This window comes from Micromys minutus (assembly GCF_963924665.1).
Source record: "Micromys minutus genome assembly, chromosome: 27".
In the NCBI taxonomy this organism is placed as follows: domain Eukaryota; kingdom Metazoa; phylum Chordata; class Mammalia; order Rodentia; family Muridae; genus Micromys; species Micromys minutus.
In genome coordinates this window covers 39622637-39693910 of record NC_137962.1, presented here as the reverse complement: position 1 = coordinate 39693910, position 71274 = coordinate 39622637, and the positions used below count along the sequence as shown (strand labels likewise).

The 71274-nt window shown below is 53.6% G+C and overlaps 1 protein-coding gene across 1 annotated transcript; it reads right to left on the bottom strand.

Moving 5' to 3' along the window:
* Nucleotides 1-47273: 47273 nt before the first annotated feature.
* Nucleotides 47274-49736, bottom strand: ELFN2 (extracellular leucine rich repeat and fibronectin type III domain containing 2; the record flags this gene model as incomplete). Its single annotated transcript, XM_080939844.1, has 1 exon — nt 47274-49736. One exon carries the CDS (start codon nt 49734-49736, stop codon nt 47274-47276), a length of 2463 nt encoding a protein of 820 aa, XP_080795970.1.
* Between the last annotated feature and the right edge of the window lie 21538 nt (nt 49737-71274).

The window sequence follows — 71274 nt, the reverse complement described above, 5'->3', positions numbered from 1 at the left end:
TAAATAGTAATCATTTTCAAAAACAGCATGCAGACATACACCTTTAATCCCAGCACTTGGGAGGCAGAGGCAGCTGGATCTCTGTGAGTTCAAGGATAGCCTGGTCTACAGAGTGAGACTGAACCAAACACAAATCCTCAGCCCAGACCCAGCGTGGACTGGTATGCACAGGGGACAGTGAAGGACTGAGCTGGGCAGATGAATCCAGGAGAAAGGTGACTAGGTTAGGCAGCCAGGCCTATCTTACAGAGTCACCTCACCCCGCCAGACTGTGAGGTCTGCACAGGTTGGACTGTGCAATTGCTGAGTGCCTGAAACACAAGGGGTTCAAAATAATTGTTATTTTGGCTGAAATTGCTTGATCTTAAAAAAACAAAGAAAAACAAAAACAATAAAACCCTTGAGGCCTCAGCATCAATGGGTTTCAGGGTCTGGGGCCTCCGAGACTGTGAGACCAAAAAGACAGATATTTCTAGGGACAGGGCCGAGGACCGCATCACATCTGAACACTGGGAGGTCCCTCTGACTCTGTTCCCCCACCACCACCACCCCCCCCCCACCAATTTCTGTTAATGTGCAGTGCTACATCTGGCCAGCAGGGGGCACTCACCACACACAGAAAAGCTTTCTCCTGAAACCAGAAGGAACCTGGACCCCTGACCAGCTCAGAACCTGAAGAAATCAGAGGATGCGGGGTGACAGGTACTGGGCAGTTGATCAACTAGGGCCTGTGGCCTTGAGAGGCCTTTTAGGGGCCTCTTCCTCCCTCACAGAGACTGCACACATCTGCCTCTCCCACCTTCTTTCTGGTTGTGCACCTCAGAACAAGCTGCTCCCTGTTTGGATTGGATTTTCCTCCCTGAGAACTCTTTTAATGGCACTACCCTTTAGTGGAGATGTCTACCAACAACGAGGTCTTAGGAATGGGCTCAGCACAGACCCTTCTCTAGGCTGGAACAGTGGAAGGGGGTTGATAAGCAGGGTCTCTGATTGCGACTTCAATGAGGGGCAGCAATGACAGCCTCCCAGAAGGCCTGGGTTCAAGGGCTCTCTCTCTCTCTCTCTCTCTCTCTCTCTCTCTCTCTCTCTCTCCCCATATCTTAAGTAATTTTATCATCATTTAGTGCCTCAGACTGCCCACCTGTAAAACAGGAATAACTAAGTATATATAAAATGCTTAGGCCAACAGGGCCAGCAAAAATGCTTAATGGTTAAAGGCACCTGCCACCAAACCTAAGGATCCATGTTAGATCCCGAGGACCCAGAAGGTATGACATAAGCAACTCATAAAAGCTGTCCTCCTACCTCTGTATATGCTGGGACACTTATACATGCACACATGCGTGCACACACATATACTCACATGCACAAGCATGACTCATAAGAGACAGGATGAGATAGGGCGTTCGGGGGAAATTCCCTGGGCCCCAACACAAGCCCCACTGGGCGCTGTGGTGTTAGCCAGGGTCAGGGCTGAGCTATGGTGGACATTGCTCATCTGTTCCCTGTATCCAAGCCTGCCAGCTCCTAGCTGCAGGGAGCTCCGAACGGCTCCAGGATCGCAGCTGTTGAATAGAGGCCAGCCCAGCACGAGGAGGCCTGGTCTGGCCCAGAATGCCTGGGGAGAAAGAGGAAACAGCAAGGGGACCGCTGCCAGGAACCTGGGGGCTGGAAGTCTCTGTAGTGCCCAGATGTCAGGCGACAGGACATGGGAGCAGGCAGCCCGGAGTGGGAGGCTGGTATGAGAGACCCGGAGAAGTTGATTTATTAGGGACGATGAAAGGAGCTAAATATGTTTGCCTCTCAGCAATGACTCAGGCATTCCCCAGGGGGGTTCGAGAGAATGAGCATCAAAGAAGCAAAGGCAAGCCTCCTCCTATCCAGGCACTGCCAAGCCCTTCCTCCCCTGCCATAGGAAACAGCCACTCTGGCCTGCAAGGCCCAGGCACTAGCTGACCTCACCCAGAATGGCGTAAGAAAAACCCCTCAGAGAGAGAGAGACAGTTGGGTCTGATCCTGGATCTTCTCCAAATTGCTGTGTGACCTGAGTCCAGTGGCTGGCCCTCTCTGTACCCGCACTCTCTACAGCAAAGAACCAAGCCCTGCCTCCTTCTCTTACCCCATTGGTTTCTCTCACAAGTTGAGTGATGTTTTCTTTACCAGAAAAGCTCCCAACTGCTCTCTAGGAGAGAAGCCAGATTCCACAGAACCCAGGAAAAGGAAAGGTAGCAGCTTTCCAGTGCCATGTCGCGGGCCTGGCGCTGGGACCCAGGATGAACTGTGTGCAAGCTAGAGGTCACAATGACAGAGGAGCAAGGAGGGCAGGGAGGAGATGGGGCGCATTATAGCCTGAAGGTCTGCTCTAGGAAGTGTGGGGATCCCCTAAACAGCATGTGAGAACTGGGGAGCAGTTTGGTGGACTGGGAGGGTGGTGCAGTTGGAGAACTTCTCTGTTTGATGGCTACCTTAGAACAACAGGACAGGAAAAGCAGCAGAAAGGCCTGCCTAGCCAGGCATACAGGCTTAGACTGTGGGCGCTGTCCAGAGCCATTAGGATGGATTAAGGAAGACACAGGGGACTGGCAAGTATGCGGGGGTTGGCGGTAGGAAGCAGCAACCTGGGTGTCAGGGGACCTCTGGTCAGGGTCAGTGGAGGGAGTTACAAGGTGCAAGATCCCCTATATTGGAATGGTCAGCTGGGTCAGATGAGAAGCCCTCCCCTTCCCCCTTGGCCCTCCCCTCCTGTTCCTGTCCTGTCTCCCTTTCTTGGTCACCCTGCCCTGGCCCAATGGCATATTGTAAGTAATTGCAGACCTGAGTTCAGATCCTAGCTTTCCCCAAGGCCAGCTGTGTGGCTTTGGCCCAGATGCCCTGCTCTCTCTGGACCTTGTCAGCTCACTTCCTGCCACAGGAAGCTGGGGGTTCTTCGGCCTCTGAAATTCTAGGATTCACAGTGTCTACCTCCTCTCTCAGCCTCCCCTTGATTTCTTGAAATCTTGGTGTTCCTCATTAGGCACAGACAGCACAGCCCACTTGGGTCAGCCCTGATGCCACAGCCTAAAATGCCAAACCTATAACAGCCATTCCAGCTGCCAGAATACCCCGTTCCTCCTCCTGCATTCTCCAGTGCAGGGGCAGTTTCCTATGCCAGAGGGGGCCAGCCAGCTTCTCCCAAAAGCTCTAGCCTTTCTCTTGTCCCAATTCTGTGGTTACAACTCAGCTCCTGGAGCGAAAGCGCGGCAGTCTGGGCTGCCCTAGAGGAGGCTGTAAGTGTCGTGCAGCTGGTTCTGAGACACTTCATCTCATGTTTTGTTTAACCACAGCCCTATCCAGGGACCTCTTAACCAGTAACAACAGCCTGATGACTTCCTTCCTTCCTTTCTCCCTCCCTCCCTCTCTCCCTTCCTTCCTTCCTTCCTTCCTTCCTTCCTTCCTGCCAGAGAAAACAAATGTTCATTCTTGTTAAGGTACCAGTATAGAGACACACTCTGCCCCTCAAGGCCAGAAGTTTCATTCATCTTCTGGACATTCATCATTATTTCCTGCCAGCAGCCCACAGATAGACAGGACCACTCCCATCCAGTAGATGAAGGGTAGGAGCAGATTGCTTATTACAGTGGGGTCAGATCCTTCCACTGAGGGTGAGATCCACGGCCTTCTCAGCTTGTTCATCCTCTAAAGGCTACAATTTATTTCTTTCCATCTTCCTTGAGGATTTTCCCTGAATAAATAAAGACCAGAGAGGACCCATCTCTACTGCAAAGGAATTATTTAATAAAACATCTACCGTCAAAAAATAATACAATAATCTCTACAGAAAATTGGACAGTGTAACAGAGAAGAAAATAAAAGTCACAAAACTTTCTTTAGTATACCTGATATTGCCAGAATTTCCAAACCTGTCTAGCATGCACGCATGTGTAATGAGTTAGATATTCAAAGTGGTACTGCCGATATAGTTTAGTGGTCTGCATCCACCTTACTATTATGGAATTCCCATGTCCTATAGGACCAGTCAGAGCACCCTGCAGTAACAGGCCTCAATCCCTTGCTGTTGTGTAGCAATTCCCTAAGAGAGAAAACATTCCATACTGGAGGGAAGCACCTTTAGAGGCAGAGTGTTCTAAAGGGAAGTGAAAGGTTCCATGCGGAAGTAAACAACTCAAAAGCTTCAGGAAGTCCCTGAAACTGACCAGATTTTCTCTAGGGCTCTCCTTTAGCATGTATCAGCAGTAAAGATTGCCATCTAAACTGCCTACAAGAGTCAGAGACCAGATGAGTGGCCTGGAAGAGGTTTAGACCAGTGGTTCTCAACCTTCCTAATGCTGCGACCATTTAATACAGTTCCTCCTGTTGTGATGATTCCCAACCACGAATTATTTCCATTGCTATTTCATAACTGTAATTTTACTACTGTTATGAATTGTAAATACCTGATATTCAGGGTATCTGTGAAAGGGTCGTTGCACCCCTACAAAGGGTCATGACCCACAAGATGAGAAGCACTTGTTTAGACAAACAGTGCTTCCTGAGGACACTCTTGAGCCCATCTAACCACCTGCTGGGTGTGCCTTGTGCTCCTGGCTCCCAGCTTTGTGCTGGGTTGGGCTTTGGAGATGCAGCTGTCTTTGATTCATTTATTTCCCTGCAAGTAACTCTTTACCCACACTCCTGTAAGTAACCACACAGACCCCAAAAAAATCATAGACTAGATTTTGGTGGTACCTATGCTTTGGTCTCTCAATGGCTCCCTATCTGGTCTGTGTCTTCCTAGAGATAATGTATATATGTATATATATATGTATATATATATATATATATATATATATATATATATATATATATATATTATATATATATATATATACCACTTGCAATGAAGGACGTGTCTTATGTTACCCTGAGTTGAACAAGGGTCTCTGTCACAAGCACTTGGGGGACACAGCCTGACTAGGTGCCATCTTGGCACAGACTGGCAGGGGTGCTGTTTGGGCAGGGCAGTCATCTCCTCTCATGTTTCACTGGCAAATATAAGTCATATGATCACCTAGCTACAAGAGAGTGAAGGACCATGTTACCCCTGCCCAGCAAGAGGGCAGATCAGAACAAATCTTCCTGCCTGCAGTATTAACAGCACTTACCCTTCGGGAGGCTATGCATTACCATTTGCTCAGAGCTAAGGTGGTTCTGGAATCAGGATGCCTGGTGCTAAGTCTGGGGGAAAGCCCCGAGCAGATCTGAAACTTGAGTCATACTGTACATCCCTTACAAGCTCCTTTCTTACTGCACAGTAGCCAAACTGCACAACTCCAGTTTTCCTGCCTGGAGACTTAGGTTGCTTCCAGTTTGACATGTTTCTAAGCCCAGTGCCAGGCTGCGGAGGTGGTTCAGCAGGTCGGGATGCCCAAAGGAGAAATTGAAGTTAGAACTATCGGATGGGCATTGCCTGTGCCCTGTCACACACTCTCCCAGAAGCCAGTGGGAGACACCTCACCCCATACTGTCCCAAAGAGAGCTTGGACAAACAGATGTATGATCATCAGGATTTCTACTCAGCAGGTCTTGAGTGGACCCTACCACCATGGTTTCCAGCATGTTCCTAGGCTGTATTGATGGCTCTGGGTCTAAGATCAAAGATCACACATTTGAGTCCTACCCAGTTAGCAATTCTGTGCCACCTGCCTGTCACCTGGCAGCTGCCGGTGAGGTGACTCATCCCTACTCGGTTTCCTCACCTGTGAGTTGAGGCCCGTTTGAGAAGGACCCACACGCAGGCTTTGAGGGGACGCCCAGGCTTGTGATGAGCTGTTGAAGACAGTGAGTGTTCTTCAGTGCTAGATTAAATAACTTCGTGTTTTAAAATATTTGTTCATTTGAATGGAATTGCATTTATTAAAATTTCCATGGCTTTCAGAGCTGAGTGGGAATGAATTATCTCTGTGCCTGGCTAAGCACATGTGTTTCCTCTCCTGCGTGAATCACCGGCTCCTGCCTGCCGTTGCCCGTTATCTGCAGAGCCCCTGCCCTTCCCCACCTGCTCCATCCTTAGCAGACAGCCTACCCCCACAGCTCCCCTGCTTTCGGAGAAGATGTGCACAAAAGCTGCTCACTCCATTTCCGTGGTTATTCCCTTGGCCAAGGTCAAGTTTAGATGATAACAAACAGAAGGAACTGGGTTTAAAGGGAGGGACTTCCTTCCTTTCGGTGACTGCAAGGAGAAGGGAGTGTCCTCCTGGATCGCTCCAAACACTCTGGTCCTGATAGAACATGTGTCTCTCTGTCTTCTTCCCGTCCCCACCATAGGCTCTGCCATACACTGCTGTGTTCTTTCCCCTCCGACAGGTCCCCTCCAAAAAGGCTCGTAAGGAGTTCTGTCACCCACTACCAACTGGAAACAGAGGCATGGGCTTTAAGAACTGTTCCCAAATCCCAGCGCTTGGAAAACAGAGACAGGAGGATCTATGGGAGTTCTGGTCTGCATAGTGAGTTCCAAGCTAGCCAGAGCTGTGGTGAGACCCTGTCTCATAAAACAAACAAGCAAACAAACAATACGAATCCATAATCTAGCATGGTGCCTGTCTTAGTCAGGATTTCTACTCCTGCACAAAACACCATGACCAAGAAGCAAGTTGGGGAGCAAAGGGTTTATTCGGCTTACACTTCCACATTGCTGTTCATCACCAAAGGAAGCCAGGACTGGAACTCACACAGAGCAGGAACTTGGAGGCAGGAGCTGATGCAGGGGCCATGGAGGGATATTACTCACTGGCTTGCTTCCCCTGGCTTGATCTGCTTGCTTTCTTATAGAACCCAGGACCACCAGCCTAGGGATGGCACCACCCACAACTGGTCACTAATTGAGAAAAAATACCTTACAGCTGGATCTCATGGAGGCATTTCCTCAACTGAGGCTCCTTTCTCTGTGACGACTCCAGCTTGTGTCAAGTTGACGCATAAGCAGCCAGTACAGTGCCACATGCCTGTGACCCCAGGATTGAACTTAACTATACATCAAGTTTTGGGTCACCATGGGCTAGAATAAACCCTCTCTCAGGACAAACAAAAATGGCCTCAGCTTCAGAGATGCCACTTGTGTTAGCTGAGTCCCACGAGCCTGGCTGGAGAGACGGCTTAGTGGTTAAGGTCGCTGGATGATGCTCTTCCAGAGGAAGCAGGTTCATTTCCCAGTAATTCCAGTTTCAAGGAATGGAATCCAATACCCTCTCTGGTTTCTGCAGGCTCCAGGCCAAACACACACACACACACACACACACACACACACGCACACACACACATGCACACACACACACACATGCACACACGCACGCACACACACACTGCAGACAAAGTACCCATACACATAAAATAAAATAAATTAGTCAGGTGTCCAAGTCAGCAGCAGGAGTTAAACAGATCCACAGCTACCACAGTGCCCAAGTGGAGTTTCCTGTTCTGTCCAGTTCCGTTCCCAGGGCGACAGCCTTTTTCTCTATTTGAACTGATAATGGCCAGACCTTTGGTCAAGCTCCCACAGGGGCCCCCCACTAGGCTGGCCCTGAGGGAGCCTTGTGTTTAAAAGCATTTGAAACACCACCCAGAGGCCACAGAGAGGGTAGGATGCTGTTCTATCACTAAAGAAGAAAAATGAAGGGACAGGGGACTGTGGCACTCGGGAACTGGCAGCTCTCCGGGGACACCTTCAGATAGACCCCATGATGACTTTGCATGTGGGTTCTCTGCTACAGCTCACAAACGGGGTACTAACTACAGTAAGGATGGAGAAATGGAGGCTCCTGGAGATCTCAGATTCTCCACTGGGGAGTAGCTGGAAGAAGATCCTCTTCTGGGTGACCGGCTTGCATTGACTCCTAATAGCTGGCTGTCCTGGGAGTGGGCTCGGCTTTCATGTGCACCCCAAGGTAAGAGAGGGAGGCTGTCAGGTCAGACAAGGCCTCGGGCTGCGCTTGGAACAAGTCTACCCTGGACGCTAGAGATGCTCCCAGAGCATCCCCAAGGAGCTTCAGTCTTGCTAACATTGCTTTGGGATAACTGTCAACTAATCATCCTTTTAAAAAAATAATATTGAGGATTTTTTCCTTAGAAAAGGATGTGTGTATGTATGTATGTATGTATGAATGAATGAATGAATGTATGTATGAATGAATGTATGTATGTATGAATGTATGTATGTATGAATGTATATATGTGTGTATGTATGAATGTATGTATGTATGTATGTATGTACGTGTATGTATGCATATATTTAGAGACAAGGTACCACACCATAGCTCAACCTGGCCCTGAACTCACTACATAGCCCAACCTGGCCTCTAACTCAAAACCATCCCCTATTGCATCAGCCTCCCAAGTTCTTTCTTTCATTTTTATTACTTTTATTGGGGGCGGGCATGACCAGTGTTTGACCCAATCAGGGAGAAGCTTTACCCACTGAGTCATCTCTGCAGCTTTGCTTTGTTCTTTTCTTCTTCCTTTTCGGGCCAGATCCCACCATGTAGCCCAGGCTGGCCTTCTTCCTTTTCGGGCCAGTTCCCACCACGTAGCCCAGGTTGGCCTCTGTTCCTCGGTAATCCCCCTACCCTGACCTCTGAGTGTTGACGTTGTGGGCACGCAATATTGAAAATATATTTTTAAAGAGAAAGAAAACAAACATTTCCTGTGAAGTTTGTACGAAGTTGGGCTTTTTGAGTTCGTGTTTGTGCCCAGAGTAATGGTTTGGCAGTGCGAGAGGGTGGAGCCAAAACTGTCCGGTCCTTTCAGGAATCTGGCTGCCAGCCCATCGTAATGGGACAAGTGGTTCATTTCCAGGCTGAGATTTGCACCAGAACAAGTGGGAAAGCTAGTCAAAGAGGGTTACCTGTGGAGGCTGGGAGGGTGCCAAGAGTGAGCCCCACGGCCTTCCTTGGAAACACCTGTGATCTGTTACGGGTACCCAGGGCTGGCTCCTGGGTGGCCATCCCTCCTGACCTCTGCACCAGGATGGACCTGATCCCTGCTCCCTCGCTTTACCTCCTGGCATCAGCCTGTGCCCAAGCCTAGCTAGCTTTATCTCCAACCCAAGACCACGCATTTCCTGGCTGACTATGCTTTTGGTGATGCTGGTGGTTGTTTGAGGTTTGGGGTTTTTGTTGCTTTGTTTTGGTTTTTGATTTGCTCTAATTGTTTTGGTGGGACAGGGTTCCATGTAGCCCAGGCTGACCTCAGACTCACTCTGTAGCCAAGGATGACCTTGAACTTCTCAGTCTCCTGCCTCCACCTGCCTAGAGTTAGAATTCTAGGCGTTTGCCAGCATTTATGGGGTGCTGAGAGTTGAACCCACAGCTCCGTGCGTGCAAGACAAGCACTTCACGTGGAGCCATAGCTCCAGCCTCTTTCCTTTTCATCCCATACTCTCAAGATGGGTGGCCTGCATCCCTCTGATTCCTCACTGCCCTACCCCTGGAGGCTACAGTCCTCACTCAGCATCGAAATGTGGAAACGCTGTCCCTTTCTCCAGCCTGTCCACTGTAGTCAGCTCTTATGCCCGGTCCAGGGTGGCTCCACATTCTCTGCTTGGCCCCTCAAGTCATAATCATAGAAAGCCCCAAGTCTAGGACACCTCTGTAGATCTGCCCCCCCCCACCTCTGGCTGCCCCTGATGAGATCTTGCTGCCCTTATAAATATGCATGAGTGTCTCCTGTTGGCCTTATGAATATTCATGAGCACCTCCTGGTGCTCCCGTTAGCCCAGGGAGCACAGGACTTGGATTGGTATTTCTGAACCTTCAGTCCCAGCAGAAGTGTAGACAAGACGTAACTAAATATGTAATAAATGAAAGCCAGATGGGGTGGTGAAAACCTGAAATGCATCATAGACAGCTGAGGTGGAAAGATTGTTGAGACTCGGAAGCCAGCCTGGGCTACATAGTGAAAGCCTGCCTCAAAAAAAAGGAGGAGGGAGGAAGGAAGAGGGGGAGGAGAAGGAAGAGTAATGAAATAGGTAATTAATACAGTTGGGCCCCACTTCACTTTTTGTCCACTGATCTCTGAAGCTCCTGTTATGAAGGCTATGAGCTCTCTGTGAAATGCTCCAGGACCCCTTCCTGCTTCCTTGTGAAACCCCGTTTATATTCGTAGAGGCTCCCCAGCACCTCAGGAACCCAGGAGCTTTGGAAGCTTTCAAACCAACTGCTCAGCTGTTCCAAGGCCCTCAGCAGAGTATGGGGATCTGGAACCAGGATGTCCCAGATGTCACACAGGGTGGATCCTGCCAGCTGTCCCACTGGGGATGAGCCTCGCCTCCCAAAAGAAGATCAAAAGGCCTCCCTGGCTGTTGGGTGTGGCCCGTTGAGGTTTGAGGCTCTGGGTCTGCAGTGCTCAGTGGCAAACAAGATTTGCAGTCTGTCCAGATCTGTCCTGACCCGTCCTGCTTAGGCCCCAGACTGAAGCTTAGACAGACACCCCCAGAACACCCCCTCTGCCCCCTCCCAGCCCTCAGCCCAACCTCTCTGTGTTGCTCCTTCACCGGAACAGCTCCTGCAGCAGGCGTGCGACTAAGACTGTCATGGGTAGAATGTCAATGAGGCCAGGCCTAAAGAACCCATCTGGGGACCGGGGACGAGGCAGAGGCTGGAAACGAAGAGGGTGAGGAGGCAGGTCAGAGAGCAAGGTTGGGAGGAGAGCCACACTGAGTGGAACAGTTTGGGATTAGGGCCAGGCTCACTGTAAAACTGCCTCCAAGGACAAGAAAGGAACGCGGGGAGGGGGAGCAGGGGGGGCAGAACAGAGGGAGTTCTAGGGGTTGGGGAGACAGAATAAATGCAAGAGTATAAAAAGGAGAGGAGAGAAGCCACCATCGCCATCGGTGCCTGGGAACCTCTCTAGAGGTTAGACATTCAGCAGGCCTAGGCAGAGGAAATCTCTGGAAGCCTGCGTCTAGACCTGAACAGGAAGCAGGGCTGTGGACAGGGGTTGTTCAGAAAGCAGGTGTGGCCAGAGGACTAGTTGCTGACAAAGCAGACACTAGCCTGGTCACTTCAGTATAGTTGGAGGGCAGACCTCTGCCCAGACTCCTGCTGGTCACCCTCCCTGCCTTTGGCCACCCCTGCACCACCCCGATCCTCTTCATTCCCACCCAACCACATTCTCAGCCAAGCCACAGCCTGACTCATCCGTCACTCTAGGCTGGCCTCCCTCACAGTCCCATGCACTGCCCTTCTGTCCTAGTGTGCCAGGAGAACCGGTTGCTTCCACCAACTGTGCTCGTCCCCAGAGCACCATCAGGCGCCAGCCTCTGGGCCTAGTGGCTAAGCTTCCAGGCTTGGGATGTTGCCGTGCCAGGGTCAGTTCAAGGCTCTAGGATTCCAGTCACACATAGTAGGTGCTTCACACACACTAGGGCCCTCCTCGTGGTACGTCATCACATGTGCACGTCCCAGGTGTCAGCTATGGCTCTTGAGCTGAGCTAAGGTGACCCCATCGAGGAGGCATAGGTACCTCTGCCGTGATGGCCTCCCAGCCAGCCCAGCTTGGGAGAAGGCTTAGTCTCCTTGAGTCTGCAGCTGGGGCAATCAATCGGTTGCCGTGGAAACCAGGCACGAATCAGAGACGGGCATTTCTTGGCTAAGCCAGCGCCACCTACCCACCTACTCAGGCCTGGCTGTGAATTCCCTCACTTAGAACTGTTGGGTACCGCACATGAAGGGAAGAAGGGGGCTCTTGATAGGGCTCGAATCAACATCCCGCACCCCCTAGTCTCTTGAGACCTCCCCAAAGACTAGGTGTTATCTTGGGGGAACTGACCTGTACCCCCCAAGTAGTCCCCTCTCTTCAGATTTTACCCGGCTCATGCCTTACATTCTAGCAGTGATTCAAAGCCAGCCGGAAGCAAGCCCTTTAGGGGTTGAACGGTCCATTCACAGGGTTGCCTAAGATTATTTACATTGTAATTCAAAACAGCAGCAAAATTGCAGTTATGAAGTAGCAACAAAAATGATTTTATGGTTGGAGGTCACCACAACATGAGAATCTGTCCTAAGGAATATATCAGTAGGAAGGTTGAGAACCACTGCATTATAGCCTTATGCTTTTGGTCTTAGAGCATGAGCCGAGGGGAGGGGTCATGAGCCCATTGGACAGAAGAGAAAACCGAGGCACGGCCTTAGAGTCTCCAGCAATGTAGGTCTACACCATCTTTCTGAGCCTCGTCTCTGAGTCTCCTCCATGGCATGGAGGATGGAGGCAGAGAAAGAAACTCTGCCTTCTCACCACATCAGAACTTGAACCTAACACTTCCTGTTCTCATTCATGACAGGCTTCCCGAGGGCCTTTAGCCAAGCCTGTGGGCCTGCTCCCGCCTGCCCACCCACACAGCTGCAGCTTCTGGCTGCTGCAATACGACCAGATCCGGACAGAGCCCTGGCCCCGCCTCAGCCCAGCGAAGCCCCATCACTTGGCTTCTCACTGGGAGGAGTCTGTCTGCCTCACAGATGAGTAATAAGAAACCAACACAAGGGCCAGGAAAACTTAACAGGATACCTGGTATGTTACACTCTGTAGATGTGAGGCCCTGACTCCCCAGCTTGGAACCCAAAACTGTTCCTGGGAGCTGACCCACCCGGAGACACCCACCCTGCTGGAGAGACAAGATGGTGAATGCTACCGGCGTTTGCAACCAGACCGGAGCATAGAGAACTGTAGGTCTCATCTAGAGATTCCCCAGCAGGGCTCCGGACACAGCTAGCTGGGGGGTCCGATGCCACCCCAAGTCTTCTGCCTAGAAGCCATGCTCCCAGACTCCAGCTCTTTCTCCTGGCATCCAGAATGTGTGACCAGAGAACCATCTGGCTCAGCAGCCCAAACCCGCTCAGCAGCTGACCCCACCTTCTTCTCCCTCAGCGTGGACCTACTATGATCCAGGGGTGCATTTGCAGAGCACAGCACAGCCTCCCACTGGGTTGTCCTCTTCTTAGATGCAAGACTGGCACAGAGACTTGTGGGTTTCCCAGGGCCGCACAACCCATAAATAAGGGGCAGGAACAGGGTTTGGGCCAGATGGGAGAGGCTTCGACGCTAATCCCTAAGGAAGATGGTGCCGCCTTCCTTCTGGGGTTCCATTCTCCCTACTCCTCCTCGTGGCCCCCACAGAACAAGATGGAGCAACAGGACCCTGGCATCAGCTTTCTACAAGCTGCTCCTCTTCTTCAGAAAAGAAGTGGATGCAGCAATTATATTTTAGTCTTTGTAGGGGTGGGGGGGGCTGGTGCACCAACAGGAAGCAGGTCTGTAATCAGCCCTGAGGCCAGGTGCCCTCCCCAGATAGGGCACTTTTCTACATTCTAGAACCGCCCTGATTAAACACTAATTGTCGCCACGCTCTCAAACTGAAGACTTTAATTCCCCCCCCAACCCCCACCCCTACCCCCACCCCCGAGACGGAAAGTACATTTCAATCAGTTCGTCTCCCAAACCCTTTCCTCCTCAGGAGCCAGGGTGGAACACAAGCCCCTGGAGACTAAGGAGGAGGCAGCTCCCCCACCCACCACCACCACGGCCTGCCATTCCCTTCCCCCCAAACCTCCACTACTCCCCTGCCTACAGCAGGGTCCCCTGGCACTTGGGAGTGTGGGAGAAACATGAGAGGCCAAGGAAACTGAGGTCACCACAGCATTCAGGAGGAGGAGAATGCAGGAGGATGGCCGTGAGTTCCAGACCAGCTGAGGCTGCATAGCCAGGATCATTTCAGCCTCCAGGAGTAAAGCTGGGAGAGGGACCCAGCAGAATGAAGGCCTGGTCCCAGGGTCCTAACTTGCCAGAGGCCACCATCAGACCATGAGGCAGTAGCCAGTTGTCCTTGGGCCCATGCCTTTCCGGTACAGGTTTCTGGGCTCATAGAATCCCTGGGTGGGAGTGGGAGTGCAGACTCACACCGTGTGTGAGGAGGGGTCAGGAATGGACAGGTCAATGATATGTAGCTAGGGTTTGGAAGCTGCTAGGTCGGTGTTGGGTACCGACCCAGAGAGGGTGACCATACATCCCAAGGTCACACAGCAAATTGGAAGGGTCAGGCCAGATGGCAGCTAACAATCGCTTCCATTTCTGGACATTTTCAGTGAAGCTGAAGAGCAGAGAAAATGAGCAGGCGCAACGGCTTGCGCGCTCATCCCAGCTACTCCAGAGGATCCCTGGGGCCAGGAGTTCAGAAATCCATCCGATTTGATATGATATGGACATCAGGAAATGGAGAGGGAGCTGGGAATTCCTAGTGGTCTCTCCAAGGGCCCACAGGGACTCCAGAGTCTCCAGCCAGGCTGGCTGAGCTGACGTGTCACCAGCATCAACCACAGCAGCGACTGGCTGGCCCCTGCTAAGGCCAGGACTCTGGCTAGGTCACCATTGCCATGTAGAGATCAGCCCCTCCCATGCACTTGGCCTCCAAGCTAAGCCGACTGGCCTGCTCCTGCCCAGCAGCACACAGTGGGGACAGGGGGTCAGGATAGCCCTGCAGGGACCCAAATCCTCTGGACCATGCTCTAGGATTCAGTGTGGTGTGCCCAGAGCCCAGTACTTAAAGCTACAGCCTTGAGTTGCAGTGAAGCTGGGTAAGGAGTCACCTCCCAGAACCCAGGAGGACACAGGAAAGAACAGAATATTGTGCGTGCGTGCGTGCGTGCGTGCGTGCCTCTATGACTCTGTGCCTCCGTGCTACACCACCTCTTCAGTTCCATATCCTGACACTGCCTGCCCCACTGTGCACTTATTTTCCAGATGGCATGTTCCAGTTCCAGTGGCCCGCAGGAGAACTTGAACAGGGACAGGGCAGGACAGGGGTGTTCTCAGCCTGGCGTCCCACTCCCAAGCAGAGAGTAGAGGAGAGCCCTCCCTACTCTGCTACCTTCCCACCCTCCTTCCCTCACCTCTCACCCCCACCACACCCCCCACCTCCCCACCCCCAGCCATCCCTCTTTTTTTGCCTCTTTCTGCTAGCCCACACCACAGGTGTTCTGCAATAGCTAGACATCCTGCTACCAAGCTGTGTGACTCCAGACCAAGTCCTAACCTCTCTGGTCTTTAGGAGTGTTCTTAGATATTAACTAGATCCTGGTAGGAAACTGCATGGAGATCCCAGTGATGGAAGGCTGGCGCTCTGAGTTAAAGGGGAGAGCATAAGGTTCTGCTTGTTTTCCCAGGCCTGTGTTTGTTCTTCTAAGCAGACGCCTTGGAGGGGAAGTCATTGGCAAAGCAGCCTGCCTCCAGGGAGGGAGTCTGGTCCCTGGGGAAGGGGAGGGGAGCCTCCGTATGGCACACGCTTACCTTTTAAATATTGAATGCATAAATGCACCGGTAATTCTAGCGAATAAACAAATAAAGCACAAACGTTTACAAAGTGAAACTTTTAAAAATAACACCAGTAACAGGAGGCTAGGTAAAAGGAACCAGGTAAAGGCATCCAGTGACAGAGACAGAGACAATGCGGGCGCGGGCGCTCCTCACCACACCCTCTCCCGCTCTGTGTCCCACCTTGGGAGGGCAGCATCTGACACTTCCTTGGAGGGTGACAGGATCCATGACTGGGAACAGAGCAGTACAGAGCCAGGGGCAGGGACACTGGCCCCAGGACTTGAGAGGGGATTCCCAGTCTATCTTCAGGGGTCTTCAGGGACAGTCCCCAGAGCACCTCAGGACCTGGTCCATTATTCAGCAGGCTCCTAGTGTACACATAATCGGTCCCTACATCAGGAATGATCAAGAGGCCCTTGGACAGTCACAGGCTTCTCCCTCTCTGACCTTAGCGGCCCCTCCCTCCAGTTATGGCCCCTTCGTCCTGCCCTCCCTTGCTGCTCTTGTCCGCGCTATCATAAGTACCCAGTGTCTGCCATCAGCCTGAGAGTAACAGAGCAGGGCGGGCCAGGCAAAACCCCGCCTTAAGTGTCTCAGAGATCTGGGTAGGAAGTTCCAATGTGAGCATGGGGGTACTTCATGGACCTAGAGGTATGGCTGACTGCAACTCTGAGAGCCCCCAGGCCACCATCCAGGTCTCTGTCTCTGATAAAGATTGTGAGTGGCCTGTCGCAAGTTTTCTAGTGTTTATGGATCTGGCCTCTTAATCTCAAAACACATCCCTCAGGAGGCTACAGAGACAGCCACCAGTTAGGGGTAAATAATCCTCTTCCAGAGGACCTGAGTTCAATTCTCAGCACCCATGCCAGGAGGCTCACAAGCACCTCTAACTCTAACTTCAGGAGACAACACTTCTCATCTCCACAGACAGCCTCACTCACACATACACACATAAGAATATATATATTAATCTCTCAAAGCCTTAAGTTTCAAGTCATAGGCTTAGGTTGATACTTGGGGCTGTCACCCAGCTCTGGGGGAACACATCCTTGTACAGTACACAATTCCAGGTACAAAATTCTGTACCCACAACAACTCTTAGAACCGCCTGCTGCTTTCTCTGTTTCTGGGCTTACTTAGATAGTTCCTGAAGGTCCAGCCTCACCCACATCTGTTCTCCTGTCCCAGATGGGGCCGAGTACCAAGTCTTTGGAACAGATTATATAAGCTGCAACCCCAGCTCATCTCCCAGTCGGACCTGGAGGCCAGAGAGACACCTGGAGAGTAGGTAGATAAACCTCAGGCTGAAGGGGCCATACAGAGGCAAGGGCACACTCAGAGTGGTGGGCAGCACACAGCAGACCACAGCCCTTGTGCTGCCCGTCCCTGGCAGCTTGAGACAGGCAGAACTGCTCTGCCCAGCAGCCGAGGATGCCTGGCCTCGGAAAGCACAGCTTCTTCAGGCTCCATGCTGACGGTTTCCTGTGGGGATGGACAAGCAGGAGGCTCTGGAACAGACTCTTGAGGGAAGCTGGGACTCTCCTGTGTTTGTCCCAGATGAGGCTCTGGCCCAGTCTACAGCGGCTCCCACCAACTGTCCCATGAGGTCTCATGGTCTTAGACTATGGAGAGGCTGTACTTTTTCCCCAGGATCTTAGCCAGGCTCCTTGGCCCCCCCTAACTCTCCTGATCTTGTGTATTGTTAGGCCCCTCAGCTTCATCCCGTGGCTTCCGTTTCCCGGTACCATTTCCTGGTCATAAGCTGCTCCTTCTGCAGAGAAGGGACTTCCAGAAGCGGTGTGGTGGCTCTGTCCAAGTCACAAGGCATAGCATGACGGCTCTGACCACATCCCTCATCTGCAGCTTCCTAAGGCAGCCCCCTTGATGGCTGTCTCCAAGAGGTGACCTGTTCTTCCGAGACCCCTGGGTATTACTAGTGACTATTCACTCAGCCTGTCGCTCAGCACCCTAGGCTGTGTGGACTCCCACAAAGGACAACTGGGTGACTTGATCTACCTTGCAGCTTGGCATCCCTGTCTGGTGCTGTTCCTGGGCACAGCTAGGCTTGGTCTTCAGTCAGACCCCACTGAAGGAACAGATCTACAGAAGTGTCACTAAGCCTACGGCAGGAACTACTTGTGGGTAGACAGATACACATTCCTGTGTCAAATGACAGAAGGTCTTATTAGAAAAACTTTCCCTCCTCCCCTGGTCAGATGACTGACTTGTTAGGTCCATGAAAGCTTTTTCATGTCCTAGTTACACACATACACACTCTCTCTCCCTCTCTCCCTCCCTTCCCACCCCACCCTCCTTCCCTCCTTCCCTCCCTTCCTCCTCCTTCTCTCTCTCTCTCTCTCTCTCTCTCTCTCTCTCTCTCTCTCTCTCTCTCTCTCTCTCTCTCTCTCTGGCACATTTGGAGCCTCAGAGGTCTGAACACGGGTGTGGGGTAGAAGGCAGCAGGCAGTGGAGGTCACCTGCAGGCCAGGACTGTATCAGACTCTTTTTTTGCCTGAGGTAACCCCTTGGGCCATGTTTCTAACTCCCGCCTATCCCCTGCAGAAGTAATGTCAGCATAGCCTGGGGCAACCCGCAGGGCCTGCTCCTAGGGTCAGCCTCAGGGAATGAGACACTGGGACCAGCAAAAAGATGTGACCATCCTGGCACCTGCCACACTACACCCACAGAAGGCTGAGTGGCTCCTTCAGTGTTCAGTATTGGGCTTTGAGTACCAACTGGGGCTCAGAGCACACACACCCCCAACACACACACACACACACACACACACACACACACACACACCACTTCTGTCTCCTTTTCTCAGCAAGACAGGGGCATGACAGGGGTATAAGGGAGCAGAAGGGTGAGGAGGGACATTCAGAGTAGAAAATTGCCACAGTCTCTCTCTGTGCCTCAGTTTACCCATCTGTTAAGAGGTCATTGGAACATTCTCAGTGACCTAAGCCAGACACTGAAGAACAGAGTTTGTGGTTCTACTTAGGGAGTCGGGCTGCTGGGGTTATTGTTTTTGATGAGTACAGGACTTTGGTAGTCAAGGAAGAATCCAGAACTGTTTGGGAATGGCAGCCAATATACTAAATACAAGTCATAAAAGAGCACTAGAGGAGACTTTTATGGTGGTATATCACATACACACACACACACACACACACACACACACACACACACACACACACACAAGCACACTCCTGCCCTTCCAGGATGTCTCCAGCAAAAGGGCAGATACAGTGTAACAAAAGTTATATTTGATTCTGCTGAGGGTCATCACACAATGTTCACACTCTAACTTCCTCACCGCCGTCCTAAGGCTGCTCACCTGTAACACATCTTGGCTGAGGTCCAGTCTCTAATAGAAATCTGGGAAGCAGGCGCCAGGCTCCTGGAGGAGACTCTCTAGCCTGAGGGCAGATGACGGAAGGTGTCATCTCTCCAGATGTGCAGAGAGCATGTCCTTAGTCTCCGCTTATCTACTGTCCAATGGGTGCCATGGGGTTCTAAGACCGCGTCTGGTTATTCTGAATGATGTCACTGAGTTCTGATTATCGGGGTGCCTTGCGTGTGGTGGGGACCCTGACTAAGTTGTTTTTACATGTCTAAAAGGCATATTTTTTTAAACTCTGTTCATTACTCGGGGCTGGCTGGTCACTTGTCACATTAGGGGAAGACTGGGCAGAGCCTGAGGGCCGACTGGAGGACAAAGATCTCTCAACCCTGGCCTTCCTTTCTAATGTTTGGGTACAAGTGGAACATTAAGAAAGGGTCTGGATCCAATCCAGTGTGATTCCAGAGAGGTATTGGAAGCTCTTGCCCCTCCTCTCCCTCCCCTATACTCCCTCTGGTGGCCAACCAATAAAGCTCCTTCCCTCCTTTGGGAGGCTGTCCTTAAGGAGGCTATGTGGTCAAATGGCTCTCAGCAGGCACACAAGACCCTGAGGGCCAGAACTCAGTTAGGGTGAACCTAACTGAGGTGTGGCAGAGCTCACTGGGCTGAAAGGGCCTGGGGGGCACTTAGAAACGTCAGTGGGAAGCTAGTGCATCGGGAGAGGGAGAAATTGAGAGACAGGGTCCTCTACTGATGATGTTCTGGCTGGCTGCTCGGTTTGAGCCTGGAGATCCCTAAAATCCTAAGGGGACTCGGCCCCTGCTGTCTCACTGACATCCATTTTGTATTGCTGTTCAGGGCAGTAGCTGGTTGTCGTGGTACTGGGTTTCCCTCCCTGCCCAACCTGGGTAGTGCCACGAAACCATGAAGCAAGAGAGACTTCAGCACAGTGAGGTCTTTTTGCCCTACATATTCATAGCCTGCGGCCATGAGGCCCAACTAAAGGAGAAGACCCAAAGATATGCCACTGACTCCGGTTGTGTCCTGGTCAAGTCAGTTTCTCACTCTGAGTTGTATCTCCAACGTGGGTGATTCTGTCTCTGGTAGTTTTGCTAAGGATAGCCCTATAGGGAAGGGATCCTGGGCTGTTTAGGCAGGAAAACCTCAAGCAAACATCTTTTCTCACTTTGCTGAGCTGAGTCCTACTGCACGGTGCTCAGAGCTGATGCAGAGGCCCGCAAGCACATTTCCACTATGACTCTGAACCCTGGCTTTCCTCATCTGAAAACTTCGTTAGTGCAGACAGAGCCCCTCCCTCAGAATAAGGAGGAGGCACAAATATCTGCAAGAATCTGCCCAACCCCCAACCCTAGGCCTGAGCTTGTGCAGGCCCAGGCTCTCCCGGTTACCAGGGAGGAAGCCTGTGCAGAATCTCACCTCCAGCACTCGCCACGCCCCTCACCCATGGTAGGGTGAGGGCTCTGGTCCCCAGAGGTTGGCCAGACCCACCCTGAGAGCTAAGAAGGCAGAGAGACAACCATCCTCAGCCTCCCATGGCTCCCTGCTGCCCAGCAGAAGATCCCTTTCCTCCCAGGCAGTTTTGGGTGCCTTTCAGGATGGACCCCCTCTTCCTTGCATTGCAGCCAGGCCTGCCATCCTACACCCTCAGAGCACCCTGAAGGATGAGGGAGGAGGTGCTTTCCAGGGAGGTAGCAGGTGAGCCCCTGATGCATCTGTTGACTGTGGCAGCCCCTCCAGGCCCCGCCCTCAGAGCCCCTCGGTACTTTTTCCACTTCGATCTACCTGGATTCCTCCAGGGCCAGAGAACCACTGGACTTCAGTGTTGTTGATTTGTCTCAGGAGATTATTGGCAGCAGGGTCTGTCACCTGCATGAGGAAAGGAAAATGAACCTCTCATGGGAGCAGCCCTCCAGGGTTCCGGGAGCCAGAGGTGGGGAGGGGGAGGGAGAAGTGGGAGAGGGGGTGAGGGACACAGACAAAGACATGAAGGTGGGAAGGAAAGAAGCACAGTGCCCAGTGACCCTGTGCCAGCACATCTCAGAAAGACCTGAGGGTTCCCATGCAGGACAGAGACTGAAACACAGACTTCCCAAGAGTAACTGGGGGGGGAGGGAGGGGTCCAACAGTTAAGAGGCAGTTTCTAGGAGTAATGGGCTTCATTTCTTATTTATTAAGTGCTGGAATCTCAGGGTTCATCACAAAAACTTAAAAGTATTGACAATTAGTCCAAGATTATTCCCATTTCACAGAGAAGTAGACTGAGGCCACTGAAAGCAGGGACTTAAGGCCACTGAGCAGTAAAGACTAAGCTTGCTCTCCCACCCCTCAAATGTGTCCTCCCTTCCTGTCTAAAGAATTCTCTGGGGATGAAAAGGACAGGAGAGTCCCCAGCCTTAAGGTATGTCACACCTTCTGTTGCTTTCTCCCAACGCTGGGCTCTAGAATCCCATCTCCGACTTGCTAGCCACTGAATAGCCTGCTTTTCTGAGCCTCAGTTTCCCCCAGTGGGTGAGCACCCTGCTTCCTCATTTCCTGGTATGCTGTGAGAGAAAAGGCAAGTTCCCCATCCCCCACTCAAGGCCACCTCCAATATGCTGTTTTGCATCTTTCAGCTGGGCCCCTAAGGCCTGTTTCCAAAGTCTCCTCATCCCCCCCTCCCCCCACCTTGGCCAACTTCCCCTGCCACCTCCTGCTGCCACCCTTGCCGTTACCACTGCACTGCGCACCCATCTAGCTGTCTTGCTCCCTCCCAAGTGCTTGACGCTCAGCTGAGCAGTATTCAACACCCACGGCTGCCAGCCAGAGCTGAGCCAGACAGGGAACAGGAGAGGCCTCCACAATTGGTCCCCCTGGCTCAAAAGCTGTCAGCCACAGCCTCCCAGGGTCACCCTCTCCAGCCCAGGTCCCTTCTCTTCCCCCACTCCCAGCTGACCTAGCCTCCAAGTCCTCCCCAACCTGCCCTGGCCTTTTCCTCTCCAACCTATTTCTAGGGCTGTCCAGCAGCGGTGGCTTGGTGACAGTGGCAGCGGTGGTGGCGGTGGCAGCAGCAGCAGTAGTAGAGTTGAGCATCGAGGAAGAGGCCAGCAGCATGGACCTCCCACCTGATGAGGCTGAGAGTATTCAACTCCTACAACACATCAGTACAGCCGTGACCAAGCCAACCCCCTGCACAGGCCCCCCATGCCCCTGCCCCATGCACAAGCACTATTCAGGACCGTGGAGATACTGTTGAAAGCACACAGGAAGGAGGGGAAGACTCACTCAGGATGCTGGAAAGTCTGAGAGCCCACTTCTAACAGCCCTTGTCACCCCAAGTCCGCCATTGCCTCTGTACCCACTGGGGCTACACAGTCACTGTGCCTCTTCCAGAGCACACCTGATCCTCCCCCACCTTCCAGGAAAGACCAGTACCTGCCCTGCCCCGCCCCACCCCGCCCTGCCCCGCCCCACCCTCCCCTGCCCCGCCCTGCCCTGCCCTGCTGGGGCCCCAAACCAGGCCCTCTGTCCCTTCCCCATTCCCCTCCTACCTTCCTCCTCTCATTTCTCTTTGGAATCGCTTCGCCCAAAGTTCATTTTGAAAGAAATCGATTTCCAAGCTCTCGGAGATGCAATTTGGTTTTTCATTTTGAAGATATGATGGTTAAGGAAAAGTTTGGAGACTTAATCACCGTGGAAGGCCTGGGAAATAAAGAATCCCCTGCTGCCAGCCCTGGTGATGGGCAGCAGGCATCTCTTGCTATGACAGCAAAGGTAGGTAAGAACTGGAGCCTTGGGATGCACACTGTACACACCCAGCTACAAACGTGCACACCACATACCCATATGCACAAATCCACACGCTCTCACACAGCCACGTGTAACTACCTGCTTTTACATACATGTATGCACACTCATAAACTCAACCACACATGCACATGATATGCACACCCACATGCATACCAGTTTATTCACACAATGGCACATGTATCACACATGCTCACACATATGCACATGCACACATCCATGTATACCCATGCACAACCACAACACACTCCAATACATATACATGTGCACATACATATATGTATCTATACCACATCCCATACACAACCACTTAGTCCATACACATACAGAACCCATACACATAGCCACATAGCCCTTACTCAGCACAACACCCTGTGCCAGCCCCTTCCCTCAACAGTCCTGACGGGGGGGGGGGGGCTATAAAAAAGCTACTTCATCCCCTAGCTGACTGCCTCTCGTCTCCCCTCAATCTTGCTCCTGGGCCAATCCTCATTTTCTCTAGATCCATCATTCCGAATATCCTTCCTTGAATTTTGACACAGCAAAAATTCAAGATCCAGCACTGTTACCCTCTTAAGCACATTCATGGGCCACCTTTGGCTGGCTGATGATCACATGCAGACCATGGCCACAGTAACCCAAACTTCTTGCAGTGAATGCGTGTGTGCATTTAACACCACCGCCCTGGCAGAGTGAGTGGCCCGAGTCTGGCACCGTGGCCTTCCATGAATATGTGCTCAGGGATCTGGTAAGGTCTTTCTCAAAACCGTAGAGCTCGTTCACACCCACATGTGCACACATGTGCACACCCTTCACCATCCTTCATCACTCTTACTCGACCTTTATTTAGCTTCCGGAAGATTTGCAGGTGTTCGTGTGAAGGTAGAAGCTCCTGGGAAAACGTTATTTGGTCTTCTAAGGCGGGAGCCCACCGTTCCTGGATCGTGGAGCCACAAGAGGCCCCCAGTGCCACCTCTAGCCAGCACTTGCACACCCCCAGTGTCAGGGAGCTCTCCTCCACCCATTTATCTGCTCTCTGATGATGTTCGAGTGCTTCTCTATACTGAACAGATTCCGGCCTCGGGGTTTCTCCTGCTCTGGTGCCATGGCCTGGGACTCCTCTGCCAGCCACTCTTAGGTTCAAGTCCCGTCAGGGTGCTCCCCCATCCTAGGCCTTCTGACCAAGTAGTCAGCACTGTGTCAGGACTGAGAAGCCACAGACGCCGTGCATGGGACCCATAGCCTCAGGCATGGATGCAGGGATGGGAACGACAGGTCAGAGCACCATCTGCCCTTCCGTGACTGCCCTCACCAAGACTTCTGAGCTCAGGGAATGTGGGGGGAAGGGTGTGGTAGCAGGAGTCTGGAACAGAGCCCTGTGTCAAAGGTGGGGAAGTGGGTGCAAGGCTTGCTGAGACCAGAGAGGTGGGGAGGGGTAGCTGGTTATCATGGACATCAGATGTAGAGCTCACTCCTCTGGTTCTCCAAGCTGGCCCTCTCTCCTAGGCCTGTCTGAGGTCTTGGGCAGAAGCAGGAGGAAGTCATGGTGGTTGACGGAATCTTGCCTCCTGGGCAACATGTGAACAGAAGGGCCCAGGAGTGGATGTCCTAGCGTGGGACAGGACCACATGTTCTTGGTGGGGTGGTGTCACATAGCTGTGAACGGAAGCATGAGGGACTGGGGAGACCACGGTTTAGCTTCTTCCTTGTGTGTTGAAGCTACAGGGCCAGGACGTTGGAGGACCCCAAGGTGTCATGATCTGACGCATCACATGCCCAGAAGAAAAGATAGAGCTGAGAGTGAGCCAGGTCTCCAGAAGCTATATCAGTGACTGAGGAGGCAGGGCACTCAGCTCAGCTCTGCCCTTCACACTTCAGCCCGACTCCGGCAGAGGGCTGTGTACTGCGAGGCTCAGGACAGACTGGCAGTGGTGGACCTCTGGCCTGCCCAACTCTCCCCTCAGGGACAGTTGGAGGGAAGATGCCAGAACACGTGGTGTTACTCCAGGGACCAGCTAGGCCCTCGGCCCAGATTCCTTGCTTCTGCCCCAGTTTGGGGACACTGCATTGGCAGGGCCAAATCCGGCCTACTTCTCCAGAAGGCCTAGAGATTCCTGAGAGATGCCCAGGCCCTGCCCATTCCCACATCCAGTCTTCCCCCATATTGAACTCACACAAGGGGCCATCTGCTTGGTATAGGATGCGCTCAGCACAGAGACCCTGCCCCTTTGGGTAGCTGGCATGGGATACTTCCAAGGGCACAGAAGTCAACCGTTCTGGTCTTCAGACTCCACTCCCACCACCAATCTGGTTCTCACCTCCCCCCTCCAGTCCAGAACATTCTAACTCACTGCCTTCAGATCCAGAGCTGGTCAGGAGGTGGAATCTGAGCTATTTGCCTGCTTTCAAAAGTCTCCCAAGATAGGCCAGGCTGGCTTCGAACTTCCCACAGTCCTCTTGCCTCTCTGTCTCCTAAGGTTTGGGCTTACAGATGCATACTCTGTGTATTGGTCTCATTGTTGGAGATGGAGCCCTAGGCCATGTGCAGGCTACGTGAGCACTCTGCTTCTGAACCACACTCCCAATCCCAGTCTAGATCTTGAAATTCTTGTCTACCCTTTTAAGTAGAGGATGGAAGAAGCCAAGAACAGGGTCTCACACTGTATCTTAGGATCTTAGGCTGGCCTTGAACTCACAGCAATCCTCCTGCCTCAACCATCAGAGGGTTGGGATTATATACATGGAATATCTCACTGTACTCATTCCAAGATCACACCGGAGAGTAATTGCAGCTCCTAGGATGGTACACGCCTTTAATTGCAGCATTCAGGAGGCTGAGTCAGGAGGAGCTCGGTGGCTATATAGCCAACCTGAGCTACACAGTAAGACCCTTAGGTCTTGGTACTTAACACTGAACAGAGTATTTGTCCCCTGAAAACAGCAGTTTTCATCTCTGGGGCCCTGGAAAAGACCAAGGGTCCTTGAGCTCAAAGACAGATCCTACCACAGGCCCACAGGCAGCATTGGGTGGGTCAGAGGGACAAGTGTGAAGGCCACCTGGGCTGTGGGCTATGAACTGAGAGGGCTGCTCTTGGGACAGATGAAGCATCTAAGGGTACCCTTGACAGTAAAGGGACATCTAACCTCAACTGGCGGAAACACTGGCCTTGGGGACAGAGGTGGAGGAAGACCCAAAGTGACAGTAATATCTCTACATGGGCAAAAGAGGACTAAGCATGTGGGCCTCGGTTCCTAGGCATTGGTCACCTCCCTGCCTCCTGATTTCTAGACTAATAAGGTCCCTTTTGTCATCAAGCATGCTTCACTGTGTGCCCAGTGGCTACTACAAGGGACACAGAGGCCTAGGTTTTGTTCTGCGCCCTGAGGACTAGGAGAAGCTCCTCTAAGGAGAATCTTGAGCAAACCCAAGGCTTTCCTTCTTCCCCTCCGCCCCGCACCCTGTATCCTCTGCCCCCACTTCCCACCACGGCTTGCTCCCTCCCTGGGCTACCTGCCAGCCCCTTCCCACCTCCTGGGCCCTGAGCCCCTGTAGGGCTGAGTGTGTGATAACACAGCCTCCAATCCTATCATTAGTGCTAATGACTCCAGTCAGCACCACGGGTGGGAGGCTGGGTATGGGGGTGACACACAGCCACCCCAACAGCACAGACGGTATCAGAAATGGCAAATTCCGGCTGGGGGTGGTGGTTCAGTCTCAAAAGTGCTTGCTGTGCATGTGAGCATCCAAGTTAGGAACAGAGCACCTAGTGCCTGTTACCCCAGGTGGGGCCTCGGAGACACGGGGATGCCCGCTGCTTACTGACCAGGCAGAGGTCAGCCTGGTGGGCTCCACTCAGTGAGAGACCCTGGCTCAAAATATGTGAAGATGGGCTGGAGCGATGGCTCAGTTAAGAATAGGTACTGTTCTCGTAGAAGATCTATCTGAGTTTGGCTACCAGAACCCATGCTGGGTGCCTGTAGTTCCAGGGGGTCTAACACACTCTTCTGGCTTCCTTTGGCATCTTCATCTATGTGTATATATCACACACACACACACACACACACAGAGAGAGAGAGAGAGAGAGAGAGAGAGAGAGAGAGAGAGAGTTAAAAATAAAAATCCTTTAAAAAATTTACTATGAAGAGTCAACAGGAAGGCTTGGCAGGTAAAGGCGTTCGCCATCATCCCTGATGATCTGAGTTTGAGGCAGAGACCCATATGGAGAGAACAGATTCCCACAAGCTGACCTCTGACCTTCACACTCATGTAAACAAGCAAACAACAAACAAGCCAAGATTTCACTCTTTCTAAAACAACAGCAACAACAGAAAGGGCATTTTTTTAATGTGGATGGTGTTTTCCCGTATGTATGCCTGTGCACCACCCAAGCCCAGTGCCTGTGGAGGCCAGAAGAGGGGGTCGTATCCCCTAGAACTGGAGTTACAGATGGCTGTGGGCTGCCTCATGGATGCTGGGAATCGAATCCTCTCCAAGAGCAACGTGTGCACTGAAGCCCTGAGCGGAGTGTCTGTCTTTATTTTACTTCTGTGTGGACATGTGTTCTCTCCAGCCACTTTTTAAAAATAAAGGAGCCTCTCAAGAAAATGTCTGATTTCAACCTCTGGCCTCCATTAACACACACGTGCATACCACCCACACAAACATTATGTCAGTTGTCCCCGTTCTGTGCCCCTGTGGGTACAGAATGAAGGCAAGCAGACAAGGGAATGTCTGGGTCCTGTCTCTCCACGCCTTTTGCTCCCTCCTGTAGCCCCTCCCCCACTCTCCTTCTCTTCGCCCTTTGCTCTTATCCCTGACTTAGAGTCAGGAAACAGAGCGCTTCCCTCTGACACTGCCTGCCCTTCCTCGGCTGTGTGTCCCAAAACAAGTCCCCGCCTCTCTCTGGGTCTGTGGTGTTCTCTAAAGTAGCAGTGGGTCTTCTTGGTCCCTGCCAGGTTTCTCCTTTGCCACCACCGCCATCCAGCCTCTGATGCTCACCTCCCATCTCCTCCCTCCCTCTCCTTCCCCTCCCTTTTCTTCCCATCCTTCTTCCATCCGCTCATCCTCCCTCTCTTCCTCCTCACCATCTTTCTCTCCCCCACTTCTCCCCTCCTCCCAACTCCTCCTGCCCCTGTCCCAACTCCAGCAGCCTCCTCTCCCTGTCAATTAGCTGGCTCTGGCAGCAGGTGCTGAAAGCCAGCTAGAGCACCCAGCTGGAAAATTGGGTGTCGAGAGCAGTCAGGAATACTAATGCCCCACCCCGTTGCCTGGGCCATAGTCTCTCCCAGAGACAACTGGATGCTGATGCTGGCACCCTCCTGCTCCATCTTCTTCCCCAACTCTGCCCAGGGACAAGTCCTGCCTATTCGGCTCCTCACTTTTTCCTTGAACCTACCAGCCAGCCTCTCTCTGGGGTCTCATTGGGTACCCGGGCCTTCCTTCCATCCTGTTCTGGTGGCTGGTCCCCCTTGACTATCTTCATATCTTCTGGTGTCCACATCTTCAGGTCTCTCTCTCCTCCTCCCTCCTTCTGGGCAATACCAGCCTTTCCTTGGTCCATCTGGTATATGGCCAAAGTCAGCCAGCATTTTTACTCTCTTTGGGGTATCTTGGTGTGACAAACACCACAGCTAAGAAGAACTTGGGGTTTTCAGAAAAGTGTGTGTTCTGCTTATACATCCTGATTGCAGCTCATCACTGAGGGATGTTGGGCAGGAACTCAAAAGAGGAACCTGAAGGCAGGAGCTGATGCAGAGGCCATGGAGGGGTGCTGCTTACTGGCTTGCTCCTCATAGCTCATTCAGTCTGCTTTCTTAGAGAACCCAGAACCACCTGACCAGGAGTGGCACCGTCCATCGTGATCTGGACACTCTCACGGAAATCACTAATCAAGCGAGTGACCTGCAAACTCTCCTATAGGCTAATATGATGAATGGAGAGAATTCATCAACTGTGGTTCCTGCCTCCTAGATGACTTTAGCCTGTGTAGACGAAAACAATACGAACAAACACAGAGTCCTGGGGTGACTTCACTGAGTAGATGGCCACCCAATGCCAGTGGGCCTTATAGGTCCCCAGGTCCTGGCCAGCATCTGTTCTAATAACACCCTGGACTGCCTAGCCCCAACCCCTAGAGAGGGAAAGATGCCACGTTCACCCAAGCCCCCTGCCACCTAATCCCACCTCAAGGGTCTTGAGCAGGCCACAAAGGAGGACATGGGTAAGGCTGGGATGGGGACAGGCCCAGTGGCCACCTGTGCAGTTTTCCTTCTGTGATTCTGGCTCACTTATTCTTGGTGTGGGGGTGGGGCAGTAAGGTCTAGTGATCCACAGGTGGCCTTTGGTGTCCCATCCCTGAGCATCTCTAACCCGTGGAGCCCACAGGGTCTCAACAGTGACTCTGACACCCTGAGCTATCCACAGCATCCATTGTGCATCAGGCATGGCCTCTGGAGACACAGCAGGGGAGCCTTATCCTAAGCTTCTTCCTCACTTCCTGCAAGCAGACGTCCAGAGAAGTTGCTGGGTCATCCTTAGGAAGTGAAGCCACAGGCACAGCTGGGATGGGAACCATGACTAGTTACCAGTGAGAAAGAGGAGAGGGCAGAGGTCACATTGGAAAGGCATGAGGTGCAATACCTACAGTTGTTTTAGAGATGACCATAGTGGCTGGGACCATTCAAGCCGACAGGCAGCTCTGAGGGAGATGTGCCTGTGTGGTTTGATTTGACAGCATCACCCAGTTGCCCAGGCAACCTTGAACTCACAGCAGTTCTGGTTCTCTCCTTTTCTAGTGCAAGGAATAAAGGCCAGGTCTTGATGCTGTGTGTGTGTGTGTGAGTGAGTGTGTCTGTGTATCTGTGTGTCTGTGTTGTCTGTGTTGTCTTCTGAGACTGGACCTTCCTGTCAGCCATCTCAGCCTCCTCCTGGGACCACAGGTCCCATGTTAAGCCATCTTGCTGCTCCGGCTACCACCTAGGCAGTGTGTTGGTGGCTAGGATAGGTTGGGAGGTACAGTGGGCGTGACAGTTGTTGCTTCTCCTCAGCTCTCCGAGGAGTTTCAAGGCTGACAGGTTGGAAGGGGAAAGAGGCTGTGCAAAGGCGTGGCTCTGTGAGGAGTGGGATTGGGAGAGGTGAGGCTGCATTAAGGGAGGTTAGGATTAGACTCAGGGACCAGCTTGGGTTCTGCAAGAGACAGGACTTGGGAGGGGTGGGCTTGGGAAAGAACAGGAGGGACAGACACCCTCCCAGGTCTGTCAGATTGGCCTTCGGCTGTGTTTTTGTCTGCTCCTTGCACAGAGAGGTCTGGGATCAGCAGGTAAAGTGCCCACAGCCAGGCTTGATGACATTCGTTTGATGTCCAGAACCTGCATGGTAGGAGAAAAGACTCCCACAAGTTGTCTCCTGACCTCCATAGGTACGCCATGGCATGTGCATGCCAACATGCCTATACACACAAATAATGTAAATGCACACACATGCACACAAACCCCCTTTTGTGTCACCTGAGCCTGGATGTCACCAGGCCCCAGAGAAACACACTTAAGATGGACCCCTGGGGGGAGGGGTCACACTGATGGTGTTGACGAATATAGCAAGACACATCTTAATTGTGGGTAGGACTGTGTGCTGGGCAGGGCCCCCAGAACTGTCTGAGAAGACAAGCCGAGCTCCAGAGTGCAGACAGCACCCACTGTTCCCCATGCCTGCAGACACAAAGCCCCCAATGCCCGGATCTCCTCCACACGAAACTGTGAGCTAAAGTAAGCCCTTTCTCTCATAAGTGACTTTGGTCAGAGAACTTTATCATGGCAACAGGAAAAGGTGAGGAAATGTGCTCAGAAGGCCATACAGGAAGCAGCCATGCAGGGCAACAGGGGGAGGACCTGGAGGAACAGAGGACAGAGAGGATCACGAGATACCAGTGCAATGGTCATCGCTGAGGGCACTGCCTGGGGAGATGCCTGCTCCTCTGGGAACTCTAGAATTGCAGAGTTCTTCCCAGGGACTGCAGGCTACCAGGTACTTGCTACCTGCCCATGTCTCTCAATGACAAGAGAGCCACAGAAAGTCACTTTCAAACTACCCAGGCTAAAGGCCCTATGGGGTCTTCTGGAGGAGCACCTCTGAGTGCAAGAGGACGTTGGGTCCCTGGGGTGCAATTGCTGCATTAAACACTGTCATAGAGTCATCCAGAGCTCTCTGAAATAGCAGTCCCACGGGGACCATGTGTGTGGGCCACATCCACACCGGAGTCACCCAGTGATGTGACAGGCACCTGGTCCACGCCACTCTGGGCACATTCCCCTTTTCTGCCTTCATCTTTTGAATGAGGAAAGCCGAGGCACAGGCATTGCACACCCCAGGGCAAAGGCAGGACATTAACCGCACTGACATTCTCCGCAGATACAGTCTTTTTAATGTTTGCCAATCTCGTGTATTAAAGTGACATTTCACAGTCTCTTGAAATCCTGTTGTTTTATTGGTCAAGATAGGGCATGGGCACAAGTCCTCACCCCTGAGACGGTAAAGGTGTTCCATTGCTCTGGTCTTTGCTATTATCTTAGTGGGATTCAGAACCAGGCTGAGCTTAGTTTCTAAATGGGCTTCTAGGTGGGTTAACCCTTCCTAAAGGTGGGCGGCAGCTCTCTATAGGCCAAGGTGCCAAGTGGCATAAAAAGCAGTCTGAGTAGCAGGAACCCATCACTCCCTGCTCTCTGACTGCAGATGTAAGGCTCTTCTTGCCCTGCCCTCTCTGCTGTGGTGGAGTGCAGCCCCCTGAAGCTGTGAGCCAGGATCCCTTCTCAATCTTATAGCTTGTCACACAGTCTGTCACTGCAGTGACCCAGAAAATTGGTTCCAAGAGGTGTGTGGTGGATGGAATGTTCTGGACTGAGAGCTGGCTCGTAGGGGAGGGAGGTGTTTGTTTGTTTGGTTGGTTTGGTTTGGTTTGGTTTTTAATTGCACCCGAGCACCTTTAGTCCCAGCACTAGGGAGGCAGAGGCAGGTGGGTCTGAGTTCGAGGCCAGCCTGCTCTGCAAAACGAGCTTTAGTACATCAAGGGCTACACAGAGACCCAGTCTCTTTGTAGGGGAAACACATGCTGCCCTTGCAGAGGACCTGAGTTTGGTTCAACGTAGGCTCACAACCATCTGGGTATCAGGGGTGCATGCAATTCACATACATACCTGCAGAAAACATACATTATTTTTTTAAATGTCCCCCATCATCCATAACATTTGAACATTTGGTCCCTAGTTGGTGGCACTATTTGGGAGATTTAGGAGTTATGGCCTTATTAAGTCAATATGTCACAGGGACAGGGTGTGAGAATAAAAGGGCTGGCTTGCCTACATTCGGTTATGCAAGAGATTGAGATACAAGCTCTCAGCTTCCTGCTTTTGGCAATGTGATGGCTGCTCGTTCCCACGCCCCATTCCAACCCCATCAACTCTTATTCTTATTCCTCTGGAGCCGTCAGCCAAAATAAACCCCTCTTCCTTAAGTTCCCTTTGGTTAGTGTTTTATCACCGCAACAGAAAGGTAACTGACACAGGGTGGCGCTGTCGTGATAAATCAATGTGGCTCTTGGGTTTTGGGAACTGATTTCTGGGAGGAATGGGGAAGGCTTTGGAAGTTAGGCTAGAAATAACCCTACTAGAAGCAGAGCTGTGGGGGAGCTTGGAAAAGCAGAATTCCAAGAGAAATGCAGGCAATGGAGGCCTGGCTCATGAGGCTTCAGAGGGTTGGAACAAGGTCTCCATCAGGACCTCAGATGGGACCTGTTGGGAAATACTCAGGCAGATAATATATAACTGCCTGCCACCTACGTCCTGAAACCATGAATGAAGTTGAATTCAAACATGTACATCTATTTTACATGGACAGGTGGGGTGAGACTGGGGTTTGTTCACCGAGGCCAGAGGTAGGTATCAAATCTCTTGGAGCTTGAGCTACAGAGTATGTGAGCCGCTAGGGGCTGGATCCATGTCCTCTGAGAAAGCAGTATAGACCCTACTTGCTGAGCTGTGTTTCCAGCCCCTAGAGTTGAATTTAAGGCTAGTGGACTCCATAGTCATGTTTCCAACAGATTGCCCTGTGATGAACCCCTTGAGGACTTGGTGCCGGGGTACCGCTTCTCCCTCACCCGCCTCACGCATATAGGATTCACATTAGCGTATCAGCATCGTATGCTCTTCCCAGTGTCTTGACTGCCTACAAAGTTTCCCCCCTTCCTGATGTCTTGACTAACCCTGCTAGCTCGAGTGCTTCTGTCCAGGAAGTTGCAGTATTTTACAAGTGTGTGGGGCAACCTCCAGTGAACCTAAAAGCCAAGCTTTGTTGCCCAGGGAAATTTCACCAATGGCAATCGTTTTAGTAGCATCTGGTTCGTTGGCGTCTCTAGGACCCAACCCACTGGCAGGAGAAATCATGACAGCTTACAGAACTGTCCAAGTCTTAAGGTCTCCCTTCCTTGGGACAGAGAGCCCTTGTGCCAGAACTTGTCCCACTGTGTTTCTAGTCTGTACCTCTGTGTTATCTCCCTGGAATGCCTCTGCAGACCTCATTTCCAGAGGCAATTCTTCTCTGCCTCGCCTACTAACAAACATCCCGTTGTCTCCATCTTAGGCGGGGCGGGTAGCGGACTCCTGTGGCAGAGATAATGTTGGCAAAAGAAGACACAGGATGCAACGTGGAGTCTGCTCCCTGCTCTCATCTGGGTTCACAGTGACCGGAAATGAACGGTTGTTGAGGTAAAGCCGGGTACCCAAATTTGTAGTTTCAACAAGGGGAGAGCAAATAACAAAGTATCTGTAATTGTTTAAGAGGCTAGTATCATTAAAATCCCCGGTGCTGGGGCACTGCTCCTCAACAAGGGAGATATTTCCTCGGGATCAGCATACACAGCTGATAGAGCTGGCGCTGGCCCAAGAGGTCCAAGCCTCCATCCCAAACTGGCATCAGAACATGGCAGCATGGTCTCACAGGACACCCATTTTGTAGGCACAAAACATGCAAGGTTGAGAAGATCATGGAATCTTGTCCCACAGTTCCAGAGAGTCACTCAGACACGTATGGCAGTGTGTCCGAATCCTGCATGGAAACCCCGAGAGACAGCTGCCTGAAGCTGCGAAGGTGAAGCCCAAAGGAAGACTGCAGGGTGTCAGAAATGCCAGGACCATGAGACAAACCACAGCTGTAGAGTGGCTCTAGCCTAAGAGAGAAGCTTGGTTTGCATAAGCAGCAGAGCCGAAGAGGTGAAGCTACACAAGTCCTTTGCAGCCCAGAAGATTCCATGTGAGCCCCAGATGCTGGACAGACAAACGCTTCATGTTTTCCCTGCTGGGTTTTGGTCCTGCTTTTATCTAATTATAGCTTGATGTGCCCCATTCATTCCTTTTGGAATGGGAATGTGCTTTTTGTGTCACTGTATAGTAAATACGTGTGACTTGTATTTTACAAATCGAATTAGTTAAAGGATTGCTTGCTTTGGGTCCCAGACAAAGACATGGACTTTGCTCTTTTCAATAATGTCAGAACTGTTAAAGGCCTGGAACATTTTTTTTTCAATGCATCTTGTATTCGGCAACAGCCTTATAGAGACAGGAAACGGAAGGTTATAGCTTAAATGTGACCTACTTGGGTGTCAGGTCGGCAGGAGGTGAATTTGTGATGGCTACTCTTGTTAACTTGATGAGACATAGAATTACAATGTGTGTGTGGGGGGGACCTTTTGGACATGCCTGTGAGGGGGTTTCTAGATGAGGTTAACTGACATAGGAAGAGCAGGTCCTAAATGTGGGCAGGACCTTTTCCTGGGTTGGCTCCCAGACCACATAGAAACAGTGGAGCTGAACAGCAAACTTTCCTGGCTCTCCACTTCCTTCCTGACTGTGGATACAATGTGACCTACCCTCTCCTCTCATGCTGGCACACCTTTCCTATCAGAGTGGGCTGTGTCCTCAAACTGTACCAGAACATATTCTTCCTTTCTTAAGTTGCTTCTGGTCAGCTACTAAGTCACATCTATGGAGAAAGTAACTAATACAGATTCTCTCTCCTCTCTGTCTCTCTGTCTCTCTTTCCCTCTCTCTCTTTCTCCCTACCTTCTTTTCTCTTGAGATGTGGTCTCACACTACAGCCCATGCTGACCACAAACTCTTGGCAGTCCCTCTGCCTCAGCTTCTAGAGTATTGGGATCACAGGCTGGAGATGCCATGTCTGGCCAGAAATGTACTCTCAAGAAAAAGTTAGAGGGTAACAGTGCTAACTTCATGATGTCAGTTACCATGACAGTGATTTGTCCCTTTTCCAGCTCTGCCCCTGTCTCCTTTATTCAATGCAGCTGCTAAGGGTCCAAGCATCATGCTTTATCTTCTACTCGCGGGTGAAAAGTAGGGATAAATTAAAAGAAAAATTAGTGTGTGCCAGCCATTAAGGAAGGTTTCTAGAAGCTTCTCAGTGATCAGAGAACTTGGGCACAAGGCCCCACAAAACTCAAAAGTTTTTCCTATGGTGAAAATTAGATGTTAAATGGACACATGTGACAACCTTTTTCCAATACAGGGGCATGTTAGCATGGATTTCTTGGCCGTTTTTTACCTTTGCCTAAGAATTCTTTCCCCTCTCTTCCCTGTTCCTTTACAACAGGGGTCTCCTCTACCTCCCTCAGCAATTTGTGAAGACAGTCCTTGGCTCTAAGCATCTATGTCAGATAAATAGGAGCTCAGCTTAGGATCTATGTGTCCTTTGTGTGGGCTGAGTCAGGGGCTACCCTGCCCTGGTGTGTGTCGGACCCTGCTAGACACTGAGAGCTCAGATTTGCGTTCTCTAGCTGACTCAAGGTCAAGGCCAGAGAGCCTTTGCGTTCCAGCCAAGAACCCTTAGGAAAAAGAAACCTTCTGGATCATATGGTCATCCTCCATGGTCCGCATGCTCCACTGTCCTGTCACCCATCTCCTTTTGTGTCACGCGTGGCTGCTTGTTTCCCCATTCAGCAGCCCTACATGCAACTTCAAAGATTAGTGAGATCACCTTGAGTCTCCTCTAAGCTGGGCCAAATACCTCCCATTTTCCTGAATTCTTTGTGTACCAGGGTTTCCCAGTCCTTTAAAATGGCTTTGTCCTCCAGGGAGTCGACTCCCCTCCTGGGAAGTCATTCCAAGTGGAGTCTGGACACCTCAGAAGAGCACGGACTTCCCCCCATCTGAATCCCGTGTTTCTATTGATGTGATCTATGACTGAATCAGACCTAGAAACAGCTCTGTCACTCAGCGATCCCCCACCCCCACCCCCACCCGAAACCCCAAGTTCAGTCTTCCACTGTCTTCTGGATTGGAGATGATATGTTGATGGCGTAGTGACCAAGCTTGGCTGTAAGTCACACAAGCACCACAAGAGATACTGTTAGGCCATCCTTGGTTTCGTTTTATTCTTCTCCCTTAGCCAGCAAGTCAGGAGCCCGGAGAGCAGTACAGCAAAGGCTACGAGTTCCTGCATCTCAGGAACGTACAAGAGCATCTCGAGCAAGCCCTGGTCCATTTCCCCTCACTACCCACTCCATACTTTGATGAGACCTGGATCGTGCAGCTATTCCTAAACCAATCACCATCATGTTGGGCTTGGCCCAATTCAGATGTCCACAAATGTTCTGTGTGTTGCTGGCATAGATAAGGAGAAACAGGTTTAGGGAACCCCCACTGGGAGAAGAGAGGATACCCAGAGGCTATGAAGGCAAACAGATGAAGAGTATAACCCAGTAGTGCCCATTGACTTGCAGAGACTGATGTAGTGTTCAGGACAGCCCAGAAGACAGTGGGGGGCCACCACAGCCACCTAGGGAAATGGAGTATGGATTGTATCCTGGGACCAGGGGTTCCCAGACGGGTCAGTTGAACCTAAGGTTGCTCTTCTAAGGGAATGTCCTGGAAGATGCTGCAGTGTAAGATTTAGGGAACAAAAACAGAGACAGGGGTGACCCTTAACCACTGCTGGAGCTTCTGATAGGACAGCTAGACGGCCACCCAAAGCCTGAGGGTCACTCTGGTCTGGCGACCTGAGCTCTGTCAGTCTATGGGTGGTAATTAAGGTCCAGAAAGCTGAAGAGTGGCAGCTGAACACCCTGTGCTTTTCTCTAACTACTGCAGGCATCTGAATACCAGCTGTGCTGAGCTGCACAGAGCCACACGGAGCTGCACAGAGCCACACGGAGCTGCACAGATGCAGTGAAAGCAAACGGTGATACTACCAGGCCTGAGACACACAGGAAGAGGAAGAGAGAGAGAGAGAGGAGTTCACTGGGTTCAGAGCTCAGAGAGGACAGGCTGGTAGCACATTTGTTCTTCTAGGACATCTCCCTGGCCAGGCAGCAGAGCCCCCGCTGCATCTCCCTGTATTGCTCTTTCGTATTTAGTTTTTGTGGAGTCCGTTTCTCTCTGACAAACCTGCATAACTCTTGTGTGGACAATGCCCTCAGCCAGTTTCCTGTAGCTGCTTGGTAGGCCGTGCCCAGGATGGGCACCTCAGCTCTCAGGTCTTCAGTCCCGCACTACAGCTTGGCCAGAGGACGTAGCTGGCTCCATTTCACAGATGTGCAAACAGAGGCTCTGGAGCTCAGGTAGGCAATTCCAATCCCCCCATAATGCTTCACTTTTCAGGTCATGGTGGGGGGTCTGCCTTGGCTCACAGCCTAATGGATGGGGCCGTCTGTTTATGGGGGTGGGTGCAAGAGGGATGAAAAGGTCTAGTATGGAGGAAGTCAGGGAGCCCAGCCCTCTTCCTGGCCTAGTAGCCAGCATGATAAGCCCGAGGTCCCTGGGGAAGAAAAGGGTGCTATGCCCTAGAGATGCTGCTGTGAGCCTAAAGACAAACAGCACAGGACCCTGCTTCAGGGGCCCCATTGGAAACCAAACCCTCCAAGCAATCAGCATCAGCCAAAGTGGAGGAACTTCTATCGTCCCGCTGTAGCCCTAGACACATCCTTGGACCAGAGAGGCTGGGAGACCAAGGTAACCGTGGGCGTGGCCGACAGCGGGTAGGGTTGGACATAGGGAAAAGAGACTAGACTTAAAGAGGTCTGGGCCCAAAGGTGCCCTGAATCCCACTGTACCCCAGATGGCCTCCAGCAGAAGACCTGTCCCTCCATTCCAGGAGACGAGACTGTGTTTCCCTGGTGGCATTTTCCACAGTATGGGCTGCAAGAGGCCCCGCTGCTTGCTGGAGGTCCAGGATCCAGGCACCAGTCTTAAGTGTGTGGAAGGGTGTGGTAAAGAGCTCAGAGGTGGCCACAGAAATGCTGTCCCCGGGGGTAAAGGTCTCAGCCTATTTCCTTTAGGCTTCTCCATTTCATAAGTCAGCTAGGATGGGTACCCGGGAAGCACACAGAACAAGGTATAATCTTGTCTCAGAAAGCCACAGAACCCCCGATCTGTGTAAGCTTCTAAAGAAGCAGGGGTCACACCCTTTATTCAATTAGAAAGGCAGAGGGAAAGTACCCCATAGGCCAAGGGACTTCCTAACTATCTCCCATGGTCTCACCTCTCCTCTACCCTCAGACCCACAAGTTGGTCCCATCTGGCTCCTGGGTGTTAGTGCTGCTGTCCCCTCTCCTGGAAACACACTTTTCTATCCTTCTCTCCAGGTAATGGCCTTCAAAGCCACCTGCTCCTGACCAGACACCACAATGCAAAAGGGGGCTCCCAGCCTATGGCCAGATCCTCTCCCAATGGGGTTCATCCACATCATCTTACCGAAGCCCCCTCACCCCAGGTCTAGCCCCGAGGTGGCTGCATACCGTGGTAGTAAACATTGAGAAGTCAGAAATCAAGCTAACAACCTGTTATAGCCACCCCCCACCCTTTTTTGGTAAATATGCCTTAGTGGGGCCTGACAGGCATCAAGTTTAAGTTGGCAGACTCCTTGACACAGTGGCTGGGGAAAGGTAAATCCTGAGCCCATAGCATTCCTCTTTTCTGCCCCTGCCCCCAGCACATCCTACAACTTAGGGGACAAGTATTTGCACACACATACCCAGACCCCCTAATCCCTTTTAGCATCTCTTTGTGAAGCTGCTCTGAGCCACTTGCACTCACAAGAGGACACCTACACAGGTGGGCACAGGCCATCCTCGGGAGCATAGACCCTGGATGTAGGCCTGAGGTCAACTGAGAGACCATCTGGGGGTCCCTGGTCTTTCAGGAAGGGTCAAGTGTGGAGACTCTGGGAACATGCATGTTGGTGCTTGGGTGGTGAGCTGGGGTGGGATTGGACCCATGCAATCCCTTCTTGTGTACACAGCCTGGGTGAAGGCCGTGCTTGACCCAAGAGACCTGATATGGCTTCCTTTTCCCATCTCGGGATCATGGTACTGTGCCTGGGACACACTGAAAACAGAGTGAAGGAACCACCTAGCTCTCTCTGGTTCTTTCTAGAACCCAAAGTGGCCTTCCCCAAACCTACTTTTTCTTTTTTTTGGTATCATTTTTCTTTGGATTAAGAATTTATCCTAAGAATTTGTCTTAGAAAAAAACAAGAAGTTAAAGCAGCTTGAGTCAAGGTGCAGAATCCAAAACCTGGGGCTATCACAGGCTAGCATTCTCCCACTTGCTGCCAGCCTCCAGACTGGCGTGTTCTGTAAGGCCATCCCCACTAAAGGGATGTCAGAAAGAAATTATATAGAAGAACAAGAAAAGCCTTGGGGGGGGGGGGTCAGATGAGATGGGCTAGCTCAAGGAAGCAACCGCTGACCTTGTGTTGTCTTTCTCTCAAGGCACAGTAGAAGTAAAAGATAGGAGGTATCGGCTGTATCCCCCAAGGGCCCCTGGGACCAGAGAGGTCCCAAAAGCTAGACAGAATCTGCTACACTCCTCATGGGGCCCAGGGTTGGCACTTCAAGTCTGTAGATCAGACCTGCATTGTCTGGTTCTACCCTAGGTCTCTAAGCCATTCAGTTTCTGGATTCTGGCCATCCAAGCAGTGCCAAGCACGGACCGCCTTTTTGAGCTAGGGCCTCAGGTTAGACCAGTCTTTGGTTGCCACTCCCACAAGCTCTGGGGCCACCATTGCTCCAGTACATCTTAAAGGTGGCACCAGAGAGTACCAGAGAGTACAGCCCACAGAATCAACTAAGCAGGGCTCCTAGGGACTCACAGAGCCTGCATGGGCCTGTGCTAGGCTCTCTGTATACATGGCATGGTATGGCTTGGGGATTTTGGGTGGGAGATACAGGTGTCTTTTGCCTGCCCATGGGACCTTTTCCCTCCTACTAGAGTGCCTCGTCCAGCCTTGATTTGAGGATTTGTGCCTAGTCTTATTTTGTTTGGTTTATGCCTTGTTCAGTTGATATCCCTGGGAGGCCTGCTCTCTTCTGCAGAGAAATGAGAATAGTAGATCTCAGGGGAGGGGATGTGTGAGGAGGAGGAGGAGGTGACTGAGGGGAGACTTAGGTCTGGATGGATGTATTTTAAGAGAAAAAAACAAAAGCACTGTGTGGCCGCACTCCAGCACAGGAGTCCTTGGCGTCACTGCCAGCTTCCCCATGGCAGCCTTGATCCTGGCACCAGCAGTCAGGGGATGGGGGCGGGGGAAACCTCAGGACAGACAAAGGGGACAACAGTATCTACTGCAGCCCAACCACGCCGTCCACCTCCCTGTCTCCTCTGAGTCTTCTCATGCCAAAATCAGCTAGAGAAATTTGCTGTCTGCAGCAGAACAGAGGAGTTCCCGCCCTGTCTGTGTGCAGCTAAGTCAGAGGGTGAGCTGGAAACCCTCCTTGCAAATGTAAGTGAGAGGAGGGGGAGGGGCGGGTACCTTCCCAGCAAAAGGATCCAAGGGGAGGGGAACCGCTGGAGGAGGTCAGGACACTGAGGGCAAAGGGGTCGGTGCCGCTGCTGACAAGCCTTAGCATCCTGTGTCTCTGTGTTTGCTGTCACTGTGAAACTCCTCATATGAGCCTGGCAGGGGCCCTGGGATCAAAGGCCACCAGACTCTGTTCTGTTCTCTAGGAGTCTCTAGGGCGGGTGGCTTCAGCTGAGCAGAATGTAGACTGGCCAGCGCGGTGCTGAGGAGACCTCCACTGGTCCTCCCATGCAGGCTGTGGCTTGGGCCTCAGAAAGAAGGACAAGGAGGCCCGAGCCCAGGCCTCTCTGGGTGGTTGGACCATAGAAACAATCCTAAGATACTGAAAGGGATTGTATTAGCAGGGCAGGTAAAAAGGAGGATTCTCTTATGAAAGCAAGGCCCAAGGACACAAGTGGGAGTGGGCCACAGGCCAGGGAGGAGAGGGAAACCCATCCGTAAGAGCAGGAGTGGGAGTTCAGACTTTTCCTCACTGACCCAGGCTCATCTTCCTGTAGTTAAAGGGCTTGTGAGGGACTAGGTACTATCAACAAGGGTAGGCCTCTGGAGCTGCAGACAAGGAAGGGAAGATAGGGGGTAGAAGGCCAGGGTGATCTGGACCTCACAGTGAGGAAGAATGTGAAGAAAATGTGAACTGGCAGGTCACCCATGAAGCCCTTATCGGGGAGCAAAATGTTAGGCCCTTTCCTGAAGGGGAGTCTTTGGACCCCTGTTCATGGATGGGTTTGGGAGAATCCCAAGGAGGGGAAGGCAGAAGGCGCCCAGCATGGTAGCATGCAGCTGGAGGAAAGGCCCAGGAGGAGTCCCTAGGACCATGGAGTCTGGGAGAACCCCAGTCACCTAAGGGTCAGGAAGCAGAGATGGTCACACCAAGGTCTTCCATAGCCACCTAAAGATGGCTTCCTGAGGCTGTGTGAGGTTGCTTAGAGGGACCAGCAGGAATCAGGCCCTGAGGCAGGAGGGCAAGTTGGAATGGATTATGGTGATACTCAAAAAAACAAGGGAGTCCTCACCCACTGGGCGATGTCTCTCAGCAGCTGGGAGAGGAATTTTGACAATGAAATTACTGTGAAGATGGCCCTCATGGAGGCGATGTTCCTCTCACATATGCTTCAAGAAGAGAGACTGGAACAGGCACGCACGTGGTGCACAGACATATATGCAGGCAAACACCCATACACAAAACAGCAATAAACCACACTTAAAGCCTAGAGTTCTGTGACCTTGGGGATGAGCCCTTTGCTTGAAGCTCATACAAGGGACATTGTGAAATGTGTCTCAGCTTTCCGGTGACCTAGGGTAGTAAGTAAGGGTTCTTTCTCTTGACCCTCGTGACCTATGGCTTCACCGTATTCGCCCCATTATCTTGTACAGTGTACCTAAGAAACCAGAGGACCTCGTTTACTAAGGGAAGAAAGGTCCTTAGAAACCCTTTGAACAATGTAACTCCAGAACTCACCAAAACGGTAACTGCCCCTGTCATTGAGACTAAGTGGGACACTCTTGCCAGACCAGGATATATGTATTGTCCTTTTCTGGACACGATCTCATGTATCCCAGGCTGGCCTTGAACTTCCTATAAGAGCCAGTGCCTCCACCTCCAGAGTGCTGGGATCACAGGCATGCGCTATTGGACCTGGGACTGGGGATTGAACCCAGGATTCCATACGTGCTAGGCAAGCACTCTACCAACTGAGCCACACCCCCAGCCCTTAAAAACTCTTAATACACTCCAACTCTGCTTTGGACTGACACCACCCCCAAGGTTTCTTTTGAGGGGGTTGTTTTGTTTCTGCAGAGAAGTCAAGAATCCAGGCTCCATCCAAGTGGAGAATCTCTCAGGAACGTCTGACCCCAGGCTGCTCACAGTGGTGCCATGTTCACCCTCACAGGAACTAGCTCAGTCCCGGCAGCCTGGTTCAAAGGTCTTCAAAGATCCAAGACATGTTGGGTGGGGCGTGTGGTGGTGACTCTGGCCCCAAACCTCTAGCCAAGTTTGACAAAGCCCGAGGCGCCATTGAGCACGTAACCAACATTCTGTCTGGTCTTTGGAACCCATAGAAAGCCTTGGCTCTTCAAGGCAGGGGTGCCCATGGCTATTAGCAAAGGTTGGCATACGTAAAGGACACAGGGGAGGGGTGCTCAGGATCCAGGGATGGGTGGCCAGACCAGGCCCAAAGGCAGCCTAGGGGGTCCCACCCTGGCAGGAACAGGGAAAGTGGCCTGGGACAAGTCAGGCTCCATGACCCCTGTCAAGGGCAATTTTCCTCCTGAGAGTCTGTCCATGTACCTCTCCAGGGATGTGCATCTTGGGAGGAAGAAGGACCACAGATAGACACCAGGTCAACACATCAGGTCACACGGCTGAGTGGCCTCCAGGGTCTGGTGACAGGGTGTTGGGGACACACCCTGACATTCCCTGCTCCGTAATCTAGGACAACGCTGCTACAGCTTGGTTAGCTAGAAAAAGAAGACATGAGAAAGGGACAGCAGGAACTGGAGATGCTAGAATGCATTTAACACAGACCTCGGCCCGGTTGTTTTAAATAAGAAATTTATTGCAAATATAGAAATTGATTCTCTCCATACAGGAATCTCCAAGGTGAGGAAAACGATTTCGTGCCATTAGGTTTAAAACAGGAAAATTGGAGGGAGAGGCAGATGGAGGGGAAAGAGAAATAAATGAAGTTACCCCCTAAAAGAAGAAAAGGAGAGGGCCCAATGGCCCCCCTACCAGGATGGGGCAAGTTCCGTACACAGCGAGGGGTCACAGGTTCAGAGTCCAGGGCCCCGAGCCCAGCTCCGCAGGGCTCAAACCAGGTGCCAGGCCACCATGCCCCTGGGGGCTGGCAGCTCTGAGGAGGGTGCAGGGAAGGAGATGTAGGAAGCAGAGAGGGGAGGTGGCCATCATCACCTGGACTGCCACCCCAGCCCTGTGCTGGGAAGAGACGGGAGGAAACAGGGGCCACCCCTGTGGACACCTCTACACCGCTGGCATCTGGGGGGAGGCCACTGAGGCTAGTGATGGGGGGAGAGGCTGTTTCTTAGAGGTGGATGTGGGTCACGTGATAAGAGCATGGGGCCTGGAAGGGGGTACCCTTGTCCTGAAGCAGAGGGGATCCTAAAGAGTGAGCTTCATCATGAGGGACAGAGATTGAGAGGGTGGCCCTACTAGTAGCTAAACACCCCAGGTCCCCTGTACCCTTTCCCATCCATCCACACCCTAGAGAAGGGGCCCCCAGCCATGCCAGGACCTGCTGGGGCAGAGTGATAAGGTGGCTGGGGACGAGGCTCAGGGACAGCTAACAGGTCCCACACCCCCCCAAACCCCAGCTCATTTTCAAAGCAATCAGTGGTGGTTCTTGCTATGCAGGGTTCTGTTGCCTGTTTTCTTGGAGAGAGACAAGAGAACACCTGACCCCCTACACCCATCACAGCTAAGAAGCCTCCATCTGCTTCCCTGCAGTTTTAGCCCTTCCTGAACCAGAAGGATGGAAGGGTTCTGTCCAGAGTTGTCCCTTTTCCTGCACTTCTGCCCAACTTCGACTCCTTACATTTTCCTGGATTGTGAGCAAATTCGACTTCTAATCAGGAACACAGAGAGGGGAGGGTGGGCCAGGCCCAGACGTCAGCACCATCAATAGCTGCCTCTCCTCCCTGCACTGTCCCTGACTGCCTCCCTCCGACAGGCCCTTCCGCCCTGCTCAGGTTTGCTTCCGGCTCTGTACTCAAGAGGGATTGCCTCAGAATGGATGGGCCATCGGTGTCAGGGGACCTTTTCACAAACTCAAGAACCTGGCTCCTTGAAGGCTCCTAAGACTGTTTTCCTTCAGACCTAAGCTTATCTCGGGGCGGCCACACGTGCTCCCACAAAGGAGGCCTCACAGGCTGCTCTCTACTAGGTCAGTTGTGACCTCCTACCCACATGTCCCCCAGATGGCTCCATTAAGACCCTGGGTTCCTCCTCTCTCTGTGCCCCTAATCATGGCCTGCCCCAGGTCTCAGTCAACCCAGAACTCAAAGCCAGGGGCTTCCCTTGTCTCCAGGGTATAAGAATCTATGTGTCATTTTGTGACAATGGCACTTCTGCTTGGGGACAAGACAATTTAGACAGTACATAGGGCATGCCAGAGAGACACTCTAAGGGCCTACCCTAGATGACTGGTCAACTGGGGGCAGACCTGCCCAATGGAAGTGCCTATGGCTATGTCTTGGATCCCTGTTCTGTCTCAAAGGTCCCTGTGGCCTGGTCCCTGCTGTTGAAATAGACCCTCTCTTTAAAGTCCCCCTGAAGTGGCATCTGAGGTTTTATAAGTCACTTTCATTCAAGAATGATGACCTAATAAATAGGGACAGAGCCCACCCCACTGTGTGGAGTCTCCCTGGGCATGGCAAGGCCCACTCCCCTCCTGCAGGGTCCCAAGCCACTTCATGAAGCTCCAAGCTCTTAGCCTCCAGTATCCAGTGTGACAGCCTTCCCCATCCCACGTGGCTGGCCAGGCACCTCGTTGGAGGGCTCCGGCTTCATTCCCAGATGGAAACAGGCCAGTGGGGTCCTTCCACAGCCCCTCCTACAAGAACATGGCCTTGAGGACACTTCTGAAACTGCTTTCCTGGTGGAGAGGAGGGGAGAGGACAAACGGAGAGATGGCCTGGGACAGAGATGGGAAGCAGGGAGGAGTGGCTATAAAGATGGAAGGAGGCAGGCAGCACTTGTGGGCCCAGTGCCCAGAAGGATGGGAGGAGAGTCTGGGGCAGGGCTAGGTTGGCGGCACCTGTTTTGGGTCTTCTGCAGAGCTGGCCCTCCCTGGGTTTCAAGAGCTGCTCGGATCACACGGAGGGAGTGGGGGTGGGGAGGAGAGTCTGGACAAACTGGCACATACACGACAGATGTTTGCTCAGAAAAATACAGTAAAATTGTCATGCAAAGATAACAGGGGTCTGCTTGCTCACGCCCCTGGCCTCTCGGCCTGCCTGCTGTTCTCAGGGTGGTGGGTGCAGGGAAGGGTGAGGGGCAGGTCTGTGGCTAGGGGAGCTCGGCTCTTCACATCAGGGCTGGCCAGTCCCCTCCTCTCCTCAGAACAGTCTCTCTCTTTTTTTTCTTTTTCTATTTTTTTTTTTTTTTTTTTTTTTTTTTTTTTTTTTTTTTGCAAATGTCACCCCTGAGTGAGCCCTGGGCCCAGCCCAACCCGAAGTCGATGTGATAGAGGTGTTCAGTCAAGTCTCCCTACCCCGTCCTTCCCTATACCTAGCTTCCTGGTCAGTCTCCACAGGTCTTACCCTCCTCACTCACTCCAGCCCCACCCTCCGATCTCATGAAGCCTACAAGAGCAACAGGAATGAGGGGGTCTCTGGAAGTTGGGGGTCGAGCTGAGAAGGCTCCTTCCTCCCTATCTCAATAGGAAGCTAAAGGGCACAGGGGCACAGGGCAGAACTACCCGATACAGCTGTCCCAATGCCCCACAGGCCCACTGCCTTAGCCTAGTCTCGGGACTCCAGAACAGCCTCCAGAGCTTGTCCCCAAAAAGCTCCTGGCTCTTGAGAAGCTGTCACCTAGCCAGGCCTCCTTTACCCCTTGTCTGCCGCCACCCACACTAAGAGGACTCCAGAGCCCAACGGTTGGTCAGTTGCTCACTCTGGGCACCAACTGCCAGGTTCTGGGTTGCCATGGCAACGGACTAGCTAGGGAAGGGGAGGGGCCAGTAACCTGGCCTGCTCCCTGACCAGGGCAGTAGGAGGCACCTCGCTGTTTGTGCTTTGATTGGTGTTGGGAGTGGGTCAGAAGAAGGACTGTGGCCATTTCCATGGAAACATGGGAGCCCCTCTAGCCAGGGGATAAGACAGGGTGGGATGGGGCAGAGGCCCTCCTGAGCAGGCCAAGATGCTGCATACAGCAGGAGCCAGGCAAGTGGGGTGGAGGGAGGGATCCCCACATTCCACATCATCTCCACACTGGCCCGAGGCCTTGTCATTCACTGTTGCTTCTCTGTGGTAGGTAGGAGTCCCGGAGACCCCAGAGAAACTAGGGGCTGTGGCATGGGGGCCTACACCTGAGATACCAGTGGGGAGCAGGTCTACCCACCACCCCACACCCAGGCAGCTCCCCAGGGCTACTTGGAAGACACTTGAAGGGGGCTGGTGGCACCCTTTGCCTCTGCTTCTATCTGGTCAGCAGGACATTGCTTACTCTTGGCCACCTAGGGCTAGGGACCATAACCTTTCACCTCGTAGGTGCCCATGAACTTTCTAAAGAAGAAAAGCACCCGCCTGCTTCAGTCCCTAGACCCCTGAGACCACAACTTTGGAAGGAGTAGCAGATGAAAGGGACAGAGCCCAGAGGAGCAGCTGGAGGCAGGGCCAGCACTGGGCCAGGAAGCTGGGAGACAGAGCTGTAACCTGTTAGGTGAGAGACCCCTGGGGCTTCTTTTCCTCTCTCTGGGCCATCCGTAGTGGGAGGAGAGGATGCCCAATGTCCACATGTTAGCAAATCTCCAGGGGAAATGTTCCCCAGCTTGCAGGATAGCCTCCCTGAAAGAGAGGCCTATGGTTTGCTTCCACCCAAATCTCTTCTGCCACCAAACCTGGGAGTCTCAGGCCCCACAACCCTTCTCTGGCCTCGTTCCCCAGCTCAGCAAGTCCTTTGGGCAGCACAGTAGAGACAACTGGTTTCAGTAGCAGGTTGTAAACTTTAAGGAAAATGTTTGTTTTCCTGTCCGTTATTATTGGGTGTTGGTTACTTCACAGTCAGGTGGTGGTCAAGTGTGTGTGTGGGTGCGTGTGTGCGGGTGTGCGTGTGCGTCCACTCCTAGGCCCGGGGCCTCTTGGCCCCAGGCTCCTTGGCCTGTCCCCCGCCTCCCGGCCACCCTGTTGGGGGGGCCCTTCCCCCGAGTACCCCTGCCCTCCCCATCACCTCACCGGTGGGGGAGGAGAGGGTCACAGCTTCTGCTGGGCTGAGACCCCCTTCCAGTAATCAAGGATGTCATGCAGGTCCTCGTCCTTGGCGAACTGGACCTTCTTACGCAGGGCATGGCCGGCAGCCATGTACACCTCTTCACGATGGTGCTTCTTGTAGGGCCGGAAGCGCTCCCAGATCTTATGTGTGCTCTCAGACGAGTACTCGGGGCTGGAAGAATACCCTGAATAGTAATGTCTGGGGGAGAGCTGCGAGTAGGCGGAGTCTCGCTTAGAGCGGGTCAGCGGCTTGAGGAAGGACACGCGCTGGCTCAGGCTGTCGGCGCCCTCCTCGTAGTAGAGCGCTGGGAAGCTATGCCGGTGCTCACTGCAGTGATAGGCTGGCTTCACCTCCAGATGGTGAATGCCACCCCCGCCCCCACTGCTTCCACTGCTGCCCGTGGGCACCAGTGGAAGCCGGTCCAGCGGGCTGTTGAGGGGGCTGCCTTTCTCAATGTACTTGGAGTCGCTCTTGGCCAGTCCCGTGGGGGTCGGGTGGTCTGGCACATCCAGACTGAAGACCTTGGCGCTCTTGATGGAACCACTGGACGACACACTGCAGGTCTTGCGGCTCACTGCAGCGTCAGCGCTCAGCTGGCGCTGGAGCGGGTGGTGGGAGCTCTCCTTGTAGGGGGGCGAGAGGAAGCTGGGCCGCTCTAGTGCCCCAGGAGTGGCAGCCGAGGGGGCAGCAGTAGCCGCAGGGAGGGACTGGCACTCGAAGGCCAGATCAGAGTCCCCACCGCCACTGCCACCCCCAAGGAAAGAGGCAGAATCCAGCTTGAGGGCATCAATGCAATTGTTAATGATCTGGTTGACCTTGTCCACTTCCTTGGCAATGGTAGAGATCTCAGCAGCTGAGCCCTGACCGTTCTCGATTTCTGGGAGCTCATCCTCAGGCCGGGCCAGGCTGTCCCCTGCAGCACCTGTGCGCACCTCAATATAGTTGCCTTTGGTAGCCACCTTGGGCGTGTCTAGCCCGGCCTCCATACCCTTGGAGGTGGGCAGTTTCTCCCCAATCATCGAGGGAATAGAGGACATTCTGGCCACAGGCAGCACTGGTGGCTCGACCAGCTTCTGTGCAGCGTGCACTATAGAACCAGCATCCACGTCGGCCCCATAGCGCATCTCTAAGATAGTCTTCTTGACGTTGACAGACTTCTGTTTCTCTTCTTGCATGCGTCGCTTGCGCAGGCAGTAGTAGACGGCCCCCAGCACAATGACCATGCCAAACAGGCAGCCCAGGATGGTCATGATGTAGTGTGTGGTGGTGGAGGTGCTGGGGGCCAGATCCCCGGGCACGAGGTCCCGAGTGGTGAAAGTCAGACAGGTGTGGTTGAAGCGGCGGCTGTTGCGCAGTGAGGTGACACAGAAGGTGTACTCGGTATGCGCCCGCAGCTTGTCCAGAGTCACGATCTCTTTCTTGTTCTTGAGTGTCATGACATCGGAGAAGTAACTGTTGTTGTACTGGACCAGCACATACATCTTGCTGTAAGGGTGCGGGATGATGACAACCAGGGTGGCCGAGGTGAAGGTGACTTGGTGCAGCTTGATGGCCGGTCCGGCGGACGCATCCGTGGTAGACGAGGCTGGCGGCTCCACTGAGAGAATCTCGTCAGGATTGAAGCCTGAGTTCTCATCAGGCTCCCTCTGGGCATCCGTGGAGTAGGGTGTGGGGTGACTCACGGGCCGGGCGGGCATTGAGCCGTTGCGGCACTTGGCCTGCAGAACAGTAATGGCGTTGAGGCTGTGGTAAGGTCGGGGCACGAGCAGTGGGTAACCAGCAAACTCCCTCGGTGACTCACACTGCAGGCGGTCATAGTTCTTGGTGACATTGTTGAAGACCACCAGCCAGGCCAGGAAGCCGAAGAGGTCACACTCGCAGTTAAAGGGGTTGCCGGCCAGCTCACAGACCATTAGGCTGGCCAGGCTGGCAAAGGTCGCGCCATCAAGACGGCTGAGGCGGTTGGAGGACAAGTCGATGCTGATGAGGCTGGGGCACTCGGAGAAGGCGGTGGGCGTCACCACCTCAATGAGGTTGTGCTGGACGAAGAGGAACTGCAGGCGGCTCATGCCTCGCAGCATGCCCTCGGTCAGGTTGCTGAGCCGGTTGTAGCCCAGCTGCAGGACCTGCAGGCTTGTCTGGCCCAGGAAGGCACCATCCTCAATATAGGAAATCTCATTCTTGGTGAGGTTGAGGTCCGTGAGGTTCCCGAAGCGATTGAGTGAGGAGTAAAGCACAGCCTTGAGCTTGTTCTCGTTGAGCCGCAGGTCATGCACGGTGCTGTTGATGTGCTGGGGGATGGTCTCATAGGGTGGCTGGTTCTGGCTACAGATGGCCAGCCACACATAGCCCTTGTCCCCCTCGATGAGCCAGCAGTCGGCGTGCACGGGCCCTGGCTGGTACACGCACAGCAGCGCCGCCGCACACAGCCCCAGGCGCAGCATGGCCCAGGCCTTGGCCCCTTCGAGACCCAGCTGGGGTGGAGGGGCGGAGCACGAAGGGACCTAGCAACCAGAGGCTGGGGCTGGTAGCAGAGTCCTCCCCGGAGCTACCACCATCTTGGGGGTGACCCCCAGCCCAGGGGCCTTGGGCAGGACAGACACAGCTGAGGCCTGCTACTCTGAAGGGCTGTGAGCAGGCAGTAGGCGTCGTTGTGACTTCCGGTTCCTGCTAGAAAGGGATGCAGGGTTCCAGGCTTTGACAGCTTCCTCTTCTTTTCCCTCCTTGGGTTCCAGGCTCAGACCTTCAGGCAGTTCCCACAGGAACCAGGAGAGCAACACGGAGGGATGCTGAGCAAGACGGAGACAGGAAGAAGTCCATCTGTTCCTGCAAGGTAACATCAAAAGAGGATGGCAGATTAGTGTGAGGGCCTGGACCCACCCCTTCAGGGTCCAGCATAGGCCCCCATCCATTTTTTGTACCCTTATAGAACCAGGGGCTTTGTGCCAGCAAAGACCCCAGTGCCCTTGCTTCCCTAAAGCAAAAGAAGGCTGGGATGGCAAGGCGGGAAGGAGAGACTTTGGAAAGTTACCATCTGGGTAGGGGCAGTCTGAGCACCAAGTCAGAGGAGGAAGACTGGAGAGGAATTGGTGGGCACAAGTGCCCGGGCACCCTCCAGTGCACAGCCGGCATGCAGTGTCCACATGCAACTGCTGGCCTGCACAAAGCCTATGCAACCAAATCTGCATGGGCTGCACATAAGACACACACACACACACACACACACACCTCCCTACCATCTGTGTACATGACAGACATGTCCACACATCCAAGTGGGCACCCCCAAATCCGGATAAGAATTAAGAAGCCCAGTGAAATGCCTCGTTCTCCATGCCCAAAGATAAATAATTCATTTGTTGTGTAACTGCTCTTGTTCCAAAAATAATTCCCTTGTCTCAGCTTCCATGGGGGAGGGGAGCAGAACGAGCTGGCAGTGGGCCTCCCTCGTGTGGGGGGTGTAAGGGCCAGGGTCTCTGCAGAGGTGGGTGCTGGCTCTGTGGGAAGAACTAAGCCAAGGGAGGAGGGGCAAGAGTAAGGGACTCCAGCCCACTCCCTAGCAGAGGACTGCCAAGGAGGGCACGTGAATCCCAAAAGGGGTTCACGACTTGGAAGCACCTCCCATCCCCTTCCAGAATCAGAGGATCAGAGAAGAACGAGGCTTTGCACCAAGTAACACAGCGAAGCTGGGCCAGGATCAAGATTTCTAAGACACTGACAGACGCAATGGAGCCAGGAGCCAAGGGGCCCTGTCCGCATCCCTGATGGAGTGGGTAAATTGCACTGACTCTTAGCTAGTGCACTCCGACACAGTGTCGGGGGTGACGGGAAGTGTCAAGGTACAATTTGGCTGCTCATCCTGAGACACAGAAAACTGGGCAGCAGCAGGGGGTCCCTGCCCACAGCCCATTGGATCCATCCTTTACTTTCCCACAAGGAAACCAAGTCCCAAAGCCCTGGGGAGACTTGACTGGGTACCCCGCAAATTGCACACAGCCAGACCTGGCTCCAGCTCACACCCTGCACCAGACTCTAGAAACTGCAAAGGCCCCAGACAATTGCGTTCCAGCAAGGACAAAAGATGGTCAGAGAAATGCACATTTGTTCTGGAAAGCAGGAACAGTGTCCACAAGAGCCACCTCCACCTCCTGCTCCTCCCCCAGGGAGACTCTAGGAAAGAAATCGCTTTGGAAAAAAAAAAAATGTCTAGACTTTGTGTTAAAGTGAAGCCAATTTAAAGCTGTGAGCAGCAGAGGAGAAGAGGGAGGGAGGCATGAGAATGCATCCGGAGGAGGCTCTGGAGGTAGTGTATGCTGAAGAGCCCGGTGATAAGGCCTAACCTGGGTCAAAGGCTGGCTCTGTTGCAGGATTGAAACCTTGGAAGCCAGCCTGATACACCTTTCTTTCCCACTGAGGGGCCAAATGTGAGAGTCACGAGGCTGCCCAGGCAGCTGACAGTCCTCCACCCTCACCCATACCACAGAACGCTCTCATAGACAAAGACACATGGCCTCAGTTTCCCACAAGCAGCCAGGTTGTCTTGGAAGGGGCTTAAGTCCTCTCAGTCGCTGACGAGAAGTAGGAACCAGCCTGTCCGAGACAGTCCTCGGTCTGGGGACCACGTTGATATGCAGGTGCACACACAAGTGTGCAGACACAAGGGTGCTGATGGTGTGCAGGCTGGCACATACTCGGGAGTATATGTGGGCACACAGGACACGTGCAGCAATGGTCAACCACAGGGACACATGCTGGTGTGTGTAACGGTGGCAGGCATTCTTGTCTATGGCCTTGGAAATGCAACGAACTACTCCACCCTCTATGCCACTTAAGCACATGTATGTTGCTCATACATGTGTGTGTGCGCACTCGTGCATGCTTACAAAGCTTCAGCCATACAGAGTCCCTCCCCCTGTTCAGATCCAAGCTAAAACAATATGACTTTAGTCAGGACCACGCTGCTCATAGCTGAGGAAAGACCAGGTGAGGCACGGGGTAGGAAGGGGCCAGGTGACAGGGAGGGAGGGGACCCTGGCTTGGAGAGGTGCTGCTGGTTCAGCCTCACTCTGCCCTTCCCTTCCAACCAGGCAAGGGTAGGCAGAATGCCCCATAATTCTCCCAAGCCCTCAAGGTGACCCTGAAGTAGCCCTCTCCTGCTCCTCTGCTACCCAGGATGGTTTGGGCTGGGGCCCAGTGCCTACTCTCCCTGTGACGCATGCCCAGTGGGGAAGACGCTCCCAGCACAGTGTCCCTTATGCGTCAGTTGCCCTGTCCTTATCCTGGGCTGCCTGCCCACCACCCGTTGAGGCCTGGTGCAGCCAGGGAGAGGACAAGGCTGCAAAGGCGCTGACGGCAGCACTTGGCCCCCCGCCCAGCTGCTCACCAGAAAAAGGTGCAGGTGTGCAGGGGGTGAGTGTAAGGGTCTCAGTCAAATGTACAAGGTCAGCCTCCCCTGCTCCCATGAGGGTGCTCCTGAAACACAAAAATATCTGGGAAGGAGGAGAAAGGAAGCTATAGTGACAGCGAGGCACGGAGACAAATGGGGCGCACATCCAACAGGACTGACCACAGGGATGGAGCACGGAGATAGATGGGGAGCACATCCAACAGGACTGACCACAGGGATGGAGCACGGAGATAGATGGGGAGCACATCCAACAGGACTGATCACAGGGATGGAGCACGGAGATAGATGGGGAGCACATCCAACAGGACTGATCACAGGGAGGGAGCACGGAGATAGATGGGGAGCACATCCAACAGGACTGACCACAGGGAGGGAGCACAGAGATAGATGGGGAGCACATCCAACAGGACTGACCACAGGGATGGAGCACGGAGATAGATGGGGAGCATATCCAACAGGACTGACCACAGGAAGGGAGGTGACAGGCTTGAGTATGATAGTGTGACATGCTGCCTACCTCCCAAGGCCCAAGGAGAAAGAGTCTGGGCCCAGCTAAGGCCCCAAACACATCTAAGAGCATGTCAGAAGGAGGAGGGAAGCGTGAAAGTGGCTGCCCAGAGCCCGATCATGACAGTGCTGAGCCCCAAGGACAGTTTAGAAGCCATGCAGGAACACAGACACACTAGCACAGGCAGGGAACACATTTCAGATCTGTGCCACGGGCTGTGTGATGTCCCTTCTCATGAATCCTTGGACCAGAGGAGGAAGAAGAGCCAGCAACACCAGGGGGCACTGGGGTGGAGGTGGGGTGGAGGTCAGAGCTGGAGAGAGACTGCCTGAGCCACCTGGTGGTGGTCTTCTGTCTCAGGCTTAGCGTCAGTGGCCAGGTTGACCCAGCTAGGGTTGTGCCCTGGCCATGGTTTTCCCTTCATGGATCTGAATCCTGGCATCCGCAAAGTGAGAGGCAAGCCCCAGCTCAGTTGGATTTCAATCTTCTCACAGGAGCTGGAGCCAGGACAAGAGAGGGAATGTGGTCCCAGTCCTGCGCAGAACTGGAGCAGGTCAGACTCCGGACCCAGGGTGTCAAGCCCCAGGCCTCAGTGGGATCCTCAGCAAGCGTCCACTCCCCGCAGAGCAGCTCTGGCCTGAGCCCTGGTTCCCACACACAGAGGCTCAGTGGATGGACCCCACAGGCACAGCCAGGGCCACAGTGGCTTCCCACAGACCGGCAGCCCAGGTGCGTTTGGTGTCGCTTCTATCATGACACCACAGTCTGTGGTGCTTTGAATGAGAATGGCCCACTCTGAGCCTCAGTTTCCCCTCTTATGTGGTAAGATAACTGGCACCCAGGAACTCCAGGGACCCCTGGGACACGGCAGAGCATACCTGTCCTATAGAGTGAGTTTTCTCATCTGTGCTGGCCCCAGGCTTCCCATTCCCGTGGGGGACACTGCTCGGCTCAAGTGACAGGGAAAGGATGTGGACACGTGGATGGTGCCCTGGTCACCCCTCAGAGATGAAGGCGTCGGCAGGGAAACACTGTTGGTGGCAGCTCAGCCCTGGCATAGACTCCTCGAAGGGCCAGGCTGGCCAAGCTCCCCCAGTGCCATAACTCACACCCATGCTGTTACCCCAAATTAAACAGGATGGACGCCTCGGGCCCAGCCCGAGCTCACAGACCTTACAGCAGTGTCCACACCCCTTTCTAGAAGCTAGCACCGAGCCACCCACCTTGTGGAGCCAAGGCTCGGGCCTCAGGGCAGGACACTAGGGCTTACTGCTACCTTCCCTTTCTAGAGGTTTCTAAGGCAAACCATCCTGGGTCTCTGCTCCTCCTCTATGAAGCTGGGGAATTGAGCCACTGCCACTGAACTTCCTGGCAAGTCGACAAGTTAGTGGATCTCAAGCATGACACGCCCTGAGAGAGACAGAGAAGAGTGCAGGCACCGGAAGTGAGGCCAAACACAGAGCTGTATGACACAGGCAGGTTCATCACCCTCTCTGGGCTCCAGTCTCCTTGCTCAGAGGTGCATTTTCAGCGGGTCAGGCGTATCTGACATATCCCTGAACATCAACCCTGTGTGGCTGATGCTTCAGTTAATAAACAAGAAGACTGGATTGCTGGACTCGAGGCAGTAGGGCATACACTGACCCTCTTGTGAGTTTCCTCCCTCAGTGTACCCCCACCTGACAGAACGGGCTTGCTCCAGCCCCTGGGAGGCTAGCTTCTCTGTCAAATTCTTAGCTGAGACCAGTTATGGGCCTCAACCCCAGGACCTTTGCACATGATTATGCCTAGCTCATATTTCCTCAGCACACCCATTGCCTGACCTCAGCCAAGTCTCTGCTAAACTGTTCTTCCCCCATCTCACCCCTACTTTGTCACCAAGCCTGAGAGAACCCCCTTGTTGCTCAAGCAACCTGTGGTCCCCTCACTGTGTTCGACTGTGACACCAGGTTCTCAGCTACCACCTACTCCCCTACACTACCACCCAGCACAGCACACACAGTGCATCTCTATCTTGTTTGCTGGTGTGACCCCCGTGCTTGCTGCTGCAGGCCCACCAGTGCTGGGCCACTGTGTGCAAGAGAGAAGGGGGATAACAGTGGGAAGAGAGGCAGAAACCCACGACTCCTCAAGACCAGGGTATCAGAGGTCAGAACTCACCACCAGTGGGGGCTCACGATGTGTCAGGGAAAGCTCTGGCCTCCTTAGCCCCTTACCCTACTCATTTCAAAGAGACAGAGGCTCAGAGAGGTATAGCAATATGCCCAAGGTCACACAGTCAAGAACCTGGACCAAGCTGAGTCTTGCCAGGGTCTCTGCAGGGCGGCCTGCAGAGGTGCACTTCCCACGCATCTACTACAAGACTCTCAGAAGGTGCCTACTGCTTACTGCATCCTCTTCCCCCACCTCCGAACCATGACGTCAGCTCCATCCTACCCTAACGTCAGCCTCCCCAGGTCCTTCCTACAACTGTGCTGCCTGGAACGCAGCGTCAAGGCTGCTGTCTGAGCCGTCATTTCCACCAGGCCTGGCTTCCTACCTCTGTCAGAGCATGCGTCAGTGTTGTTCTCACCTTGTCCTAGATGTCACCCAGGCCCCGGGGGCCCCCCCATACACACACCACCCGACACCCTCAGAACGTCCAGGACAGCTGGGGGCCGCTCCGTCTCTGTCTCACCCGAGGTGCTGGGTTTCATCCACCCCATTCAGTCATGTCTCATTAGTCTCAGCCCACGAGCCAGCTGCTCGGCGTCCCCAGGGAGCTGGCCTCTGCCCTCTGCCTCGGCACCCACTCTGCGCTGCCCCTTGCCACACATGTCACAGGGAGGAGACAGCAGGCCAGAGGAACATTGCCATCCCTCCAGGCACACTCAGGCACCACACCTCCAGGCCCCTGTAGGGGCTCCTCTCCTACCTGCTCTGCTGTCTCTGAGCTTTAGTGGGCCTCCAGAGCCGAAAAGGACTCCCCCTCCTCCCTTCTGCAAAACGTACGGAGCCTGGAACTCTTGGCTGGAGACAGAGCCAAGAAGGGCTTGCCTTAGGCGGAGCCCTGGCAGAGGAAAAACATTTGCCCTGGGGCAATGAGGTCTGGGAGGGTGGGTTCCTTGTGCAAGGCCTGAAATCCAGGGCTTGTTGGCTGTGGGCCTCAGTTCCACCAGGTCAGAGAACAGCAGTATGCATGGGTCTCGGGCTCCGCCCACTGTGTCTTCCTCCCAGCTCACAGGTCCCTCTACCTCCCAGCTCACAGGTCCCTCTACCTCCCTGTCCTCAAGACACCCCCCCCCCCCCCCGCGCGCACTAACCACAGTCAGACCTCCCAGCAGCTGTAGGCAGGAAGTCAAGGAGTGCTCCCAAGGCCTTGGTCTTGGCCAGTGCCCAGGGTCTGCCATGGAGGCCCAGCCCTGGTTTGTGAGCAGTTCTGTGATTGATTCCTAGCCTGGCCCAGCTCCTGCCCACCTCAGCCCTCAGGTAGCTCTGTAGGAAAGTCCGGTCTAACAGTACCCCAGTCACTTCCTGACTCTTGTGGGAACCCCCCCAACCCCCCACTCAGGTAGCAGTCTTCCTTCTCCCCCACCCTCACAGGATCTCTCCTCCCCTGGAACCCACCTCCCCTCCTAGCCTCTCCTCTCCACACCTGACCCTGCCCTTTCTTTCCCTGGCCTCTCCTCCCCCACTTGGCTCAGCGGCAGCCCCTGGGCACTACTCACCGGTCTCCACTGGACCCGCTCTTGTACAGTGCCTGCGCGCGCACGCTGCCTCTGCCTGCATGGTCTCCATTCATTCATTCAATAAACATTTATGGAACACCTACTATGTACCAGGCACCGGCTAGGCCCACCCTCTCGGTTCTACCTGCAGTCTGCTCCTCCTCCAGGGTCCCAAGGGCGGGCATTTTCCTGCCTTCCAATATCCTTAGGGTCATTCCAAGGCAGGATGGTATGTCAGGGGACCTCTGGGGAGAAGCGGAGGCTCCAGGTTGGAGCATGCAGCCCACTGGGGCAGCCTGACCTGTCACGGAAATACAGGGGCAGAAAAGGCATCCACTGGGCCTGGAAGCTTTCCGGGGAGATCAGTCATCCCAGGAAGCTGGCCTGGTGAGCCTGTGCTGTTCTGAACACCACTATGCAGAGGAGGGGACTAGGTCTCCAGCCGCTACGCAGTAGCTGTCTCCTTGGCCCCAGGCTCTGACTCATGCAATGCCAAGGGACCTGCTTCATCTGGACAGTAATTAAATTTTGTTTTTAGCTAGCTGGCAATGTGGAAAGCTTGGGAGCTTCCATCTTTAAAGCATCCCTGTTTTTGGAACCTGCTAGCACCCGTAGACAACCGGGTAAGTCATGGTTCTGCCTGCTATAGGACAAAGCAGGAGGCACGGTCCTCCCTGACTGTCGCCCTGATCCCTGGGCACTGTTGATTATGAGGCAAACAAGACAGGGACTCTTGGAGTCGGGGCAGAAACAGCAGCTTTCATGGGGGTCCCACCAGCAGGCTGCTCCTAGCTCACACATTGGACCTTTTCCTCCATCCCCACAGAACACCACTCTGCCCCACAGTGGTCCTGGGTCTCAACAACATGGGGTATCACTTGGGGTGTCTCCAATAGTGATCTAGGGTTCTAGAATGTGTCTGTGGCTCTTGGGTCCTCCCAGTCTACTGAGTCTGGGTCCAGGCTAGGAGTCATCCTTTCTCCAGGACTGTAAACTGTCCCGTGTGCTCCTTGGGGAGTTCTTCACAGAGCATCCCACCCCTGCTGCCCGGCTCTGAGTGCCTCTGATTCTCACTTGCCCTCCATGGTGCTACCTGGGTTTCTGGGTCACACCGGGGATTCCAGCTGAATTCTCAGAACAAGCCCCTTAACCTGACAACTGGCCTGTGCTGGGTTCCTGATCAAAGCTGCATCGGGCCTACTCTGCCTCGTGAGCCAAGTTTGGATCAAATGGCTGAGGGTCCCGGACAGCCAGGGTTTCCTCCCGTGACTTGCTGCCTCTCCCGGACCCCAGTGTCCAGGTGTCTCTGGACTCTTAGCCTCGCCCAAAGCTGGGCTTGGGAATTCCTTCCCGGCCTGAGACAGCTGTGTCTATCTCCTTCCTACCTCCAGGCAGTTGGTGGCAAAAGCCAGCAAGGGTGCCACCTGAGATGGTGTGGAACACCCTCTCCTAGCCCTGACGGTAGTTTCTCTGGGAGTTGGGGGCCAGCCTGAAGGCTGCCTTGGAGGCCGCAGGGGGCCTGCAGCTGCAGCCCAGAGAACAAGGAGGCTCTGTCCGCACCCAGGGCCCCGGAAACGACACTGGGGGAGGGCCACCGGTGACCACGGTGATGACATGCCTTAAAGCTCCCCACTCTCAGGCTGTCCTGGACGGTCAGGGCCGTACTCTCTGATCACGTGGGGGTCTGCCAGCTACCTCACTTGGTGGCCCTAGCAAGCTATCTCCCTGGGTGTTTCCCCTTCTGAAAAACAAAAGAGAGGGGTGGACAGGAAGGGTTCTCACCATAGGGAACACCTTAGAGGGAGCAGGGTGTGGCACATAGTAACTGCTCAATAAAGTTAACTGTTCGGGAGGGTTCTGGAGGCTGGCTTCCGGAGCAACAGCGCTGACTGGCAAGCAGCAGTCCTTATCACCTCCACGCTGACAGTGGCCATGCAGAGCCTGTGGTCTGATCCCTGCCCTGCTCTTGCCTCTGGTCCTGAGAGCCCAGCACCCCACTCTGCCTCTCTCCCTGGCCCCTCTCTGAGGTCCTGGACCCTCAAAGGCCATTTCCCACCCCAGCCTTCAAGCCTGTACCCAGCCTCGGTTTCTCTCCCATTGCCAAAGCACAATGGCTGTTATAATTAACGGATTATCTCAGCGCGACAGCTGTGCCCCTTTGAAAATTAGGTTGAATAACAAGATCCTGATGTATGGTAATTTCCTTTCTTCTCTCTACCACTTCCTCTCTCCCTGCCCCAGCCCTGTTCCGCATGCAAATGCTCTACTCCATTCCAAACACCCTCCTCCCACTGCAGCCTCTCCTTCCTAGGGCTGAGCTTGGGGGTTGGGGTTCTGCCTTCCCTAACCTCTAGGGGCCTCTTGTCACCCAGGACTTGCCATCCGTTATGACTCCCTCTCTGAAAACACGGTGGGCAGAGGTAAACACAGCCATCCCAGTCCGAGGAACTGCATGGCTGGCTTTCTCCCAACATCCTGTTCCTCAGAAGCTTTCCCGGGATACCACCCCCAGCTCGCTGCTCCTCCCAAGCCTACCTCCTGCCCCAGAGTACATCCTGGTCCTCTCCCTGGTTCCTAATAGATGCTTTGCCATGCCTGCCATCACCTACCTTGCCCCCAACAGCCCCGTCCCCGCTGCCTGTCTCCTCCCTGGCACCTGGAAGGACAGACACTCTTTCTCACCCCCTTCACACCCTGTCTGGCTTCTCTCCAGCTCCCCACCCTAGGGATCTTCATGCCCACCAGCCCCACTCGTCCTGCTGGGCTCTGCTCAGGCAGCATTCTGACTGGTCGGCCTCCAGGATTTAGCAACCTATCCCATCTACCCTCCTCCCGGCAGAGGGAGACCGGCTGGAACATAGAGTTTCCCTGGCTCCTGGCTGATGGGGGAAATTCCAGCACATCCACAGCCCAGCCCCCGGGGCCCTCTGGGAGCTGGAACCTGCTCTTCTCATCTGATTGGGGTGTCCCTATGGGTCCCTACGGCCACCTGGCTTTAACTTTCTCCATCCCTAGCAGAATCCTGTCACTTGCTTCTCCCTTTAGACTCAGTTCTCCTAGGAAGGCCCACGCTTCTGAGCCCGCCCCCAAAAGCCCAGTCGACACCAGCCCTCAGTAGGTGCTCAGTGGATATCTATGCCTGCTAAGTGGAGAGGAGGACCAGCCCTCCCATCAACAAATAAAGAAACCGAGGCTCAGAGTAGCTAATGGTCTCTCACACAGTCATGCAAGGTAACACCCAAACTGGAGCCCGATCTGAGGTCTGAGTCCTGTGTGCTCTCGGCTGAGGCTGTAGGGGAAGAGGGTCTGCACAGTTGGCGTGGGGCAGTCCAACATCCCCAAAGCCTTAGCTGTTGCTAAGGAGACAGGATCCCAGGTCAGGCTGTCACTTCCTGTATCTAACCTTGATCCTCCAGCCTTCAGAAAGGAGCCGCCTCTACGCTGGTCTCTAAGGGTGGCGTCTGGGTGTCTTCCTGGCTCTTGGGAACATCTCAGGGCTTTGGGGTAGAGAGGGTGGGAGCGCCACACAGAGTACAGACCCTCTCAGCGAGAGAGAATGGTAGGAGCATTGGTGGGCTGGGGTCAGGTCATTACCATGGGCAAGGTTGGGTCTGGTATACTGCACTGTGAACTGGGCCCACAAATACCCACCTCTGTGGGCAGTGGTAGAGACTGATCATGACATGCCCAGCACAACACAGATGCCACACTAACTTCATGGCTGCTGGTTCTATGGGAATTCCAAGGACAGGGGGAGGAGAAGGTTGAGACAAAGCAAGACATGTGTCCCTGACTCGCTCCTCAACAGCCCATCATGGTTGCCACTGCCCCAAATAGAGCTCACATCCTCAAACCCTCTCACTTCCTCTGAGTTCACACCCTAACATCTCCTTCTCTGGCCCCACAGAGCTTCTGGGATGCCCGACCCCATGCCCTCCAGGTCTTTGTTCTTGAACCTGAGGAGTTAGGGGCTGTTCCCACATGTCCCCAGCCACCTCGGGGCACAAAGCTCAGCCCCTTCTCTGAGGACCCTGCAGGAGAGGGATGGCCTCCCTGCTCTACTCCACCCCCAATAAGTGGCCCATGAAATCCTCAACAAACCTGGCCCCACCTTGCCCTCCCATACTGGGAGGGGAAACTGAGGCATAGACAAGCAGTAGCCTTCCCATGATGCACTTCAATCCCAGGCTCTGCTCCTTCAACCCTCTACAAGGCTTCTGTCTTGGTACCAGAACTATCTGAGAATGGGACCCCCCACTTTCCTCTCTGTGTTCCCCAGTGCCTAGCCTAAGGCCTGGCGCATAGTAGGCACTCAGTAAATGTCTGTTGAATTGAATTGCACTCAGGGCGGCCAGTCGTCTCTGCTCTGGAAGAGAAGCATAGAGTTAGTGGAGCTGTTTCCATGGCAACCAGGGGGCTGGACCACACTGTTGGGGGAACAATTCAGTCACCCCCTACCAAGGACCCCAAGGGCCCTGGAGAGGGGCCTGGGGAGAGAAAACATTCAGACTTAGGTGAGTCTGAATTCAAGTCATGCTGCCCCTAGGGCCTCACAGGCCCCATCCAGAGGTAACACTTTGGTCCCTCCCAGCAGATGACAAGGACCAGAAGAGATACAGGAGGCATGCACGTAGTGGCCTCCAGCTTAGGAGCTGTGAATACTTGGCACCTATTGCCTGTGAACTGCCTGGGAAAAATGCCCATTCTACAGCTGAGAGGACTGAGGCTTGGGGCAGGAGCAGGGTTGCCCTGGATCCCGTGCTGTATAGGCAGTCTCCCTGCAGAGTTGGAAGAAACAAGGCATGGCAATGATGACATCCTCCTCAGACAAAGACACCAACCCCACCCCCACCCCACTGAGGGTGGCCCCAGTTCAGCCCAAGCAGCTAAAGACTTGTGCAAGCCAAGAACCCAGCAGGAGTTCCCCAGCACAGAAGGGTAAGGTGAGAAGGGGGCTCACCCCGTTTGCCTCTCCCCACAGGAAGAGCTCAGATACAGCAGTCCCCCCAGAGAGTTCAAAGCAGTCCTCAGATCCCTGGCTGCCACAGCCTGAGCAGGCCCAGAGTTAATATAGATCAGTGGGGTCTATAAATATACAGCTAAGTGGGCCCCCCAGGGCCCCAACCCCAGCCCTGTCCCAAAGCCGCCTTCCTTCTGGGTCTTGGTTTCCATGTCTGTCACAGCAAGCTGTACCCAGACAGAGACCACCAAAGTCAACAGTTCTACCCCAGTAGGGCTGGCTGGGAGAGGCCCTTGGGGCCCAGGCCAGAGCCCCAGAAAGTAGAAGAGACAACAGAGGCTCCCCTGACCTTGTTGCTCTCTCACAGCCAAAGGTATCAAGGTTGCGGCCTGCTAGGAGTGTGGAGCCATAGTGAAAGGGACCTAGGATCAAAACTGGGACTCTCACTCCAACAGCCCCTGCAGCCAGAAGTCACAAGGGCTAGCTACTGTGGACCATGCCCTGGGGTGTCCTTTGCCCCCTGGATCAATACCCTCCGCCCCCGCAGCTTGCATGCTAAGGTGGCAGGGCTTTATTGGGTATGAAGCCAGAGAGCATCCTGAGCCACTCAGGAAAAGCCATGGTGCAGCAGAGCCCAGTGTGGCATCCATGTCTACTCGGGATATGAAGGACGGAAAAGGCACCACAGGCTGATTCCAAGGATGCTGTGCCCACAGTCAGGTGTGGGTCAGAGGCAGAGATGCACCTCCTGGTGCCTCACTAGCACCAGGCCCTGCATGCTGAGGATGTCAGCCTCAGAAACAGGAACACCTGAAGGGTAAGACGAAGCAAGGCTGAGAGGGGACGGCGTGGCCCAGCACTAACCACTTCTGGGATCTGAGACAAGTTCATGGGAACTCATAAACACCCAGTTCTGAGCAGCAATGGGTACAGCGTCTAGGCGCCCTAAGGCCACACATGGGGAAGGAGCAAGGTCTTATGGGAATCTCAACTCAACAGGAGTCACACAGCAGGTAGATAAACAGGAGAGTCGTAAGGCGGTTCCCCCTCTGCACCCCTTAGGACAAGATCATGAATGCTCTCCTGAGATGTGTATTCATGCCCTCTGAGCCACAGGATGAAAGCCCAAGCCCGCCTCTCACTCTCTCACTCACTCGCTCCTCACAGCCAGCAGCCTGGACAGTGACCAGACCTCTCTGAGCATCCTGGCTTCAGCATCTTCAAGGTCACCTCTGGACCCCATGCAGCTGCTACAAGAAGCGAAGGGTACACGGAGGGTCCCTGCCGCCTTCATAAACTGTAGAGCACGAATGGCTACCCTTCACTAGACCCTATAACCCTTTCTCATCAACATCCCTACTCTCTTTCCGAGCCCCACAGCAGCTAACTTGACTCAGTCAGGAAACTGAGACAGTTTGGCCGTGACTCTGCGGAGTCGGAGGATCTGCTTGGGTGTCTCCAGCACTCTGTCCGCTGTGGTCCCCAGTTCATTCATGCCCACTTGCTTGCTCCCAGTTTATACAGCTTCCCAGATATATACAATATTCATGTTTCCACCCGCAACAGCTCAGCATCTTCCCCCCCCCAAGGCCTTCGGGAGCCCCATTAATCATTCAGACACACCTGCATATTCATTAACTTCTGAATTAATACAGGGTCCTTTATTACCTCAGGCCTGCCGCCTGCGTTAGAGACACTTGGACTTCATTCATTATTAAACTCCCCTGATAAATGATTACATCTCTTCTTCACAAGGGAGGCGTGCAGCACCCAGACCCATGAGCCAACAGGTCTGATCCCAGCCCCAGCGGCTGTGTGACCTTGAACAAAAAAACCCTCACCCTCTCTGGGCTTCCCACATGTTGAACTGGTAAAATCAGACAGAGGTCAGTCGCCACTGGTCAGCTTTGTCAAGGTAGTCCCATCCCACCCTTCGTCCCTGCTCTGTCAGTTTCTTGGGCTCACTCATTGCTTGCTCTCCAGAAGTGAAGTGACCCTGAAGACCACCCAGGGTTGGCTCTGCCTCGGAACACTGACAGTGGCAGAGATTACAGCAGCCCCCAACACCTCCTGAGCCCGCCCCAGGTCTTGAGCTGAACCCAGCACTGTCCCTCACAGCATATACTGCTTTCAGTATGGAGAGGCAGACATGGCGTGACTCAGGCCAGCGAGGCCAAGCTTGTCTCCCCAGAAAGGCTAGAGCTGGCTGTGAGCTTAGGTGTCCACAAACCATCTGCCTCAGGCCGGCTCCATCCCATGCCTCCTGCCCTAGCAGACCCTTCCACGACTGCGCTTGCCCGACGGAGCCTCAGCAGACAGCACATCGGTCTCCATTATGCCTGGCGCCTAGAGGCACCTCAGATGAAGCATGAGGGTGCCTTGGTCTGCACCCCTCAACCCCCACCCCACTGGCTGTAACCCTGCCCTCCACCTCCACTGCGCTCCTAAGGCGGCTCCAAACTGGGGGGCACCAACGTCAGCAGATCCAGCTGCCTCCCATCCTAACTGGGATGCAGGCCTGAAGCTTTGCTCTCACCCTCTGGTTGGATCACTGCGGGCTCCTTAGCAAGCCCCTGGATGCTTCTGTTCCATTATTTTCTCATGCCTGACTTTTCACCTCTCCCTCCTCCCTCCTCCCTCTTCCCTTCTCCCTCCTCCCTCATCTACAATCTATCTTGACACCTGCCCAGGTCTCACACCTGCTGCCCCTCTACCCAAACCAGCAGCAGCTCTTAGGCAGATAACAAGCAGGACTTCCAACATCCCTGCCCCCTCCCATTCCTCTGCTTGGCTGCCCAAGAGCCACCCATCCGGGCCTCCTCCTCAGAGCTAGTCAGGAGCTGCTTTGGGTTCCGGGTTGAAGGTCACAGTCCCCCGAGCAGCCCCAACCCACAGCCCTGGTAACAGACAACTGTGCATCTGATACCCCATAATGAAGCCTCCTATAGAATCCCCGTGGGCAGCAAGGGACCATCCACCACCAACAGGGCGCCCGCTTAACCAGACCACTTCTCAGATGAAATCAAAACCCAGAAAGATGGAGCAACCTGACCAGGACAGTGCGGCTGGGATGAAAGCCCTGCCCTATAAGAATCTGGTTCTGGCAAGCTGGAAATCAGGTCCTGACCACAGGTCAGACCATTCGGTCACTCACACCCTGAGGGATGGGCCTGGTTGTCCTGCCCACTGGAGAGATGAGGAAATGGGCCCAGAGCAGTGGAGCCACTTGCCCAGTGGCACGCAGCTAAGAACCTGAAAGCATGACCTCCCCAGCTGTACCTCTCAAGTTGCTCTGCCCACCGACTCTGCTCAGATTGCCCAGGGGTGGGGGAGAAGACACAACCACATCTGCAACAGCGGAGACCTGCACAGCCTTCCCTCAGCAGCAGACACAGCTTCCAGACAGCCGTCTCCCCTGTAAGCGCGGGACAAGACGGTCCAGCACCTCATCAATAAATAAATAAATAAATAAATAAATAAATAAATAAATAAATAAATAAATGAATGAATGAATGAATGAATGAATGAATGAATGAATAAATAAATAAAAACAAACCTTCTCCATTCACATCCGCTATCCATAGACCCTGAGCTAGAAAGACAATGCAGAAGGAATGGGGTCGGGGAGACGCTGGCTACCGCCAATGGATGGGAGATCCAGGGAATGAGTGACAAGAAGTGACATGGGACAGGCAGCGGGCAAGCCCTGAATCCCAGGGTCACCAGGAGGCGATAGACAGAAGCTGGGGAGTCTGGCAAGCTAAGCACCCCAAAAGCTTATGTTCTGCCAAGCAGACTGTGTCCACCTAACAGCACCTACCAAGCTCTGTAGCTGCCTGGACTCAGACTTGGACAAGTGGAATCAGGGATAAGGGGACAGGAGCGTGGGATGAGACACACGTGGAACCCAGGCAAATCACAAACCTCACAAGTGCGCTCAAGCTTTTGAGTCTAAATGATGTCTTTCCTGAAAGTTATTTTGTACAATCACCAGCTCCTAATTTCTCTTATACAAAGCCACTGGGCACGTCTGTGTCGTATGGTCCGTGGGAGCACTGTAGGGCTGAGGGGAGCGTGTCCAAGTTCCCCGGCCCCCTATACAAGGTGAGTATACAGTAGGTGATCAGTAAACGCAGCCAATGCCAGCTGTCAGTGCCTATGTCCCCAAGTCCATGATCAATCAGCCAGCTGCGGCCTTCTACCTCAATGAAGGTCAGAGCCAGCCGTGACCTCAGCCGTGAGGAAGGAAGACTGAAGCCCCTTCTGCCTATATCTACCTCCTAAGTGCTGCAGGTTCCCAGGCCCCTCCCTCGGCCCCTCCTCTCTGTGATCTCACACTTGCCAGCCCCCTAGGTTGGTGCCTCTCAACCTTCTCAATGCTCTGACCCCTTAACGCAGTTTCTCACCTTGTAGTGACCCCCAACCATGAAATTATTTGTATTGCTACCTCATAGCTGTAATTTTGCTACTATTATGAACGGTAATGCAAATATCAGAAATGCAGAGTATCCAACATGCTGGCCCCTATTTGCCCCCCCCCCGGGGTCGTGACCCACAAACTGAGACCCACTTTGCTAGGCCTGCTATCTCCTCATCTAGTTGCTAGATTCCGGTATAGGCCAGCCAAGCATGCGTGAGGCTCAGCGGGCCCATCTGCCTCTCCTCAAGCGCCCCCATGTGTCAAGGCTACCGTCACCTGCCTGTGGCCCAGCTCTGCCCCACCAGATAATAAGACCCACCTCACACCTCACAGTCTGTCCCCTCCCTCTCCACCTCTAACCTCTCTGCACGGCCTCCAGACAGAGCTTTCCAGAAAGCCCCGCTCTGCTCTGAGGCTGCTCCATGCTGTCTCTGCAGTCCTGGAGAGGGGACCCTAGCTCTTAAAAGTCACAGGAAGCATCTGTGACTTCCTATATCTTCCTCCCACCTGTGCTGTAAACTTCCCCAGTGTCTGCCCTGTCACCGCCTCCGGGAAGTCCTTCTTAATCCCAGGAATCTCTACTGAACTGTCCTGTACTTGGCAGCTCACCGACGGCCCACAGTTTCCCCTCTTGAGGGCCAGGGAAGCACGGGTCCCAGTGTGAAGCCAACTGCAGAGAAGGAGCAAGATTGGAGGCAAAAGGACCATGTGACCTTTCCACAGGTCCCCATCAGCCAAGCCCAGGTCCTCACTTGGCTTGGCTGATGGTAAGGTACCACACCCCAGAGGCCCCAGGTGGTTATTATCACAACTGGAGGGACTTGACCACCGGCATCCCATCTTGAACCTGCCCAGGACAGTCAGGCCAGGCAAGTGCAATGGGACAGGGAAGGTTATGGACCGGGCTTCTGAGATGAGCCTAGTCCGCATGTGCGGCTGACACAGCTGGCCTCTTATGCAGATACGTGGGCCCCACTTACACACGGGCAAAGCAGCTGGCCTGGAGCTGACCCTTGCCTGCATCTGCTTCTGAGAGACGAAGGAGCCTCTGAGCACAAGAGAAAGAACATTCAAAGACAGCAGCCAATTGCACCCTGGGAGCCATGGGCTCCAAGAAAAAGAGCACCAAGCGGGCACCTGCAACCAGACCCATATTCTTGCTCTAAAGCCTCCAGCTGTGTGACCTTGGGCAGCCGGCACAGCTCCTCTGAGCCAACTTCCTCATGGGTCTCTAGGGATACAATGTGAGATGAAATCGGAGCAGCGCACGCTGCGGAGCACCTTGTGAATCAGGCCCTTTCAGGGTCCTCTTCACAAAAGCCTGTTCAGAGTCCTGCCGCCGTAACTAGGGCACCAGACCTGTTGGCCATGCAGTGCCATGCACGGTGACCTCAACCCTTGCACAGTGCCCCCACTCTACAGGTTCCCTCTGGCTCTGCCCTTCCCTCTTGCCCTTCAAAAGCAGCTGGGATGCTGGCTTTCTAGCCCAGCTGTTTCTGCCTGGGAGCCAGTGCAGCCAGCAGCAGCTCCAGAGACTTACCGAAGCCTCCCTTCCACCCGAAGAGCAAGCCCTCTGTGCTTCCTGGACCAGGCCCAGGCACACTTCCCTCCCTGTGGACCACAGACAGCTGCAGCCGCTGCCCCGGGAACGTCCCCTCCTGGCTGCAGCCTCAGGCTACTGTCCCTGCTGCCACCTGAGCACCATCCTAGACTTCAGAGTCACCTGATACCTCCCGAACTCCCTGGGAATCTGACAGGCCCCTGTGGCCAGAACCTGGAAGAACTACATACTCTAAGTTTGAACTACTTCTCCCCACACAAAGAAGTGCATACACACACACACACACACACACACACACACACACACATATGCTAGGCACGCGAGTGTGCACAGCTTAGGAACACGCACCACATACATGCACATCTGCACACCTGCATTTATGTGCCATGTATGCATGTATACATACCACACATACATGTGCATGCAATCCAGTGTGTGTCATGCATATAAATATGCTTTTCCATGTACACATACATGTATATATGTATATATTTAGACATCTCCCCACTTTGCTGGGGCTGGGTCATCTGGATATGGCCCTAGCTTTGAGGGGCTCCTCGGTCTCCTGTGATCTCTTAGCCAGCACTTTTCCCAACCCCATGAACATCCAGGGTCACACTCCTAAGCTCCTGTGGTGCCTACGCCCTGACCAGCTTCTGACCAATACTCTCTCCCTGTATACTTGGGGAGGAAGGCAGCACCCAGCAGGTCCTAAAAGAGCACATGGAAGAACAAGGGGAGGTATGAGGAGAGAGGGTGGGTCATTAACCTCTGGCCAACAGCCTTGGCCTGTTTGCAGAGAGGCTCCAAGTGGAAACCCAGGAGAAGGCCCACCTATACCTGGGACCGAGAGCAGAGGCACCACCTTCTCCCTCCCTGGCCACCTAGGCTCCTGGGACTCGGCTGCCTGCACAGGCCGGGGCGTCTGAGGAGGTGCCTAGAGTCCAAATCTGAGCTGTCCACATCCCAGAGTCACCCGAAGAGGTTCTGACTTTTGAATGCTCACAATCCACAGACAGGAAACTGAGGCCCATGGGCCTGTCACATCTCCCAGAGTGGTCCAGCATCCTGTTCCTCTGGGACCACCCCTAAAAGAAGGAACACCCCCTCCCCCGTGAGCCTCATACCTACCCAACTAGAACAGGTGATAGTAAGGGCTGTGTCTACAAAACCACAGGCTCCTAACACCCATCTCTAGGCCTGTCGCCTGTCACTGCGGCTCCCAGCTCCTGCCTTACTTCTTCCATCTCGGGAAGATTCAGGGAGGGCTCAACCCGAATCAAATCGTCACGCTTGCAAGGGACTCTGGTTTCACTAGCAAAAGCTGCTGTTGTAAGTCGCTCATGGTTTTTATTCCGTCCCTCCGGCCCTACTCGGTCCTTTGCCTTGGGGCAGGAGTCAGGGACCCGTGGAAAGCAGGCAGGCATGGTGCTGCACTTAGGAAGCTCACAGTTCCTGAGGAGGTCCACTGGAGACCAGGCGTTGTTAGTGGGTCATGGTGGGGTGGCTATGGGGTTTCAGGACAACGTCCTAGACCAGGCCAGAATGAGGCTCTAGAGCAAGGATCAATCCCACCGCCCCGCCGCCCCCACCGCCCCCCCAACTCACGGAAATCAAGGATTTCAGAAGACAAAAATCACCCAGCGAAAGGGGCGTGGCTGCCTGACAAGGCTAGGAGGTATTACTATCGTTGCCTTCAGGGAAACTGAGGCCCAGCGATCTGAAGCAACAGACCTCAAACCCTATCCACTCCCAGGTAGCACGGCTGGTGGTCTATAGGTTTTTCCTATAGGTCCCGGGGCCTCTGTAGTGGCTGACGACCGTTACTAGAACATCCTCTGATCTAAGGGGCCACATCACTGCTGACTGGTACTGAAGCCAAAGGCTCCCAGAAGCAGCAGCAGAACAAGAGGTGGCCGAGCCACAGAAAGGGAGTGGCCTAGCCACAGAAAGGGAGTGGCCTAGCCACAGAAAGGGAGTGGCCTAGCCACAGAAAGGGAGTGGCCGAGCCACAGAAAGGGAGTGGCCGAGCCAGCACTCTCCCGGGAGCCAAGAGCACAGCTGGGTCAAGAACTCACCTGAAATCAGCCAGAGCAAGCCAGCACTGGGCAGGAGCAGAGGCCAGCCTTACCTGGGGCACAGTGTTACTGTGTCACCAGACAGAGCCTCAGCCCTCACGTACACACAAGGGGTATGGATTTCTGCGTACTCAACTTCCCGGACGTTAACAAGCTCATTTAGAAAGAAAAAGCCCCGCAACACCCCGTGTTTGCTTAATTTTGTTTTCTGTAGGGACCCCTGCATCCTTGATGGTGACAGACATGAGAAACTGCAGATTCCAATGTTTCCCTGCCAAGTGGGTCTGCCTTTACCTCCCTCCCTGTTTGCCCTGGGAGGATGCAAGGGAGGGAACACACACACACACACACACACACACACACACATACACACACAGGAAATCAGAAGGCACGGGACTAGGAATACTATATCTTCCTGCTGCTGTGTGACCTCGGGCTCCAGACTTAACCTCTCTGTGGTATAATTGCCTCCGACACAAAGTAGGAATAGCATCACACCCTGTCTGCCTCAGGGTGGGTGTGAGGATCAAGGCAGATAATCCCAGTAAAGTGCTTAGCAGTCTCCTGGCACCGAGTGAGCCCTCAATAAATGTTAGCCCGTGTTATTATGTAAAGGAGAGTTAAATACCTCCCCCAGCTAATCCATTTGTAGAGTTTGCCTTCTGGGGCAGGCTGGCAGCTCCAAACACAGCCCAGCCGGCAGTTTGGTTGTGTTGGCTAGCTCTGTGGATTTAAACCCCAGCTTCTATGCCATCGGGCAGAGCTGGCTGACCACTAGAGCTGGCTGCAAGCCCCACCACGCCCTACTGCCTGACTCAGACCCCTTGGGCAGCTCCACATGGCCCAGCCTCTATATCCAGCAGTGTTGGATCACTATATCACTCATGACTGATGTATCTCAAAAGTGTTTCAGAGTCAGGCACAATGGCACGCGCATGCAATCCCAGAACATGGGCATAGAAACAAAAAGATCAGAAATTCAAGGTTAGCCTGGGCTACCTGAGACCCCTGCTACAGAAAAAAAAGATTTTTAAAAGATCACCATGGGTGGCCATTCCTATCACAAATTTCAGTGCTCAAGATGCTGAGGCCAGGGGATTACAAATGCAGGCTAAGACTGTCAGAGAAAGAGAAAAGGAAAGAAGAGAGACTGTGTGTGTGTGTGTGTGTGTGTGTGTGTGTGTAATTTCATGTCCACAGAAGGCAAACTAACACCTGAGCATGGTAGCTCACTCCTGAACTCCTAGTATTCAAGAAGCTGAGGCAGAAGAATTGCCAAAAGTTCAAGGCTATAATGAGTTTTTAAGTCAAACTCACACACACACACACAGAGAGAGAGAGAGA